Genomic DNA, 72,089 nt, shown 5'->3' on the forward strand with positions numbered 1-72,089 from the left:
AAAACCTAACCTAGCAACTCAAAACCTAACCTAGCAACTCAAAACCTAACCTAACAACTCAAAACCTAACCTAACAACTCAAAACCTAACCTAACAACTCAAAACCTAACCTAACAACTCAAAACTTAACCTAACAACTCAAAACCTAACCTAACTCCGAACCTTTACCTAACCATCCCATTAGTCAAGTGTGTAGGTATTCCGTAGAAAAATCTTAACAGCGTGATCTATTTTGAACGTCATGGTTAAGAAGCGCCATCTTCCGGATTTTTTATTTTCCGTCATAATAATTTTGTATATAAAGTTTTAGTTTTATATTCACGTGTTTTTTTTATATATATGTGTATTCATGTTGGTCTATATGTGTGCTTCAGCAACTTTTCTCTAAGTATTTCTCTCTAAGTTGCCGAAACACGTAGAGAGTTTTAACGATGTGCTCATTTAATTAGTATCCTCCTGTCCTGCAGCTGTAATGCCTACTCTAAAATGAAAATGTTCTGATTTAATATTAAATTAAGAATAGGGCAGATACATTGCACTTTTTATTGACTTCTTACTACTCAGGGTAGGTTCACTGGCTATATTAACAGGAATGAGAAAGTTAAGCGGTTGGGAATTTCCTCTTCGTAGTAGAGTCTGTGCGGAAAGAGAAGAGTCGTGGAATGTATGGGGCCCAATACATTCCACGACTCTTCTCTTTACGAACAGAGTTTATTGGTTAAACGTTTTACATATGAATGAATACTTACATAACAGATGGCCAATAACAGTTATCCATTGATTACATTTTACTTAAAATAACGTAAGTGGTATCTATAGGTATTGGTTAACATATTAATCATTTAAGAACTAAAAAAGACAGTGTGCTAGTCATACAAAATGCTCATCATTAATTTAATTATGAGGTTATGATAATATTCAGATATATAAATGTAAGTTTAGGTTCGTAAACGATTATCATGCAGTTGCATGTAATGTAGGTATATTTTGTGTTCATGAACTAACGTCATTAGTCTTTATACATACAGAATATTGTTCGTATTTCATTTTTATTTAAGTGCATATGCTTCAATAAATCTGCATTCAATTTGTTTATTTATAATTTTAGTTTATGACTTTTACTTTAAGGTTTAATTTGTTTTGTAAATATCTGCAGTACATTCAGTGTGTGTGTGTGTGTGTCCGATGGTCAGGGTAAACAGACTGGTGAATCATTTTAATTTTATTAATAAATTAGTATTTTTAGGGTTCCGTACCTCAAAAGGAAAAAACGGAACCCTTATAGGATCACTCGTGCGTCTGTCTGTCCGTCCGTCTGTCACAGCCTATTTGCTCCGAAACTACTGGACCAATTAAGTTGATATTTATAGTATAAAATAAGATAAGATAAGATAAGGGGGGTAAATAAGAAAATTAAAAAACAAAGTTTAGCAAACTATACCGTGTTATTCAAGAAAATAGACAAAAAATGACCATTCCCCCCCCCCTCTATCTCCGAAACTGCTGGGTCTAAAATTTTGAAAAAAATACACAAAATAGTACTTTACCGAAAGATGACAGGAAAACCTATTACAAATCTACAGTCAAGCGTGAGTCGGATTTAAGAACAAAAATGCGTTTAGGTAATTTTAGGGACACAGCAGCAATGGTTTAAGTTAAACGTGGTGTAGACAGCTATTGTGAAGGCCCTAGGCCGATATCTGCATAAGGCCGAAGGTCCGAAGCGTCCCGAAGAGGTGTGCCTTTAGGTTCAAGCGTCCGATTGAAGACAAAAAATGTCGACTAGGCTGTATCTGGCACACAGCCGCAATGGTACTTGTACCTACTAATGATTGATAAGGTACTTGTACTATAGTTACGTGTTCTAGCACTAATATCTGGGAGACCGAGCTTTGCTCGGAAAACATAAAAACTCAAAAATGCACGTTTTCCCACAGATAAGACCTAGATCGATTTTTCGCCCCCGAAAACTCCCATTATAGCAAATTTAATCGAAATCGTTAGAGCCGTTATAAATAAATATATAAAATAAATAAATAAATATTGGGGACATCTTACACAGATCGACCTAACCCCAAACTAAGCATAGCTTGTACTATGGGTACTAGGCGACGATATAAACATACTTATATAGATAAATACATACTTATATACATAGAAAACACACATGACTCAGGAACAAATATCTGTGTTCACAAATAAATGCCCTTACCGGGATTCGAACCCAGGACCATACACAGAATTGCTCGTTTAAAGGTACAAGATATATATTATGTCTTTTCGACCTTCGCTTTTAAAACACTTGCGGAAGTTGTGGGAAGCGCGAACCCGCTGGACGCTCCGAGCTTTCAGCTCTACGCGGAGCTCGGCCTTCACAGCCGTATTCGAACAATGAGATACGTCAAATACTAGATATTGAAACGATATGGATTGGAACGTCACTTTTGACACTTGTTTGACACTGACATATCCAATCCATATCGTTTCAATATCTAGTATTTAACGTATCTCATTGTTCGAATACGGCTGTAAGTCTTCGCATTTGGACACTTGTACTATTGTTTGGCATTTAATATTCCTATCCAAGCTACTTTGCTACTTTACATAGTTGCAGAGATGTAAGCCACCGCGCCATAACACTTCATGTTACATCTGGTTTTTGAACTGACCCATTCGGGTATTTCAAAGTTTCACGTACAAAAAAAATTGCTATAAATTGTGTGATGTACGGAACCCTTGAAACGCGAGTACGACTCGCACTTGACCAGTTTTTTTTTTAGTGTCTTGTGGATATCATTAATATATTTGTTCATAGAGCCGAAAAAGGGGTCCGCAGAATAGAATTCCAAGTTATATAAGCGAGGGATACGAGATAACACTGCATTAATTGTCACCATACTTCAAACATTTAGAAGAAATTTGGTATGAAGATATTTTGAGAAGGATATAAGACAGTTTTTATCATTCATCATCATCATCCCACGCAACCGAAATCGCAAGCTGAAGCTAGTTTCGTGAGTCGCCGCACGAGACATCTAGAATCGAGTAGCAGTACTGATAATTCCGCTACTCGATGCTAAATGTCGACAGTCGATTGGTACCAAAGCTGATGTATGGAGTGTAGGTACGCTGTTTTTTTATTTCACTATGATACAAACATACGGGTCAAGTGAGAATAAGGAACCTCCTTTTTTTTAAGGCGGTTAACAACCTTCATAAATTGTTAAGTATATTATGTTAAATACTCACAAAAAAATGTCATAATGTATTTGTTTTACTGATATTTTTATTAAAATACAGTTCTATTACGCGAACTTTCCCAATTTCATCGATAAGACTATGTTTAGTTCACAAGAAGCCTTCTAGATGGCGCTAGTAGTCCTCGATACCGATGTAAACATTAACAATATTTAACCTTTCCTGTAGCAACCTGTAGCTTTGAAATTCCGAAACCTAACAGTGTTTTGTGTAGCCTATAGATTTTATGAAAACGGAACGAACGTGTAAATCAAAATTAGTGAAACTTAGTCAACGTATTATAAATATATATATATATATATATATATATATATATATGTCGGACCCTGACACCAGAAAGACGTATTGCAGCGTTATAGTTCATTATTTTAGACGCCTGTATAAAATCCATTAGCAATGTTGAGCTACGTATTATTTGGTTGTAACAAAATAAATAAAGTTGTGTAGAGAGTAACTCCGTCTATTGGCGCATTGTTGAAATAAAGTTGCGTAGAGAGTAACGCCATCTATTGGCGTGTTGTTGAACTGAGATGACAGGTAGAAGGCTTTGGAACGTCGAGAGGTTTCTCTCGAGTGAGCGTAGGCACGAGTTGGCATTTTTGTCGGTATGTTGGTAGACTGGTCGAGCAGGTTTGCCAACTTTACTGAGGCGGGAGCGGAGAGGCTCCGCCGCTGGTAGTTCTTCTTGATCGGACCGCGCTGGAGATCGGACGTGCTCGTTAGCCGACCTCGTGCCTAACTCGCTACGTTCCTGAAGGCTTATACCTGAAGGATTATTCTGATAGCTTATAGAATCCCGCGTTCTTTAACCATTTAGTTTTATTTCAAGTGTTATTTTGATTTCTTATGTTTCATTAGAGGCTTACTTTTGTGAAATAAAGAAATGATGTGTTATGTGTTGTTTTAACTTGTTTTGAAAAGATTTGTCCTTCTGAGTTTGTTGCCGGTCCCATATAGGGCTGAATCTTCTCGGGTCAGATATGTGGGGTTGGGGCCGGCCTGGTTTGGCTTGAATAGGGATTTAAACGGTTTCTTTTTACTTTCATATCGCTCCCTTGAGTTAAAAATAGCAATTAGTTATTTTAAACATTTAGTACTGAAGTAGGCACTAGTATGGTTAACGAGTACTAATGTTTATTTCATGCACTGGTAGCAGTGGTGGCATGCTGGTTTGGCTGTGAAGTGGTGCATTGTCGTACTGCCCCCACGCGCCCACCGCCTTTGAGACCATCGATACTCGACATATATATATATATATATTATATATATATATATATATATCATCAATAACTAACTAGATGGCGCTAGTAGGCCCATCATTACTATTTTCTGAAACTACTAATTATACCCAAACCTATGGGTTTCTCAGAAATCTTGAGCGATACTCGCTTTCTAGAAGACTGTCAGAGTACTATCGATTGATTATAAAGCTTAATGAAGACTTTCAACGAAACTACCTATAGCTAACATGATTGGATTGATTGGTTTAGCCGTTTATAAGTTATCGTACAAAAATCTCTTCTTAGTAAAAATACGTACCTAATACAAAGCGTTGCAAAGGTACTACCTTTCGTTTATAAGATACTAATACTTAGATGATACCTTACCTTAGTAAGTATCAATAGTCCCCGTGGCGATCAGAAGAATATTATCAGCGCGTGATGTTACCGTGGAAGAGATTATCGCACGCGCTGATCTAGTTAAGATAATGTTTGTATAGTATTAACGTGTAGATTAAGGATATAGAATTACGATCACTCAACTGTATATAAGCACGTAGTTAATGTGGAATAAATTATGTAGTTGAAAGTTTACCCCTCCACTCCACTCCACGGTGAACGGTAGCTTTGCTCACCTAGCCGCATTCCTCTGAAGTCTCCTACCCGTTGAAGGCAGCCTATTGTCACAGAAGGGTAACTACGGACCTTACACTGAGCATGACATTAAGGGCACAACCAGTCATGTTCAAAATAACTTCAGTTGACCGGTTTAGAGTTGCAGGAGTCCATAGGCTACGGTGACTGCTAACTATCAGGCGGGCCGTATTCTCGTCTACCACGGACGTAGTATATTTATTAAAAAAAAACTTAGAAGAATTGTTATTTACTGATTTATTTTCCTTTTTATGGTTACTTACATGTATATGGAGTGCTAAGCATAAATATATTAAGAACGGATCACTCACGTATTTAATATGTTTGGTTATTAAAATATTAAATATGTGCCCATAAATATACATTATTTTAAATTTTAACTTAAAAACGAAGTAACGGGTCACAAAAAAATACTTATATTCCAAATTGCCTTAAGTTTCAGGGTCATACTGACGGACATGACGAAACTACGGTTTTAGCCATTTTGGCTACGGCACGCTATAAACGTTTGTTGCACGGTCCGTGAGAGTGCCTGGAGTCTTCCGCGCACATCTATAATGACAAGGCATCTATAAAGACATCTATAATGTCATCTATAATGACATCTGGCTATCAAAGCTGTTTATTAGGTAGTGTGAAGATCCAGGTGTCTCTTTAAGATTCCTTCATGCTTGCATCTGTATTCGCAATAACTACACTGGAAAGACTTTTCACCTGAGTGTATCATTTGATGTCGTCGAAGTTCTGCTTTACTATTGCACTTGTAGTCACAGTCACTACTCGTACAGTCAAAAGGCTTGTTTCCAGTGTGTGTTATCTCGTGAGCCCGTAAGTTTCCTCTATGACGGCTCCTGTAGTCACAGTACCGACACGTGGAAGGCATCTCGCCAGTGTGAATCATAAGGTGAGCCAATAAGTTTGCTTTCTTCTTGTACTTGTAACCACAGCTGTTACATTTGAAGGGGGTGTCACCTGTATGTATCCTCTCATGAGCCTGTAACGTTACTTTCCGATTGCACTTGTAATCACAGTAGTTCATTTATAATGTTTGTCACCTGTGTGTATCATCTCATGAGCTCGTAAGTTTCGTCTACGATTGCTCCTGTGGTCACAGTACCGACACTTGTGAGGCTTCTCGCCAGTGTGAACCATCATGTGAATCACTAAGGCTGATTTATGCCTACACTTGTACTCACAGTCGTTACACTTAAATGGCGCGTCACCAGTGTGCATCGTCTCGTGAGTTCGTAAGGTGTCTCTACGGCGGCTCCTGTAGTCACAGTACCGACACTGGTAAGGCTTCTCGCCAGTGTGAACCATGAGATGAGTCAATAAGGCTGATTTCCGCGTACACTTGTACTCACAGTCGTTACATTTAAATAGCGCGTCACCAGTGTGTATCATCTCATGTCTTTGTAAGGTTCCTCTTTGACGGCTCGTGTAGTCACAGTACCGACACTTGTAAGGCTTTTCACCAGTATGGATCATGAGGTGCCTCTGTAAATGAGATTTTGAAATGCTCCGATAATCGCAGGAGCTACATTTAAATGGTTTATTATCAGTGTGTGTCATCTCGTGAGTTCGTAAGTTTCGTCTATGTCGGCACCTGTAGTCGCAATACCTGCACTTGAACGGCCTTTCACCGTGAGTCATCAGATGTTCCCGTAACATTGCTCTCACAATGCACTTGTAGTCACAGTACTTACAGTTAAAAGGCTTTTCACCTGTGTGTGTCATCTCGTGTTTTCGTATGCTTCCTTTACTATTGAACTTGTGATGGCAGTACCTACATTGATAAGGTTTCTCACCACTCGACGGTCCTGACGACAAGTGAGTGCGTATGTGTTTCATCAAAACCGACTTGTTCCTGAACCGTTTGTCGCAATGGGGACATTGATAGATGGCGGTGGTGACATGGGGTGTGGGTGCGGGCTCGGTGGCGTGCAGCTTGTATGTGCGGCGCCCGATCCGGCAGGTGCGCCGCTCCGCGTCCACCAGCAGGCGCTCCAGCCTGACCGAGCACGAGCGGCGCCGACCCGACACCGACACCACCGCAGAGGAGACAAGAGCAGGTGCTGCAACATCACATAATACTTGATGCTTACATATGAACTTCTGGCATTTGGCATTCAATTACAAATTTAAATAGATAAAGTGATTAACAGAATTTAAATGTATTAAGTATTAATATCCAGAAAACGAAAACATTAAATCCATCTAAACATAAGAAGGGAAACCGTAAATCGCTTATAAATAAGAAATACGGTATAAATAAAATAAAATAAAATAGCCTTTATTACTGAAGTTTTAACATTAATACTTATCTACTTAAAATATACCTTATTTTTCAATATTATATATTACTATTTACTATTTTCTCAGTCCCATCGACAACTTCAGCTTGTCTTCCGACATAGGCCTCCTCCAAGTCCTTCCAGGTACCGCGGTCTCTTGCTTTCCTGGGCCAGTCCACTCCTCCTATCCTTTTAATGTCATCTGACCATCGAAGAGTAGGCCTTCCTCTTTTCCTTTTGTGCCCCCTTGGGTACCACTCGATAAGGTCTTTTGTCCACTTATCTAGCCCTTCTCTGATGATGTGGCCAGTCCACCGCCACTTCTGTTGCTTAACCTTTTTGACCACTCTCCCACACTTTGATCTGGCTCTAATTATGGACAATCTTACCCTATCCTTGAGCTTAATGTTTAGCACGCTTCTTTCCATGTTGTTTTGACATGTAGCAAGCCTCTTTTCTTGTTTCCCCGTAAGTGCCCAAGTTTGGCATCCATAGGTGAGTACAGGTACAATGCACATATTAAAAAACCGGGCAAGTGCGAGTCGGACTCGCGCACGAAGGGTTCCGTACCATTATGCTTTGAAGTTTTTTCGGAATCCAGCTTGCTCTCTTGGTTGGTTCTCATCTAAAACTTTTGTGACACGTCCTAAAATTAATTTCGAAAATACTTTATATATGTTACTCATCAAGCTTATGGGTCTGTAGTTATTTATGTCGCTTTTATCTCCCTTTTTAGGGTTCCGTACCCAAAGGGTAAAACGGGACCCTATTACTAAGACTTCGCTGTCCGTCCGTCCGTCCGTCCGTCCGTCCGTCCGTCCGTCCGTCCGTCCGTCCGTCCGTCCGTCCGTCCGTCCGTCTGTCACCAGGCTGTATCTCACGAACCGTGATAGCTAGACAGTTGAAATTTTCACAGATGATGTATTTCTGTTGCCGCTATAACAACAAATACTAAAAACAGAATAAAATAAAGATTTAAATGGGGCTCCCATACAACAAACGTGATTTTTGACCAAAGTTAAGCAACGTCGGGAGTGGTCAGTATTTGGATGGGTGACCGTTTTTTTTTTGCTTTTTTTTTGTTTTTTTTTTTTTTATATGGTACGGAACCCTTCGTGCGCGAGTCCGACTCGCACTTGCCCGATTTTTTTTTATGTAAGAGTGTGATTGTAGTTTTTGTCCATTGTGTTGGTATTTTTTCTTTCTTTAAAATTTCATTAAAAAGGTTAGTGAGAGGATCAATAATACTGTTAAGGACTGCCTTTAATAACTCATTAGTAATATTATCATCGCCAGGGGATTTATCGTTTTTAGGGTTCCGTACCTCAAAAGGAAAAAAACGGAACCCTTATAGGATCACTCGTGCGTCTGTCTGTCTGTCTGTCTGTCTGTCTGTCTGTCTGTCTGTCTGTCCGTCTGTCACAGCCGATTTTCTCCGGAACTACTGGACCAATCAAGTTGAAATTTGGTACACATATGTAAGTTTGTGACCCGAATACGGACATGTAACGTAAACAAATGAATTTTAAACATGGGGGCCACTTTTGGGGGGTAAATGAAAAAATGAAAAAAGAATTTTTTCGAACTATATCATGTTACATATCAAATGAAAGAGCTTATTGTAAGGATTTCAAATAATTTTTTTTTATAATTTTCGAATCAACAGTTTAGAAGTTATTCAAGAAAATAGGCAAAAAATGACCATTCCCCCCCCCTTATCTCCGAAACTACTGGGTCTAAAATTTTGAAAAAAATACATAAAATAGGTCTATACCTATAGATGACAGGAAAACCTATTAGAAATGTACAGTCAAGCGTGAGTCGGACTTAATTACAGTTTTTAATCCGACCCCTACGGATTTTTTAAAGAGATTTCACTCACGTTTCACATAAAAAATACATTGTTAACAGTGCCGGATTACTTAGAGTAGTAGTTTTCTTAGAGTAATTGGTGATAATTTTCTGATAAGATAATCATTTTAAATATTTAACGGTCTTACCTACTTACGAGTAATTGTAAGGTCAAATTAAAAATAATGTTTAAAAAAAATGTTAAATTGAGAGCTAGCTTAAAGTTTTTGTACTCGTCGACTTTAATGGTTGAATTAATAAAGACTTTGTAACCAATAAGCAAAACAAGCACGTGCTTACGGCACCACGTTCAGGAGGGGCACCAAAATGCCAGGTTGAAAAAGATGAACAAATTTTAAAATTAGGGACAGACACATCGTTTTTACCACACGATTTTTTTTAGCTGTCCAAAAGCTAATTTGCAAAAATAATGGCGCGTAATTCTTTGGGAAACAATCGGTAGCAGAAGAAGAGTCGTGATTAGATGCATAGATTCGATTTCAACCCACTCTTTTGCGGTTCGGCGTTAGGTCTTATGCGAGGCCTTCTGCCTTAATTACACTTGGGCGTGGATCCAAATCCAAGCTTTCCTCTTTCGCAGCTAGGCCTACTGCCTTTCTCACACTTCGCCAATTCAATTCCAAGCTCTGCTTTCTTGCATATTTTATGCATGAAAACAACCTCGAATATCGAAGCCTAAGAAATATCGAGCCCTATGCGAAGCTAGGCTGATAGAAAACTGTCCCATCCCTTCTCTGTATGAAATCCTGGATTCGCGCCTGGTTGGGACTAAAAGTAAAATTGCGTTTGTATATCGAAAAATTTTCGCGCTCGCTTCGCTCGCGTTTTTAATAACTTTATAAGGTATGATAAAGGTGACATACTGGTGGCGACTGCAGCAACATTACTCTGTTGCAACGTTACTGCTGCAGTACTGTCAACTTCCGTGATAAAATGATGTGACTGATTTCCATACTAAAAGTAAAAATTTACAACTGTCTATCATATTGCGTTTTTATATCGAAAAATTTCCGCGCTCGCTTCGCTCGCGTTTCTATTACTTTCTAACCTATGATAAAGGTGACATTCGGGTGGCGACTGCAACAGCATTAGGTACTCTGTTGCAACATTACTGCTGCGGCACTGTCAATTTTCGTGATAAAATGATGTGACTGATTTCCATTCTCAGCTGTAACGCAGCAATGAACTTCTCTCAATTTACCAAAAAATCAATGTAATCTTGATGACCCGAGGGAGAGGGGGCACCTAGAAATCCTTAGGGCATCAACATATCTTAATCCGGCACTGATTGTTAAAAATTGTGTAATATACGGAACCCTTGGAACGCGAGTCCGACTCGCACTTGGCCGGTTTTTTTGACTTAAAATAGCAAGCTCCACTTCTCTCTTTAAGAATTCAGGAATCTCATCGGTGTTACTCTGATAGTCCTTATCTATATTTTCATTTTCCTGACTTTCATCGTCGTTGTAGAGGTTTCTATAAAATTGCATTATATGTAGTCGTTTGGATGTCTGTTTTTTATTTTTGTCTTGAATGGAAGGGATCCATGATTTTTCTTCTTTAAGCTCTTTCATGGCTTTCTTTACTCCTCCTGTTTTTTCGATGCAATTTTGAATCCTATCTGTCCTTGTTTTATGTCTGTATTTTCTAATACTTTCATTTATTTGCTTACTGATAGATGTTATTTCTTTTCTGTTGTTTTTCTTGTCTATAAGCAGATGTTGCCTTTGAATTATGAGGTTCCTCGCTTCTGGTCCCATTCTGTCTCTTTTCTCAGATATGTTTTTGAACTGCTTATTTAAATCAATTAATTCTCTTTCTATGATATTATATTTTTCTTGCTTGTGAAAGTTTCTCCGATATATTTTTTTCTATCTCTTCTGGAATGTGATGTGGAATTACGGTCTTATTTATATTTATATGCTTTCTTGATTTTAGGGTATTTTTGGTAGTAATTCTTCCACGAATCAGTCGGTGATCTGAATTAAAATTCACATTGTTAAGTGGTTCCACGTCTAAAAATGCTTTTTTGTTATTAGTTAATATAAAATCTCTTTCATCTTTTAGTCCCAGCGGAGACAGCCATGTCCATTTTTTGCTAAATCTTTTTTTGAAAAATGTATTCATTATGTATAATCTGTTTTCCGTCGCAAACTCTATTAATCGGGTACCATTATCATTTCTTTTTCCTGTAGTGTATTTGCCAATGTTATTATAATTTGTCTCCTCTGATCCCAGTGTGCTGTTGAAATCTCCCATTAATATAATGTTTATGTGGGTATTTTCTATGGTGTTTCTTAATAATGTATAGAAGGAGTTTTTCTCTTCTTGGCTAGCTATGTCTGTGGGTGCATATGCTTGAATTATGGACCATTTGTTTCTAGATCCTGGTAAATTTATGTTTAAAACAGCAATTCTGTCTGAGATACCTGTAGATTGTTCAATTTCCTTGCATAGCTGCTTTTTTACTAAGAAACCAACTCCAAACAAGCCTTTTGTTTCACCTTTATAAAAGAGAATATATTCGCTACGGTCTAGAATTTCTTCGCCTAACCTTCTTACTTCGCTTAAGCCGATGATATGGCATTTTATTTTCTCCAAAGCATGTTCTAGTTGCAATAATGACTCTTCTGTTTTAAGTGTTCTGACGTTAAAAGTTGCAATGTAAATATTATCTTCTTTCTGTTTTTGATCATTTTCTGTTTGGGTTTCTCTATGTGACTTTGGAAAAAAATACGGTACTTATGAAAATAAATATTACCATTATGGATTCAACAGGTCTAAAAACTTAAGCATACAAATGAAGTGAGGAGTCTGGAAGTCCAGATGTACTTCCGTCCTAACCTTAACCTTTCTTTAACTATAGTAACAATAAAGCGTTCTAAGATAATTTAGATAATAAAACACATCTATTCAAATTCATGTGACGTGTATATTATGTATACAATGAATGACATTAACAGTTGTAAGGGGTCGTCACCATTCATTACATCAGACGTTTAGGGGGAGGGAGGGGGTCAAGAAAATGTGACATGTTGTGACAAGGGGGATGGGAGAGTGAAAAACTTTGTAACGTCACTTTAACTTATCAGAAACCGAAAATTTATCCCGCCAAGACGAGCAAAGCGAAGCGCAAGGGCACTACAACCTACCTTTTCTGGAAGCGATTCGTCGTTTTTTTGAACCCTCATAACTTGGGTTTGGATTATGCCAGATAAACAAAACTCTCGGGATATGATGTCAATAGTGGACTTATTAAACATACACATTTTCAATTGCATAGCTCTTATACTCTAGATTTTATTCATATCTAAAAAAACCCCGATTTCGTCACTGACACACTTACTCACTGATGATCATCATCACCCTTAGGGTATTTCCGGAAGTCCTAGGAAGCTGAAATTTGTTATGTAAGATAGTACTTATTAGTACACAAACAACAAAAATTCAAAAACTTGAAATTTTTAGCCCCTAAGGGGGTGAAAAGGGGGTTGGAATTTTGTATGGGGAATCAATAACCGCTGAAACGATTTAGTTGAAATTTGGTATGTAGATTGTTTTTGTTATGGGGAAGGATATACCACAGTGAGATGTGTACATGTTAAACAAAAATTAACCTACCTCTCACCACCAGGCCGACTGTGGGGAGGTGCGGGTGCTCCGGCCCCAGCACGAGCTCGTCCTTGACCTCATGCTCGTTGTACAGGCCGGCCAGCATGGCTGCCTCGCTCACTCCACACCCGTCTGTGTAGTCTTCACACTCCTCCTTCACACACTCCTCTTCATCCACGAATTCTGGTTCCTCCTTTACAATTACTAAAACAATGCATTTAAATTTATTAACAAGAGACTATATGATGCATGTTCCTCAGATTAATTTGGCAGGAACACCAAAAACTAATCATGTTATCTTAGCTAGTATGCAGAACGAATGAAATACATTAGTTTTTTATTATCATAATATTTGATTCTTTGGACAGTTATACTGACTACCTACGTTACCTACATAGCATCCGAAGTTTTCAAATAGTTCGGTATGCCATATACAAATTATATGGTGTACCAAACTATTTAAATACTTTAGATAATCGAAATTTTATATTAAAGGAAAAAATGGAAAATTTTACGCTTCCGGCAGAGGTAAATTTTTAGAATCTTCCCTTCAACATAAAATTTGGTATATCGCTCGCAGACGTATCTGCTTGCTTAAAGATTGGTTAACTTTGGATACTATCGACTAAATGATGCTGACTGGACAAGTTCGGTTTAAAATATGACTATAACAAGTGGCATAAGAGGTCATGGACTGCTTAACAAATATAATTATCTTTTATCCTTGTGAGACTCAAGGGCAATATTTGCACCTTCAGTTCCAAATTTAAACTTTCTTTTATTCCTGTAAGTTCAAAACTTGAATTGAATTTGTACTTGTGCATGGACAGAGAAGAGACAGCCTTTAATGTGGTGCTGGAACACAACAGAGTGGCTCCGTACACGGCTAAGATCTCAACATCAAGGATTATCTAAAGTAATCTAAACAGCCAATACAGCCGTGGATGATGTCAATATGGTAGGTACACATGTATATTTAATGTAATGTATTACATTGTATAGCATGGCGGAGCAAGTCTCGTAAAATGCGTTTATCTCTATGACTAAACGGTAATGATGAGATAAATATAAGTGACGTTAGTGTTCATGTTCACTCACCGCGACTACCGCGACCAGCATCCCTCGCGGGCTCCTGCTTCACGCGCGCCGCGCAGCCGTCCGGGATCCCCTCCATCTCGCACAACGCCCGTCCAAATATTAAGTATACCAAATTATCGATTCTTGCGACATTAACAGCGATTAATAAAATAATGAATGACTATATACGCCAAACGAACGACAATGTCGCTGCATGGTCGGTGCCGTCGTCGCCGTCAAAGAGTGTAATAATATTGGTCTGGTCGCCGTCGATCACGTCGTCGAAGATGGTTTTGACCCATGTTTGGCAATGGATTGACATTGACGTTTGTCTTAGTGTGACCCGTTCAAAATTACAAAAGCTACTAATTAATCGTAGAATGCGAATCTTATGGCCGTAACACACTATCGCACCGCACCAAGGTCATTGTACGACGCACCGATAAGTAAGAGCGAGGAAGAGATATCGCTTTCTCGCTCTTACTTATGGGTGCGTCGCACAATGACCTTCGTGCGGTGCGATAGTCTGTTACCACTTTTAAAGCCATTACAGACGGGCGTACTAGACTAGGGTTACCAGATGACAGGAATTTTTCTGACATGTCAGGAATTTTAGCCTTTTGTCAGGAATGGGGACGGAACACGAAAATGTCAGATTTTTTTTGAATTGATAGACTTTTTTATAAAGTACCTTTTTATTTACTTAAATTAATCCAAAAACAGTGTAAAAAAAAATATAAATGAGATCCACTCAACTTATCAATAACTTCGTAATTATTCGTCTCATAGGTGATCAGGCTAATTGCATCATAAAAACTTATCTGCTTAGCTTTGTCATCTTTAACACGACTTTCTAAACCTTACAATTTCAACCTTCTATCTTCGCCAATTTTTTTCATTAAACCACTCCTTTAGATTGTAATAACTTCATTTTCTAAACTCTAAGGCTCAATACTAACGAGCGCTTTTACAACGCGCGTTAAAAAAGCGTTTGAATCTGTCCGCACTTTAAATTCGATTTAACGACCAAGGCTTAAAGTCGAAAATCCAACAACGCTTGATAAAAAGCGCCACCGCCGTCGTGTGAATAAATACACACGTATCCATTTGTGTCATTCAAACGCTTTTTTAACGCGCGTTGTAAAAGCGCCCGTGGGAATGGGGGCTTATTGAAATTTATTTTCATTGTTTTATATTCTAATTGAAATTTGCTTTACAAAATGTTACCTACGAACATTTAATTTTTCCATATCCTATAGTAAAATTATCTCAAGTTGTATTTCATAGACATATTTAATCTCTTTTTTGATTCATAGACATATCATATTATTTAACCCCTTTTTTTTAAACTTTATTTCATAAGTATATCTATTCCACGTTTTATTTTTCTATATCTATCACTTATTTCGTTCCTCGTTATTTGTTTACTATGCATCAAGTCCGTGTTAACAAAGTCAAATCTGGTAAAATCATTTTTCTTACTATATTATAATACATTGGTTTAAAACCCTACATGTATTTTTCTTAACACTTGACATATATCAATATATTTACCTTATCATAAAACATGATTGAATCAAATAAACATAATGAAATAAATGTATTGTACTTCGCCTAAGAATCTATTAAGAAAAAAATTAAAAGGTTTTAATATTTAAATTTTTAAACTTACTGAATCCTCATCTAAGAATTTAATTTAAGTATATGATTTTTTTTAAATACATTTTATTACCCTTAGTTATTTGCATTAAAAAAAAGTATCCTAAAAATACTACTTATTATGACAATTAAGTTAAGCACCCACATGTACGCTCTAAAAAACTAATTAAAATCTCAACACAATTACGGAGTGTACCTTAATACAAATCCCAACAAAAACATAAATGTGAAATGAGAGCCAAGTTCAATATTAAGAATATGTGTCGTTGTTGACACGCTGACAAAAGAATTGAGATCTATATGGGTGCCAAGTTCTGTGTTGTGTAGAAAATCCTGAAATTATAAAGGATTTGACTTGGCTAGTTTTTACCAACAAACCAAATTTTAGAAAAGTAGCCTATACGTAAAAACTAGCCAAGACTACTCCTTTATAATTTTAGGATTTTCTACACAACACAGAACTTGGCACCCATATAGATCTCAATTCTTTTGTCAGCGAGTCAACAACGACACATATTCTTAATATTGAACTTGGCTCTCATTTCACATTTATGTTTTTGTTGGGATATCATTACTTTTTGTACAGAAATTACTATAGTAGGTATTCATCATAAAAGCAGTTTGCCTAAGCTGAAAAGGAGACCCTAGCTAACGCGCGGTCAATTGTTAAAAAGTTTCAGTTTTCAGATTTTTTTCTTTTTTATACGCCTAATAGTCTAGCTTCATGCCAAATATCAAGTTTCTAAGTGATCTAGAAGTGGGTTAGGTTTTTGGTTTATAAGTATTACCTAATTATTTTTTTTACATGTAAATATCAATAATTTCCAGTTTTCAGATTTTTCCCTCTATATAAACCTAATAGTCTACCTTGATGCCAAATATCAAGTTTCTAAGTCATCTAGAAGTGGGTTAGGTTTTTGGTCTATAAGTATTAATTATGTTTTTTCCATCGAATTATCAATAATTTCCAGTTTTCAGATTTTTTCCTATATATACACCTAATAGTCTACTTTGATGCCAAATATCAAGTTTCTAAGTGATCTTGAAGAGGGGTTAGGTTTTTGGTCTATAAGTATTAATTTTTTTTTCCATCGAATAATCAATAATTTCCAGTTTTCAGATTTTTCCCTCTATATACACCTAATAGTCTACCTTGATGCCAAATATCAAGTTTCTAAGTTATCTAGAAGTGGGTTAGGTTTTTGGTCTATAAGTATTAATTCTTTTTTTTTCATGGAAATATCAATAATTTCCATTTTTCAGATTTTTCCCTCTATATACACCTAATAGTCTACCTTGATGCCAAATATCAAGTTTCTAAGTGATCTAGAAGTGGGTTAGATTTTTGGTCTATAAGTATTAATTATTATTTTTTCCATCTAAATCTCAGTAATTTCCAGTTTTCAGATTTTTCCCTCTATATACACCCAATAGTCTACCTTGATGCCAAATATCAAGTTTCTAAGTCATCTAGAAGTGGGTTAGGTTTTTGGTCTATAAGTATTAATTCTTTTTTTTCCATCGAAATATCAATAATTTCCATTTTTCAGATTTTTCCCTCTATATACACCTAATAGTCTACCTTGATGCCAAATATCCAGTTTCTAAGTGATCTAGAAGTGGGTTAGATTTTTGGTCTATAAGTATTAATTATTATTTTTTCCATCTAATTCTCAATAATTTCCAGTTTTCGGATTTTTCCCTCTATAAACACCTAATAGTCTATCTTGATGCCAAATATCAAGTTTCGAAGTCATCTAGAAGTGGGTTAGGTTTTTGGTCTAAAACTATTAATTATTTTTTTCCCTCGAAATATCAATAATTTCCAGTTTTCAGATTTTTTCCTCTATATACACCCAATAGTCTACCTTGGTGCCAAATATCAAGTTTCTAAGTGATCTAGAAGTGGGTTAGGTTAAGTATTAATTATTTTTTTTCCATCGAAATATCAATAATTTCCACTTTTCAGATTTTTCCCTCTACATAAACCTAATAGTCTACCTTGATGCCAAATTTCAAGTTTCTAGGTCATCTGGAAGTGGGTTAGGTTTATGATCTATATGTCAGTCAGTCACAAAAATGCCGGTTTTAAACGTTAATTTATCAGTAACTGTTTGAGCTACGTTTATGAAATTTTGTATTTTGGACAAGCTAAGGGGCTTGAATACATGTGCCAAATTTCATTAGTGTAGGTTAAGTAGGTTTCAAGTTGTGAAGGGGTCAAAAGTAGCTCGAAATGGTTCGTGTAATATTACACACGGTTGCTGCGTCGCCAGTTCCTTTTTCTTTGAACTTGGCTGGACACGCTACCGCGTGTCTAGATAATAAATGTCCATTTCTTATTGTTCATTTGGGTCCACTTAGAGTCATCCATCGGCACCCGACAGCTTTCGTTGCTGGCTAGCAACGACCGCCATCACATACAGTTTTGGTTCGCAGTTGACACTTAATTTCACCTTCACGATGATAGCTGACAGATTTTCACAAGCATAGTTTTATTTACTTTATATTGACAAGCCGGCGCTGGTAGGTATATCACTTGCCTTCTTGTCCACATACATAAGTCTTATTTTATTTCACATACCTAATATATTTTAGAGAGAAAAAACATGTTTTTCACTAGAGTCCACTTTCCACACATTAAGGTTTAATACTTTTAGTTTATTTAAATTATTATTTATTTTGCACTTTCAAAGTTTTTGCTTTTAGATATTTTCATTTTTTACTGTTTTGTTTTCCTTGCGAATGTCCACATAAATATATTAAGAGTTTCAAATTAGTTTCTTGATATTTTCACTTTCAAAACTTTGAATTTGAAGCGCGCCTCGCCAGTGCAGCACCACCTATACTGCACCGGCAGGCACCATGTGACGTCAGAGACTTAACGATCCTGGCAGGGTCGCCATGTAAGGATGGGACCCAGGACAGTAGTAAAACAGTGCCGAGTAAATACTGTAATGTATTGATTAAAACCTAGAATATATATAAACTTGGGAATTTAGGTCACACGTGTTTAGGTGGGGAGGTTTACACGTGGAAGGTATCCAGTTCAGGTGTCCAGTAGCGTGACCTAAATACCATTCCTTATATAGAGGAGAGTCATCTTACATGACTCTCCGTATATGGACTACATTCCTAACCTAATATGGAGGAGAGTCATATAACATGCCTCTCCTTATATGTACTTACTACAATAATAGATTATGTTACTTATACCTACATTCCACATAATACAAAGATGTTTTAGAAATCGAAAACATATCTAATATTCGCATTTGCAAAGATAACAATATAATAATGTGAGGGAATATGAGAGGGCAGCTGGAGAAATAGGGAAATCACGGAGCACAGGCACAATGTTATTTATTCGCATACAATGAATGAATGATTGACAGCAATAACAGAAAGATATATTTGAATTGATGTCTTTCGAGGATTGATACTTCTTTCGGCGGCGAGAGTCCCGTGGCCAGTACTCACACTCCTCTTCACGGCACTGTCGTAGCTGTTAGTGGAGCCCCAGGCTGATCCTCAGTTTCATCAGCCTTGGGCCAGGCAAAGCCTTAGTGAGATGGTCTGCTTCCATATCCTCGGTTTGCAGATACTTCACCTCTATTGCTCCTTCTTGGATGCAGTCCCTGATGAAGTGCATCTTCAAATCAATGTGCTTCGACTTTGAAGTTACCATTGAATTTTGGCTTAGCTTTAGGGCAGCTTGATTGTCATTTAGGATGACTATGCGCTCGTAGTTAGCCCCTAGGTCCTTGTAAAGGTTCTTCAAGTGGATGGCTTCCTTCGCGGCTTCAGTCAATGCAATGTACTCGCTCTCTGCTGTTGACAAGGCAATGCTCTTTTGTTTCTTCGACATCCAGCTTACGCATGTACCAGCATACTTGTAACAGTAGCCTGAAAACGACTTTTGGTCGAGCTTACATGAGCCCCAGTCTGCGTCGGCGATTCTATGCAAATCGTTGTCGGTTTTCTTAAATGTCAGGCCCACACTCTTTGTTTCTTTTAAATAACGAAGTACTCTTTTAGCGCATTTAAAATGCTCTTCGTTATAGCAATCATTAAATTGTGATAAGTAGCTTATGGCGAACATAATATCGGGTCGTGTCGCCACTGCTATGTACATGAGTGTACCTATCAGGTTTTTGTAAAGGAGCTGCAGATGCTGAGTCTCCTCCATTTCGCTTTTTTCTAATTTAACCGGGCTCCAATGGCGTGGATACTGGTTTACAGTCTTAATTTCTATAATCTTAAATTCTAAATTTCTTAAGCGTGTCTTCAATAAACTTTTCTTGGTTTATTTTTATTTCGTTCTTTTTATATGACACGTCTATGCCGATAAGCCTCTTCGGTCTTTCCAAATCTTTCATATCGAATTTGGAGTTAAGTAGATTTTTGACTTCATTAAGTATCTTTGGACTTGAGTAGACAATTAGTAGATCGTCGACATAAATGACTATTATGACTTTGGCTCCTCTTTTCTCTAGTACGTATACACATGGGTCAGCCTCTGATGCTTTAAATCCCATGTCTTTTAATTCTGTGTCGAGCTTCTTGTACCACTGCCTCCCTGCCTGCTTGAGTCCATAAAGTGCTTTAATAATGCAGCATACTTTCTCTTTTGGAGTATTCTTTATGTCTATCAGCATGTCCTTCGTCTTATTGAAGATAGTTAAATCATCTTTTGTACTTTCTTCAACCATAATTTCTGTCAGATAATCTTCTAGGTAGTCTGGGTATTTCATAACGATTTGTTCTTCCAGTTCTCCATTTAGGTACGCCGTTGTTACGTCCATCTGGTTCAACTGTAACCCTTCTTCCATAGCGATGCTAATGACAGATCTGATCGAACTTAATTTTGCAACGGGAGCGTATGTTTCGTTGTAGTCGATACCTGGTCGTTGTGTGAAGCCCCGTGCAACAAGTCTTGCTTTTCTAGTAACGCTGTCATCGGGTCCAATTTTATTTCTAAGTACCATTTTGTAATCAACAACTTTCATACCTTTGGTTTTCTTTCCGATCTTCCAAGTCCCGTTTTTGACATGTGCTCGAATTTCAGCTTTTATTGCATCATGCCAGTATTGGTCATTTTCATTTTCGTCAAAAAGGTTGCTTATCTCCGTGAGCATGTGACATTCTTCTCTGTCACCTAGTATGAAGTCCTTCCACCATGAAGGTTGGTGCCTTTCTCTTTGGGGCCTCCCATTCTCAGGTATTTGCCTCTCGTTCTCAGGTATCTGCCTTTCGTTTTCGGGTATCTCAGCAACCTCTGGAGCGTCATCGAAGTTATCTGCTTCTTCTGGCTCGTCTTCTTGAATGGAATCTGTTGCATTGTGCCTGTTTTCTTGAGCGGATATCACTGGAATTTTGAGGGGGTCTTCATGCCTGTGCTCCGTGATTTCTACCTCTATTTGTCGTCTGTCATGACTATTTGGATGTTTATTTCTGTCCCGTTGTCAGATTGCAGGTGTCGAATCTTCTTGTTATGGAGCGTCTCAACTTCATTTTTGTAAGTTTGGAAACATTTGAATACGTCGCTTTTCTTCTTGATGAATATACGTAGCAGTAGCGGGTAAAATCATCAATGAATGTGACGTAATATGTTGAGCCTGTCAGTGACTCACATTCGAAGGGTCCACAAACGTCGCTGTGTATGATTTCTAGCGGTTGCGTCGTCTAGAGATCATCATGTCTTGTGAAAGGTAATCTTGACATCTTGCCTTTGATGCAGGTCTCGCAGGTGTCTAATTTTTCTTTACGTAGGTTCAATCCGTACATAAGGTTATCTGCGGCCATCTTGTTAAGGTCCTTTTCATTTATGTGGCCAAGTTTTAAATGCCATGATGTCACAATGCCTTTTGGGTGTGTAGTTTGCAGTTGCTTCTTTCATGAATTTTAGGTAGTACAGTTCATCTCTTCTCTGAGCTGTCAGTAATATTTTGCCATTCATCCGTGTGATAAGAGCTTTGTTTTTGTCAAAAATTACCTTAAATCCTTTGTCGGTAATCTTTCCAACGGACATTAGGTTTACTGATACGTCAGGAACGAATAAGGTGTCATCTATGTTGTAACCATCACCCTTTTCTGTCTTGACTGTTACTCTTCCTTTTCCTTCAATGTTACTTGTGCATTTCTTTGACGCTAACTTGAGCGTGCCGTTTTCTGAAGTTATGTTGAAGAATTTAGATTTGTCGCCGCAAATGTGGGAAGAACAGCCGCTATCTAAACACCAAATGTCTTCTCTGGCGCTTGAATTTACGGTACTCAGACAGACGTTGAAGTTGCTAGTCTGTTTACTGTTCGTTTTCTCATTTGAAGTCTTCTTCTTGTTCCAACATGCCTCAGTAGTGTGACCTTTCTTTTTGCAGCTCTTGCAGTACGGTTTCGTGTTCTTTTTCTTGAAATGGTACGCTTCGGAGCTCTCTGGTTGTTCACTAGCACTCCTGGCCTGATATTCTTCAAGAATTTTTACCTTCAGGTCGTCAGGATCGGGCAGGGCGTCTCTTGATTCAATTGCGATGCGAAAGTAGAAACATATGAAAATATGTTGTTGGCAAACTGTAGAGTAACATTGTGCTTAGCAATTCCGACGGTATTTTTATGTCCATGTCGGCTAGCTTGTCTTTGATGTCCATGAAATTATTTAAGTGATCACGGATATCTTCTTCTGTGGTCATCCGTTTTAGAACTAATTGTTTTAGCAAGGTTGCTTTCCTCGCAGGGCCGGTGCTTTGATAAATCGCTTTTAATTTGTCCCATACGGCTTTTGATGACGTGCAGGTCTTCACTTGTTTTAGTTCGGAAGGTGACAGCAAAAGAAAAATTTCAGCCCTTGCCTTCAAATCTTCCTTGGTGAATGTTGACTTCGTCGTCTCATCCGCTTCTGGTAACAATACTTTCTCGCCACTGACGATGTCCCAATAATCGTTTTTTATCAGGAGGGCTTGCGCTTGTAAGCACCATGTGTCATAATTTGACTTGTTCAATGTTTCAATATTTCTATAACTTGTCGATGCCATCTCGATTATTTCCAGGCGCGGCGTTTCAGGAACCACGCTCTGCTACCATTTGTGAGGGAATATGAGAGGGCAGCTGGAGAAATAGGGAAATCACGGAGCACAGGCACAATGTTATTTATTCGCATACAATGAATGAATGATTGACAGCAATAACAGAAAGATATATTTGAATTGATGTCATTCGAGGATTGATACTTCTTTCGGCGGCGAGAGTCCCGTGGCCAGTACTCACAAATAAGAAGTATCCTCTGCCTATGTGATTAAAAATAATGTACTAACTCACCAAAATAATGCACTTTAGGGCCGCTAGGATCGCTAACGGCTAGAACCCCCCCTCCCCCCGTCATCGTCAAAAATATGAATGTCAGGAATAATATTCATCATAATCATCAATTTGTCAGGAAATTATAAATTTGTGTAGTTTTATGATATCCAGCAGCGCCATCTACAGTGTTGATTTAAATATGGAACTGTGGTGTTCCAAATATGTTTTTATATGAATTGCTGTCATGTCGTTCTGTCACCTATGATCTTTCTGTCACACAATAAATAGTCTTCGGTTAACATGAACGTATTTTATTAATTATAGGTTATGGGCGATTTAAAGTGATAAATACGGGGGGTTAGTCAAGTATTAGATTGCCAGTTTATAGTGTATCGTGTGTGATATATTGTGAGTGCGATCTGTGACAGAAATCCGAAGATGTCGTCACCAAACTATGTGACGAATGTGCCCAAGTTACGTGGCCGAGAGAACTATTGTGAATGGGTTTTCGCTGCAGAGAATTTTCTTATCCTAGAGGGCACGCAGAAGTTTATTACGCGTAAGCCAGAAGCTACGGGTACAGAAGTTGCAGATGACGAAAAAGCCCGTGCAAAATTGATTTTGACAATCGACCCTTCCTTGTATGTCCATGTAAAAGGCATCAAAACTACGTTTGAATTATGGACTAAACTCAAAAGCTTATTTGATGACTCTGGTTTCGCCAGAAAAATTACGTTGTTGCGAAATTTAATTTCCATAAGACTCGAAAATTCAACTTCGATGACAGAATACGTAACGAAAATGGTTGAAAATGGTCAAAAATTAAGTGGTACGGGTTTTGCCATTAGTGATGAATGGATCGGCTCGCTATTATTAGCAGGTTTGCCTGAGAAATATTCCCCAATGATCATGGCAATAGAGCATTCCGGCATTTCTATCACGACAGATGCCATCAAAACAAAACTTTTAGACATGGAAGAGAAAAATTCAAATTTGACAAGGAATGGTAACGAGACTGAGAGTGCGTTCGCGAGTACGTCAAGTTACCAACATAACAAGAAGAATAAAACAAAGATTGTCTGTGGTAAACAGGATGGCGGCGAAATGTCAAAAGTCAGAACTGTCAATGTGAAATGCTTTCGATGCAAGGTCCCGGGGCATTATCGAAATCAGTGCCCAAATATCGAAAAAAATTGTACACGTAAACAGTCGAATGCATTCAGTGCTGTGTTTTTAAGTGCCGACTTTAAGAAAAATGATTACTACATTGATAGCGGCGCTAGTACCCATTTTACGGCAAATGAAGGTTGGGTTATGAATGCATCGTACGAGCCGGCTACTCGCGAGATAGTTGCAGCAAATAAGGCATGTATGCCAGTGTTGTGCTCCGGAAACGTACAGATTACGACTGTGACTCCCGACAGTGAGTTCGACATAACTGTTGAAGATGTTTTATGTGTACCGAGTTTAACTACGAACCTGTTATCTGTAAGCCAACTGATAAAGAAAGGTAATAAAGTAGACTTCACTAAGAAAGGTTGTAAGATTTACAACAGAAGTGGACAGCTTGTTGCTACGGCTACTTTGACAAACGGCGTTTACAAATTGAATATGCCAGAAAATACGACCAACGTTGCTATGGCAGTGTCTGCCGAGACTTGGCATCGTCGTCTCGCCCATGTTAAGAGCTCATACATGACGAAAATGAAGGATGCAGTGGAAGGTTTCAGTATTAGCGACAAGATTGACATCAGTAAATGCAAGGTATGTTGTGAAGGCAAACAATGCAGACTGCCATTTCCTAATAATTGCAATAGAAGTGACAATTTACTGAATGTTATCCACATGGATATAGCTGGTCCAATGGAAGTGACATCTCTTGGAGGATCACGATATTATTTGCTATTTGTGGATGACTATAGTCGTATGGCATTTATATATTTTTTGAAAGAGAAAAGTCAAGCTCTGGATTGTTTCAAAGAATTTAAAGCTAACGTTGAGAATGAACTTGACAAAAAGATCAAGATTATAAGGAGTGATAATGGTCTTGAATTTTGCAGCAAGAAGTTCAGCGAGTTCCTGAAGGTAAATGGGATACTGCATCAACGGACAAACCCTTATACGCCTGAACAAAATGGGTTGTGCGAGCGCCAGAATCGTGTGGTGTGTGAGAAGGCTAGATGCCTGTTATTTGACTCCGAGCTACCCACAGAATTCTGGGCAGAAGCGTGTAGTTGTGCAGTTTATCTACGGAACAGGACAATAGCTTCAGGATTGAACAACAAAACACCTTTTGAAATGTGGACAGGGACAAAGCCAGACCTAAGTCACCTAAGAATCTTCGGCAGTACTGTCATGGTCCACATCCCCAAAGAGAAAAGGTTGAAGTGGCAGAAAAAGTCTAAGGAAGCTATCCTAATGGGTTACCCAGAAGGGGTCAAAGGATATAGACTTTTCGATCCTGAAAAGAGAACATTTTTCACAGCGAGGGACGTAAAGGTTTTTGAAAAACAAGAGTATTGCCAAATTGAAGTTCAACAACAAACAATACAAAAAGCTGAAGTAGGGTGTCAAAGTTCAGTGGGGGATGAGAGTCCAGATATTTCTAGAACTTTGACTGATTTATCTTTTGAGTCAATGAACCCTAGTGAGTATGAGGATCCAGATACCACAACTGAGAGTGTTTCAGTTCCTGAAAATGTTCCTGCTCCTGAGAGGATCGGTCCAGTCCTGAGAACAGCAGAACAAAGAAAAGCGCCTGAAAGGTATGGCATTTCAAATTTATGTTCAGATGCTAGCAGGATGGATGATGCCAGTGGTCTTTCACTATCAGAGGCTTTGCGCGGACCAGAGAAAGAGCAATGGAGACAAGCTATGGCAGAAGAGTTGAAAAGTTTCGAAGACAACCAGGCCTGGGAGCTTGTCAGCGTTCCAAAAGACTCTAGTGTCGTAAAGTGCAAGTGGGTACTTATGAAGAAGTACGATAGTGAGGGCAATGTGCGGTTCCGAGCCAGGTTAGTAGCCAAGGGCTATACTCAGAAGTACGGAGTGGACTATGACGAAACCTTCGCGCCAGTGGTAAGGCATACAACTCTCAGACTTTTATTTGCTTTGTCAGTTCAATTAAATTTAAATATTTCTCATTTAAAAACAAATGAAGAAAAAGCCAAGTACATAACAAACTTAAAAGATAAATTGCAAAAGGAAATGATACAAGATTGTTATGACATACAGAGTTACTACGACAAGTTGGAAAATGTTATAACAAATAGTCTAAAAACCAACAACAGTGCGAGAAATGAACATCAAATACTAAAGAAATCAACAATTAACCTTATAAACAGCCGCACACAACTAATTCGAACTCCAAACAAAACAAAAGAAATGAAAAAAGAACTAAAAGCACTATTCAAACTATGTAACAAAGCTATAAAGAGAGACTACAACGAGCATAGGAAAAAAATTATTGAAAATAACCTAATAAAATATAGAAGCAGCAAAAGGGCTCAAAAAGAACTAACTACAAATAAAGAATGGGAGACAGATGGCGCTGCTCGCCCTGTAAACATCGGATCCGTATATATTTATTCGCAATAATAGTAAACAAGAAGTTTTTAAGTTAATAGTGTTTTAAATAGTTATATCAGTGACGTATGTGTGTGTGACAATGTTTTCGAAACCGAAAGGACGGTATAAAACATTAAAAACTTAAGAGAAAAAGCCCTGCATTAAACAGAGCGCTTTTACGTTCATAAACGATCTATTAAAACAAAAAAAATACATTACTGTGCTGGTGTTCCGTGACTCTCATAGTAAAAACACTAAATAAGACTATACGGTGCTATCTCATTAATAATTAATCTGTAATTAGCTTGTTAAATTCAAATTCTGCCGTTAGATTGCATTTTATAAACAACGACACCGAGTGACAAGTGCGACAGATATACAACGAGTTACGAGGCACCGCACAAACGCTAATGAGTGAGCGAGACAATTATACTTCGCTGTGTCTACACTTCAATTACGGATAAGCGTACTTAGCCTTATCTGCGCGCCCGGCGATTAAACTTGCCGTAGAAATAGGCCTACTTTTGCGCATTTTCTATCCTTAAAAATATTCACACCAAATCAAACGAAAATGAACTGCCTCGCATGTAACCGTCCTGCTGCTAACCATCTAGAACTATTGACCTGTGTCTCTTGCAAAAATATTTATCACTATGAATGCTATAACATGTCAGATACATACTTTAACGAAAATAAACATCAACTAGAACGCGGCTGGCGTTGTCAATCATGCACGAATATCACAACAAGGCGTACCAGAAACGATAATACCCCGGGCAGAAAGCAATACGATATAACATCATTAGATGATACTAACATGTCAGTCGACGCACTCCTCGATCTCGAGTTCCAGCAAAACAAACATACTGAATCCCCACATTGTTCACAGCAGAACCAATCAATTACTATCGACCAAATAGGGGCGCTGTTCGACTCTAAACTTGCTAATTTTAACATTACTATTACAAATAACATCCATCGTCTAATAAAATCAGAAATATATACAGCAGTGGAGCAGCTAAAAAACGAATTTTTACAAAAAAATAACATACTAATATTGGATCAGCAGATGTTAAAACAGAAACTTGAATCGACAAACGCCCTAATTGAAGACTTACAGCGCGAAAACGAGTCTATTAAAATAGAATTAAACAACATAAAGTGTCAGTACAGTAAAATACAAGAATTAAATACCGTACCCTCTCAGAAACAGTTTGTTTTATACGGTCTTGCTGAACACTACGGCGAAAAGGAAACTGACCTATATCATCGCATTGATAATATGTTCAAGGACATATTAAACATAAACATCAATGGGTACATAGAATCTGCTCGGCGTATAGGAAGAAAAGGGAACCGGCGCCCTATTATCTTGGAGCTAATCAGTCTACGGATGAAGAAGTACGTACTACAAAATGCCTATTGTTTTAATAACACTGGATATGCCGTCTCCGAAGTACTTGACCAGTCAGCATTAAAAAATAGAAAACACTTAAGAGAATGTTTAGTGTCTGCACGCAAAGAAGGAAAACACGCAATCATACGCCTTAACAAACTGTTCATAAATGGCAAAGAATATAAACCAACTGAACTAGCACAGCACAGTCAGCAAACCTGCGACAACAGCATCGGCTCGGGCTCGGAACCAACAGCGTCAACACAAGAGACTAAAACAGACAATAGTAATCCACGGACTTTTTTTCGCTCATAAAGCCCCCAAAGCCCCCAAATCCTGTAAAATAGATCTATTTTACCAGAATGTACGCGGACTAAAAGGAAAAGTATCAACTATTAAAAACATACTGACTACTTTCGTAAATAATATAATAGCCTTAACCGAGACGCGCCTTGATGACACAGTCTACGACTCGGAATTATTCCCAAGCGAGTACAGTGTACTACGATGCGACCGCGCAGGCCGCGGCGGAGGCGGAGTGCTGCTCGCCGCGCGTGCGCCCTACACCCTGCGCCGATTGGACTGCGGCGCTCGACCCGAGGACGAGATCATCTGCGCGCTCGTCACTAAGGGACACTGCCGATTTATACTATGCGTGTTGTACTTAGCGCCGCGCATACACGAAACTAATTACCTTTCAGCATTTCAATGTTTGGAAAAAAATTTAACTGAATTTTCCTACCCAACCGTTATAGTTGGTGATTTTAATTTGTATTCCGCCTCAGTCAGCATAAGAAATGCATTTGAAAGTTTTATTTGTCACTGTAACTTAGTACAATATAACAGCATTTTTAATAGTCATAACCGGTTATTGGACCTAGTGCTAGCAAATAAAACCACTCAAGTGACGGTTACTGAGGCTGTCGCGGGTTTGGTCTCGACCGAGCAGCACCATAATCCTCTTAATATCGAAATGTCAGTTTCTACCCTATTTAGTAAACGTGTTACCGATAGCGTCATAGACGATACCCGAGCCCAAGAGAGAAACTACCGGAAAGCAAATTATCCTCTTCTGTATGAAAATATTGCTAACTCGGATTGGACTATAATGCGGGATATGTTCGATGTAAATGATTGCACTCAATGTTTCTATAGTATTCTGGACAAGTATTTTAATGAATGCATACCCCTTAAGGCGATATGATTCGACTCATCAACGAATCTGAGGGGGTGAGGTGCGCGGCAAACCGTGAAGCCCCGCCCGCGCGTCCCGCGACCCGCTCGCCGAGATCGTGAGCGCGCGCCGCGCACGGTAAACATAGCAGACGGGTCACAGTATAATGATCTTATGATGGCAGTATTTTGACTAGACCGGGAAATGGTCACGTTTTAGAGTTTTTATTGTATATGTACGTATGTATTTCTTGCATTACGTATTTCTGATCATTTCATGTAGAATTATTATTTTTATATAGACATGTGTACTTATTATTGATCAGTAAAGAACGTTTTAATTTCATGGCAGCGTGTTCGAGTTAAAGTACCTAAAGGAAAGTAACAATTTTAAAGGAGACGGTCAATTAAGGGTTCTATTTATAAAGGTTATTAACCTTAATCAATAATTTTACTTTACATATTCCTTTAACTCAATAACGCTGCCGTGAAATTAAAACGTTGTTACTGATCAGTAGTACTTATTTATAAGCTCTAAAAACAAAAAAAAAACAGTTTCAAAGTAAATTTCTGATAACTTTTTGTCATTGCAAGCGTTATGGTTTCTTCTTGGCAACATTTTACATGAATATGTTTTTGGTGGGTCTCATTATCACAATTTCCAATACTTTTGTTGCCTAACTTAATAAATTATTGTTTACAATACCTATCGACTTTATACCTACTTTAATGATCACACAATTTTAACGAAACAATGTTATCAAGAAAATAATTCAATTAAGTGCGAGTCAAACTCGCGCACCGATGGTACCTACATTTTATTAAGTACATTATATATATATTTTTTAATTAAGTTGTAACTGACTCATCATCATCATCTCAGCCATAAGACGTCCACTGCTGAACATAGGCCTTCCCCTTGGACCTCCATTCCGGTCGGAAGCGACCCGCATCCAGCTTCTTCCGACGGCCTTAACAAGGTCGTCTGTCCATCTTGTGGGTGGACGTCCTACGCTGCGCTTGCTAGTCCGTGGTCTCCACTCGAGCACTTTTCGACACCATCGGCCATCTTCTCTGCGCGCAATGTGGCCTGCCCATATATATATATATGTATATATATATAACATTTTCAAGAAGTCTGGTCGCTTGTGGTGAAAAAAAAAATGTATGGAGAACAGAGTGGCCAACTTTCTTAAAAATAGTTTATCTAATACTGATTCTAAAATGGTATTTACACATGCTATTTACATTTCTACAAATAAAGATATGGCCTAGATGGTGTTTAAAGTGAAGTATGGTGCTAACTAGTAAAAAAGACAAAAGTGCGATTATCTCGAAAACCACGAAACTTTTACTAGACCTATAAGTGCATTTTCTGGACCAGCCTAAGCTGCCCTGTCGATGGTTAGAAGGTTGGCCATTAATTACTGGACATCCTGTATAGAGATGTAACTAACCCAAATCGATAGTCACAGCAAGCGATTAAGATTGGATGGCACGTAGACTGAGGTATCGAATTGTGACGTATAATGAATTTTTATTTGCGATTTAAATAAAGCTAGAATTATATGGTTTTCGCGCAAGGCATTTAATACACCGACCGAGTAGGTCGCACCCATCATCAAAATCTAAACTAACTGGGGATCTATTTTAAAGTTGATTTATGTTATTTCTGTGTCAAATTTGTTGTCTGTTAGGTGACGATAAATATATCCATATTTACAGTTGATTATCCACCTTTTCCTTATTTTTATTATAAGAAAAATTAAAAATTCATATCGATTTACTTAGACGACTACCGATTCATAAAGGTGGTGTCCGGCTAGCCCTAAAATTAAAAAAAAGACGTAGAACGTAAACGTTCGTAGTGCAATTGTTTTCCTTTGTGATTTCGATGTGCGAGACATTTTACGTTGTATTGCTGTTGTGAATGACAGATGTCAAATAACGCAAATAAATATGCACACAGTATATGTCGGTGACTTTAGTTCGTCTACGGATCTCCTCATTTCTGATTTGATCACGCAGAGAAACTCCGAGCATAGCCCTCTCCATAGCTCGTTGAGCGACTTTGAATTCTCAGATGAGGCCGATAGTGAAAGACCACGTAACTGACTGAATAACACAAAATATTAAAAAAAAATTGTCTTATACCCGCCTTATTTTGAACTCCCTGTAATCACACCCCGTATTCCGCACCCTTCACAAATAATCTGATTTAGTAAAGTTTACTAAATGTTTTTTTTTATGATCTTGATCGCGTAATAATGTGTAAAACCCAAAATAGCGTCTTAAAACGTATTAAATTTTTTATAATGTGATCTTATTAAGCATTTATATGAGAAGAGCGACAAAATTTTACGCTAGTTATTTATAAATTTTTTTTCGTTTTCAATAAAGAAGGAAGTTTGAGAAAATTTTGTTAATTAACAATTGCCTAAATAACTTTAAGATAAATTTCTACAAGTAGTACATTTGTTGACATGTTTTAAATACACCATAATTTTTTTTTTAATTTTTAATGAATATTTAATACCTTTAAAATTATATTGAATGTTACGTAATCGCTTTTTCACGCCGAAAATGAGGCGTGGAGGACTGTGTTCAGCGTTGAATAAAAAGTATAAATAATGGAGATACAGTCCTGCAAGTATATAATGTTGTATTGGAAATATCCTCCTCTTTAATAATATTAACTAGATTTTGCCCTATGCGCGGGGCCCGAGGGCCCCGCGGTACGCGTGTTGTTTGCTGTTAGTGCTGTTGTTGACGTGTTGTTGTTGCTGTTGTTTGTGCTGTTGTAACTATTAACCTAACCCACTTTTCTGGTAGCAGTCCGTTTCTGTAGGGTTCGCAGTTCTAACCTAACCTAACCCACTTTTCTGGTAGCAGTCCGTTCCTGTGAGGGTCGCAGTTCTAACCTAACCTAACCCACTTTTCTGGTAGCAGTCCGTTTCTGTGAGGGTCGCATTTCTAACCTAACCTAACCCACTTTTCTGGTAGCAGTCTGTTCCTGTGAGGGTCGCAGTTCTAACCTAACCTAACCCACATTGTTGGTAGCAGTCCATTCCTGCTGTTGTTATTGTTGTGTAGTAGTTTGTTTTCCAAAGGGAGAAATAAATAAAGTTGTACTTTTGATAGAAAGAAAAGATCTGCATGCGAGAACTTCATTCCCGCAGCTCGGCCTTCGGCCTCGCGTGCTTGGGAAATCGTAACTTTTCCTATTGGGTCGTGTTTCAGCTCCAACTTCCTCCTCACGTGTGACGCTTCGGGCCTTCGGCCCAACGCGGAGCTCGGCCTTCGGCCTTCGCGAGCCTTGACGCTTCGCCGTCGGGCCTTCGGGCCTTAAATTTTGTTTTTCATAGGAATCTAGAGGCCTATATCTTTCGCCATGCCAAATCTCAGCGCGCTCGGACCAACTTGAAAAAAATAAAAAATAAAGTCGGCCATTTTGAAAAAATTTAAATGCAGTTTGTTTTGTCTTGGGGCCCTCTATGACATTTGGTCGAGCACCTCCCACCCATCTCGCACCGTAATATGAATACTTTTTGAGATATTGGGGAAATTAAAGATCTCTACTTTTTCCCCCTTTTTTTGCTTATAACTTTTGATATTTTGTGTGTGCTACTACACGCTTCGAATGCATTTTTCTAGGCATTATGACGAATCTAATGAGGACACGTATTTTTAGGAGTATTATCTCTATTTTTCACCGTGTTCAGTTTCTCGAACAAGACTAATACAACCAAGCGCAAGATGAACTGCCTGTAGGCACCTTGAACTCTCAATTATATTTAATTCATGTCGACCGTGGTCAAATATTAAAATTAGTGATATGTATTTAGTTCTTAAATAATTGTATTGCGATATGCCTATTAGGGTAATTTTTTCAATTATTTCAGTTTTACATTTTATATTTATTTAAATTTATGATTATGATGATGAATTTGCACGCTTGACGGGCGTGGCGCGTTGCATGCGATCCAAAGCCGGGCGCCTTCGGCACCCTCATACTAAAAGCGTAACACTATAAATATATTGTAACATCCCCATACTGTATCAATCCAAATAAATAATTTCTGATTTTCAAAGGACTCAAAGAGCACGAAGGAATATAATCATTTTGCAGATCGGACGTAGGTATATCAGTAAAGGTGAAATACTGTAAATACTGTACTTACATACTCACAATTATATTATCTAGGAATATAATATTATTTACCTACATTGAAATTGGTTGCTGACCTAGTGAAAATACTGAAATATTTTAACTGTTGATGTAGGAAATCTAGGCGCTTTCAAGCACCTCGTAAAGTATTAGATGCTTCTGTTATCAGAAAGTGTGTTTTTATAGCACTTAGTGACTTTTTCTTACGTTTCATATGCTTTGTTTCCCATTGTTTGTAAATGGTAAAATCACGTGACCGCGCGGAACATACTGACGCAGGTCCGTCCTCTACAAGCGCTGCCGCGCGACTGAAGAGGGCGTAAGTGCGTTCGCGAGTGATGGCGGTTGCGGATTTAGTAGGTATTGAAACATAGAAATTATTTTAATGATGTTACCGAGACAAAGAGATCCAAATCATCTAGATTATCTTATTACCTATACATTTATGTAAAAATCAAGTCAAAAAAGTTTGTATTGTAAAGTCTATTTCAATAGAACTTGCTAACTATGTAAACAAACAACTTAACTTTGTTGTATCACTGTTTCTCTTTGAATTTTCACACCACCTCATCAAATACCATTGAAACCATACACATATACACTATTGAAACGGTCCGTTCCGTAAATACACAAATATATAACTGTATCTTGGATATTTCATTAAAAGTTTAAAATGGGTTCATAAGTTAGGTTATTAGGACCTGTTGGAATGACGGTTTTGTTTCTTTTAAATTCTACAATTGTCTATGATGGGTAGTGTTGTAACTAAAGTTTGTGATATAAACCCGCTACACACTACCCAACCCACGCTCTGTACCTACCGCCGCGGTTATAAAATACATCAATACATCATTCTTAAGTACTAATTAGTCTTCTGGTCGTGATTAAACAAATTAAAAATAAGTAACTACTTGTTTTTTACTTTTGGTATTTTATTATTCGATATGGTTTGACATTAGTAAAGTAGTAAGTAGGAGTCTTGCCCATCACTAGTAAATTCATCATTCAGAGACAATTTCAATATGGCGGTTTGTTTACATAGTTAGCAAGTTCTATTGAAATAGACTTTAGCTCTGAGATTGATTTATTGTTAAAAAAAGGCGTAACTTTGGATTTTTTTTCTATCGAGCAAAGTTTATCTAATCATGTTTTTGAGATCCAAAACATATCTGCCAGATCCTTAAGTATAAGATATATTTTTTTCACAATTTTAAAACATTGTTTCTTATATTTCCGATGGATTCAAAAAACTGGTTCGCTTAGCTCGTACGGGAAAAGCACGCCTTAAGCGGCCCATAAAAAATAAGCCCAACCAGCAGTACCCCGAGTGGTTTTCTCGCGACCTTATTCATTTAAATAAATTAAAAAACGAGTACCATAAGTTATATAAGCAAACTGGGAACCAATTGTATTATGCTTTTTTCACTTATTACCGTAAATTAGTACATACTAAAACCGAAACTGATAAGCGTTCATACATTAACAACTTACAAGTAAATATCGTGAGGGATCCTTCATCGTTTTGGTCATACATAAAGCGACAGCGTAAATGTAACCTTCCAGCAACATTCAGCAACATGTTAGCACAAGAGGTCGCAGACTCCTTTGCCGACTTCTTCAAAAGCGTATTCTTACAGAATGTCCCCAAACTCGATGCGTTTGCGGCCTCAGAGGCTGCCACAGCCGAATCACCAATGTCCAGCACCCGACACGTCACAATTGATGACATTAGTGACGTGGATATCCGAACGGCCATAAACCGCTTGCGACCCAAGCATACTCAAGGTCCAGATGGAATACCACAATTCATTATTAAGGACTGTCGTGAAGCACTTATCCAACCACTGAAATATATATTTAACCTAGCATTGAAAAATAGAACATACCCCACGGTTTGGAAAACAACTAAAGTTCTTCCAATACATAAATCAGGATCCAAATCCGATGTCCGCAACTATAGGCCGATTGCCGTGCTATCGGTCTTCGGGAAAGTATTCGAAGCCATAATCTACGCCAAAGTGTATAAGCAGCTGAATGGGTGGTTCTGTGACGAGCAGCATGGATTTCTACCGAAGCGCTCAACTACATCAAATCTTCTTAATATCGTTTCCATCATATCGAATAACCTTGACCAACGGAGGCAAGTAGACACAGCTTACTTTGACTTCCAGAAAGCTTTTGATAAAGTTGATAACGATCTGTTGCTAAAAAAGCTATCTGCTGCAGGTTTTGGTACTTGTCTACTTGAGTTCGTAGCTAGTTACCTCTCGAAACGACAGCAATATGTTCAGTATGAAGGCGCGCGATCTACTCCGTTTTTGGTAACATCGGGGATCGGGCAGGGAAGTAGTCTCGGGCCCCTTCTGTTTTTAATTCTCCTGAACGACCTACCGACAGCACTAAGTCATTCATCGTGCCTCTTATTCGCGGATGACCTAAAATTGGCTATGCCAATTAACAGCAATCGAGACTTTTCCCTACTGCAACTTGACATAGACAAAGTTTGTACCTGGGCGCGTGACAATGGCTTATTTCTTAACAATGACAAATGCTCGGTTATCACATACACGCGAGCTCGACTCCCTATAACCCATCCTTACGTCATAGAGGGCAAGCCTTTGAAACGCGTCAATGAAATTAAAGACTTAGGAACGTGGTTTGATACTCAGCTCACATTTAATAACCACATTACAATAACCTGTAACGAAGCCCGCAGCAGATGCCTGGGATTCGTCATGCGTCAAGCGAAGCTATTTAATAATAAGCATGCTATGACTGTACTCTATAACGCCTTCGTTCGAAGTAAACTCGAAACAAACGCAGTTATTTGGAGTCCCCATGAAAAACAGTACACGGTTCTAATAGAGAAAGTCCAAAAATCATTCATAAGGTTCCTCTATAAGAAGTTATATGGCTTTTATCCCCTTCTTTATCCCACCCTATTCGTTTTAGGTATGGTAGATTATATATCCTTAGAGTCACGTAGAAATATGTACTTAATAAAATATTTTTTTCAATTAATTCGGGGACAAGTAACAAACCCACCATTATTACTACAAATAAGCCTGCGGGTTCCCCGTCTCTCCGCGAAACAGCTACGGCCCCGTAGCCGTGGTCTCTTTGCTGTACCTCCAGGTCGGACGCGCCTGCTTGCTACGTCCCCTCTTCACCAGGCTTTAACGTTGCTTAACAACATCTTGGACAGCGATAATGACCTGGATATTTTTTTCACGACGGAGTCTAAATTTCTAGGCGCATCAAATCGGTACATCGAATCAATCGTTACCACTAGCTCCATTACCTAATATGCTATAATAAGTATTCGCTGGAAATATTTGACATTGCTTATGTACGACTGACTTAATTTTAATTTTAATAAATTGCCCATATAGTGCTGCTTGACTTTACCCGAATTTGTATTTTTATGACTTTGTACTATAATTGTAATTCCTCGATTTATTTATATCCATGACATTTAATTAATTATTGCAATTCCTTGATTTATTTATATACATGACATTTAATTAATTATTGCAATCCCACGGTTTAATTATCCTTCAATGACATTTAATCAATTATTTTACTCCCTTGATCTCTTTTATGTAATAACGTCATACTCCTAATGTAATGTCAGTAATGTGTTATAGATTTAAATCGAATGTAGTTACTTATAATATATTCACTCACTTATTTATTCGAATAATGCATGTTGCTAGCTATTAAGTAATGTAATTCCAATTAGCACGTAAGGTTGAACTGTAAGTGTTAATTGTATGCAACAAATAAACAAATAAACAAACAAAGAATTATGAGAAATAGGGTGGCCAAAAGTATAACACCAGAAATTCAGTCACTTGGTTTTTATTATGTTAAAATAATTCACTACAAAATTATATTAATTATTATTTTAATAAGTTGCTGTTTACACTAGAACACTTATTTTAAATACTTAGATAGGTGTGAACGGTTTCACAGCTCAACCGAAAAAGACCCCGATCATCAGTTGGTCAGGTATTTTATACCTGGCGAAATGGCGCCACCTCGATCGGACGTGACGTCACAATCAGCCGACTTTAACCTGGCGAAAATGGCGCCACCTCGTTCGGACGTGACGTCACGATCAGGCGTTTTAATAAACCACGTGATCACGTATTTTGTTCGTCAATACACTTACTATTTACGAGACCAAGTGTTTTATATTTGAAATTAACAATTAATAAAAAAATTCTTACATTCGGCCTTTCCTGACATCAAGTTTGTCCCAAACTTAGGTACTTAAAGATTAACATGGTCATCAATACATATCCTATTTAAGATTACAAACTGGACTACATAATATTTGAAATGATATCGTACACAGGTTTTTTTTTTTTTTACATAACTGACTCAATCATGACTACATATTATCGGTATCATCACACATCAACCATATTATTAATTCCGTCGTTCCACTCTTGCTATACTGCCATACTAACCATACTACCATACTAACCATACTAGCCATACTAACCATACTAGCCATACTAACCATACTAGCCATACTAACCATACTACCCTTACTATCCTTGCTAACCATACTACCAATACTAATCATCAAAACATTTTAAAATCAGTTTAGCATTACTATATTTACTATGAATAATTACTGACAAAGAACATAAATAACTCTAATAATCCAATCATCATTAAATGCTGTCATATAGCTAATGAATTATGAGTTTGAGATGACTTCGATAGTTAACTACCAATTCAAATCAATTCAATCTCACTCACGAATGATTATCTCTTCTCACTTAGCCACTGCTAACTACTCGGATCAACAACTTCGTATATACAATATCTTTGATACAATTACTATTTCCAGCTCTTATCCATTTCACACATACATATAAAACGATATACTTAATCATAACTCTACACACACGAATAAGTTTTATATTCAAATCACTATGAAATCTTTTTCGATCGTGCACCAAGAACTCATTAATGGTCGTTACTTTCGGATTCAGAGCTACTTGTAAAGTCATCACCATTATCATCAGTGTGCGTATTTATCCAGGGTTTAATACGATCAGCTGCCCATACATTACAATAGTTTCTCTGTGTAATGTTAGACCCTATAATACTAGCTATTTCATACCTATCATTTTCGAGAACTTTTGTAATCCTAAATGGTCCTGTAAATTTGGGCAATAATTTCTTGCTTTGACCTTCATTACTTGGGGTGTGTTTCAGTATCTTTACGAGATCTCCTACTTTATAAGTTCTGGCCTTTATCTTATGACTGTCATACCGTATCTTTTGGGATGCTTGATCTTTCCCAATGTGTGAACTTATTTCTGCCCTAATATCCTCTATAGTACCGACTTGTCGTGTCTCGTGCAAAATTTTTGAAAAAGCATTATCGCCTTTACTGACCATTCTAACTCCGAACATTGCTTCTGAAGGCGTTTTGCCTATCCCCTTATTCATGGTATTATTTAACCCCCACTGTACCTTCCCTAAAATAGTATCCCAATAGCGTTCACCTAACTTATTTGCGTACGCAGTCAGTGAATCAAGTATCGTCCGATTATATCGTTCTACTTGTCCATTAGCTCGAGGTGTACATACCGCATTAAGGATGTGTTTAATTTTTGATCGTTCACAGTAATTCTTAAATTCTTTTGAAGTAAAAGAAGTTCCTCGATCAGAAATTAATCTATTGGGATAGCCAAATGTCGTGAAAATATCTTCTAAAGCTCGAATCGTTAAGTTAGATTTAAGATTTCGAAGTGGTTTCAGCAAGCAGAATTTGGTAAACGCGTCCACACATACCAGGAGATACGACTGACTCTTTGCACTTTTTACAAAAGGCCCTAAATGATCAATATGTATAGTGTCAAAGGGTCTGTCAACCTTATGGATCGAATGCAAAAAACCCTCTTTAGGTCCCGTCGGCTCTTTACTATATGCGCATTCAATACACGCACGGACATACTTGGTTATAAAGCGTCTCATCTTAGGGAACCAAAAATCTTGCTTTATTTTCTCCAAAGTTTTCTCAACGCTAAAATGACCAATGTCGTCATGATTAAACTTACACAATTGAAACCTTGCACTTTTAGGAACAACCCATTTTAACTCACTACCTACTTTTCTAAATAGTCTATTATCTTTAACCAAATAATTATCTTTTATTTCGGAATATTCTTTATCTTCTAAAATTTTACGTATCCGCTGGATTTCGCCGTCATTTAACTGTAGACTAAGTAGCCAATCTTCCTGTGTGATTCTTAATATTGAAGGTATAGGGTCTTGAATTGGTTCCGGTCCACAAGGCTGAGGGTTCCTACTGAGTGCATCGACATGAGACATAGTATGACCTGGTTTGTATTGAATCTCGAAATCGAACTCCTGCATTGCAATCCACCACCGTGCTACGCGAGGAACGAGATCTCTCTTAGCAAAAGTTGCTCGTAACGCGCTACAATCAGTAACAAGAGTGAACTTTAAGCCTACCAAATACACTCTGAATCTTTGTAATGAACAGATAGCAGCCAAGGTTTCAAGTTCATACGCATGGTAATTTTGTTCTTCTAAGCTAGTTTTGCGACTGAAATAAGCTATCGGACGGAAACTGCCTGTCGTATAGTCTCTTTGCATTAAAATTCCTCCTAAGCCGTATTTGCTAGCGTCAGTATGTACCTGCGTTTCGCTTTGTGGATTATAAATTCCTAACAAGGGTCGTTGTGTAAGTGACTCTTTCAGTTGGTGAAATGCTTGTTCTTGTTCTGGTGTCCAGCACCAAGAACAGTCCTTTCTAGTCAAATCAGTAAGTGGTCTAGCTATGAGCGCAAACCCCTGAATAAACTTCCGAAAATAACTTGCTAGGCCAATGAACTGTCTCACTTCATGTACGTTTCGTGGTGTTGGAAAACTTGCAACGGCAGCAATCTTATCTTTTCCCGGTTTAATTCCTTTCGCACTTATTTCATAACCTAAATATTCTAGTTCTTCTTGAAGAAAATTGCATTTTTGTAAATTTAGAGTTAGTCCCGCGTCTAGTAACAGTTTAAATGTATTTTCTAATCTTACTATTTGTTCAGCAAAATCTTTTCCAGGTATAAGTATGTCATCCATATAAGCGAGTGTGGAATTAAATCGGGAATTGCCTAATATTTTATTAATGGTTCGCTGAAATACAGCCGGTGAATTTGCAAGACCAAAAGGCATTTTCTTGAATTGGTATAACCCATCAGGAGTGATAAAAGAGGTATATGGTCTACAGTCTTCACGTATAGGTATCTGGTAATAACCACTAGCAAGATCTAAGCTTGAATAATATTTATTCCCATTTAACATGTCTAACTGGTCCTCGATCCTAGGCATTGGGTAATGATCCTTGACAGTTTTTTGGTTTAGTGCCCTAAAATCTACACAAAGTCTTCGCCCACCGTTTTTTTTTTGAAACTAATAAAATAGGACTCGCGTATGGAGAGTTAGATTCTTCGGCTATATCATTCTCAATAAGTTCTGTCACCATATCCCTAACTATCTGCCGCTCTGTATAACTCAATCTATATGGTCGGTAGACAACTGGTGTTTGGTCTTTAAGCTCAATAACCATTTCTGACGCATCTGTACACCCTAATTCTGATAAATTTTGTGCAAAACATGGCCTGTACTTATTGATTAAATCAATTACAATCTTTGATTGGTCATCAGATAAATTTGGATTCATTTTAATATCATCTTTAGTGAATGGTGTAAGAGTAGTCTGATCAGTTATTCTATTGCAAGAGACTTTTGATTCGTCTAAAGATTCAACAACAGAGACTTCATCCGCGCGTACAAACAAGGATCCAGCCTTCAATGTTATTGGTTTCGTGGATTGATTACATACCGCAATTTTACAGTCTCCGTTATGTAAACTATAGACTCCTCCTACAACACTATAATCCATGTTTTTCTGAGACCGTAAGCTATCGTTAATCAAGATGTCGCAATTCCTTTGTTCACTACTTTTACAGTCCACAAATTCAAACGCGCCTACCTTAGTGTCCGTTACGATTCTAAGAACTACCTTTTCACTAGTAGATTCAACATTATTTGCCAGGGTAGCCCAATCTATGTTCGTATTGTTTGTATCACATTTTAGTATGTCTAGTCGCTCATGTGTTTTTACTGCTAAAACTTTGGGTCTTTCTGTAAAGTCCTGCCCTACTAAAATTTCGTCAGTTAATACAGTAGAGTCTACTATGTAAGCGTCTACATCGGCTGTGACTTCCCCTAATGTCAAACTGAACTTTACACGTCCTAATGGTGTATATGCAGTGGGCCCAAATCTAATGTTAGATATGTCACTCTCTGATTTTGGTAATGAGTGTTTATCAACAACATCTTGTCTGATCAAAGTACAATCGCTTCCAAAGTCAACAAAACTTTGCAACTCAATATTTTTGTTTATAAACACAGGCTTATAATATTTTGAATCAGGTTTTCGGCTTTGCGCAAACATTGTTTTCTTATCAGTATTTTTAGTATTCAATTTGTTCCGAAAACAATCATTAGACTTATGGCCCATCAAGTTACAATTATCACACTTAGCAATTGGTTTAGGACATTTAGTTGATATGTGTCCTTTTTCTTTGCAGTTATAGCACGTAACCTCTGTTTTGTTAGAATTCCGGCAATTAATCGCGCGATGACCTGATTTGTTGCATTTAAAACAGATAACATCATTGGAAGCGCTTGCATTTGGTCGCTTAGACGTTCTCAGGCTAGTTTCTTTACAAAAATCCTTTAAAAATTTTAACAAATCTTCTGGGTCCGTTAAGCGGGCTGCCATAGCACTCGAACGCATGATTTTATCGTCTATTGCATAAACTAAACAATCGACAGCTTGTTTACCTTTAATGCCGCATGCATTAAGCAAAATCATTTTGTCATAATAGTATTCGTCAACTGATTCTCCGTGTTTTAACGACCGTTAGATAGGTCGTTAAAACACTCTCCATTAATAAAGCAGCGTAATTTGTTTCTGAAGGAAACGCTCTAGTCAATCGTTCCTGCCATTCTGACCACGTCATAAGAATAGACTGCAACCCCTCGTACCACTTCTTAGCATAACCGGCTAACTTAGGTAAGGCGAAATGAGAAGTTTGTTCATCCGTCCAACTATAAATTTTAGCACACTCATTTACTTTGGCTATCCAATTTTCTATCTTTTGGTTCTTTTGTGCAGGATCGAAATTTGGAATGATGTTTTTATCATATGACATTTTATGTGTATTAGACTTTAACAATTTTTGAAAAAACATTGCAACATCAGTCAAACTAGAAGTTAACATCGGTACCTCGACATTATCTCGCGAAGCTGCTGAGGTCGTCTCCTGTCCCTCGCCTGGCTCCAACACCGGCTGGTCCGCCACTCTCTCGTCTCGTTGTCGCTGTGCAGGCACCGCATCCGTTTCATCTGCCAGCTCAGCACCTCTTAACCTTTTCATTGGTTCTGTGATAGACTCTTGCTGGAATTCAGAGATTAAGGTCTTACTATTTTGTAGTCATAAACATAATACTACTCAAATATGTTTGCAATTCTTCAGTTTTCCTAATATACTGTGAATGTTAAATCGTCTAAAAGAAACTCACAAAACACACAAAACAAGAAACTAGAAGTCTATACTTATGATAAAAAAAAACTATTAACCAACTGCTGTATCAACTAATTATTATAAAACCTACACATTCTATTTATTTCATGCTTTTCTTACTGATAAAAAATAATTAAAAAAAAGAACCTTAGATTTATTTGTGAATGTATAATTATCTAACACTATTATTATTAACCAATAATCGTGTTATCAATCACCACGAATTAAAATTTCTACATATTTTATCCCTTGAGGAAAAAAAAATATAGTCATTTGCTCAGGAAAAAAAAAATCAAAACATGTTACTCGCCTGTTGTATTTCTCGTGCCGGTGTGTAACTCTGTCGCTTAGAATTCAAAGCACGTGGAGACCGTTCTCGTACCAAGCTCTCATGATGACGTTCTACCCGCCATCGTTTCGATGGCGACCTGCGCTGCGTTGATCTCGACTTCCGCTTCCCACCATGGTGGCTCGCCGTGGACTCCGTGGATCGCTCTCTGCTACTCGTACTACGGTCTCGCCGACTCGTTCTTCGTCTGGATGTACCATGCACTGCATCCTTATAGCGTGAACGTCGGTCCCTTGAACGAGACGTTCGACTTGGCTTGTTTCTTTTGCTCCGTCCCGTCATGCTTCATGTATGTATGTACTTCATGTATGCCCACTTCTGATATGAGAAATAGGGTGGCCAAAAGTATAACACCAGAAATTCAGTCACTTGGTTTTTATTATGTTAAAATAATTCACTACAAAATTATATTAATTATTATTTTAATAAGTTGCTGTTTACACTAGAACACTTATTTTAAATACTTAGATAGGTGTGAACGGTTTCACAGCTCAACCGAAAAAGACCCCGATCATCAGTTGGTCAGGTATTTTATACCTGGCGAAATGGCGCCACCTCGATCGGACGTGACGTCACAATCAGCCGACTTTAACCTGGCGAAAATGGCGCCACCTCGTTCGGACGTGACGTCACGATCAGGCGTTTTAATAAACCACGTGATCACGTATTTTGTTCGTCAATACACTTACTATTTACGAGACCAAGTGTTTTATATTTGAAATTAACAATTAATAAAAATATTTCTTACAGAATGGATACAGAAACTCAAAAAAGGACAGACCGAAACCAAGACAAGAGATGACATCATAAATGTAGCTACGAAATTTTACAAGGAACTTTATAGTGACTATCCGGATATTAGACACAACGAAGAAGATGATTCCTGGGAAAATATACAAAGCAGTGACTTACAATCAATAAGTGAACAAGAAATAAGTGCACATATTAAAAAACTAAAAATGGAAAAAAGTCCTGGGCCCGATAACATCAGTAACGAAGTGTTAAAAATAGGTGCACCTCTATTGCTTCCTTACCTGACACAAATGTTCAATGCGATATTTAGAGCAGAACAAGTTCCCAAACAATGGTGTATATCAGATATAGTTCTTCTCTATAAGAAAGGAGACCCACTAGACATTGGCAATTATAGGCCAATCAGCTTACTGTCTAGCATATACAAACTCTTCACATCAATACTGCTAAATCGCATAACACAGCAAATAGACAAAAATCAACCAGTTGAACAAGCCGGCTTCCGCAGTAGTTACTCCACTATAGACCATATACATACGCTACAACAAATTTTTGAAAAATACAGTGAGTTCAACCTTCCTCTGTATGTAGCCTTTGTTGACTATAAAAAGGCTTTTGATAGCATAACGCACAAGTCAATCTAGAAAGCACTTACATCCTGCGGAGTACACAAAACCTACATAAACATAATCAGAAACATCTACAATCAAAGCGTCAGCAGAGTAAGATTGGAAAAAACTGGAGAGGAAATACCAATAAGAAAGGGAGTAAGACAAGGAGACCCCTTATCACCCAAACTTTTCATAGCAGTACTGGAAGAAGTCTTCAAAAAAATCAACTGGAGTAACCAAGGACTGTGGATACGGGGCAAATATCTCAGTCATCTCAGATTTGCAGACGACATTGTCATCTTTGCCGAGTCATCAAAGAAACTAGAAGAAATGATGCAATCTCTGGCAAATGAGAGCATGCGCGTCGGACTGTACATGAACATAGAAAAGACTAAAGTAATGACCAACTCTAAAACTCGGATAATAAAAGTGAATGGAAGCGAAGTGGAGTACGTAAATGACTATATTTATCTAGGCAAACAAGTGTCCTTCAATAAAAAACAAAATGAAGAAGAAGTCGACAGAAGAATAAACAACACATGGAGAAAATACTGGTCACAAAAAGAAGTACTTAAAGGCGACTACCATCCAAAGTTAAAAAAGATAATAATGGACACTTGCATACTACCTTGTCTGACATATGGTTGTCAAACATGGACATACACAAATACAATAAAAAATAAAATTTCCACATGTCAACATGCCATGGAAAGGAGTATGTTGAAGTTAAGACGAATACATAAAGTCAGAAATGAAGAGATCAGGAAAAGAACTAAACTTGTGGATGCCCTAAAACAAACACTGCGTCTAAAATGGCAATGGGCTGGTCATGTGTCAAGATATACAGACAAAAGATGGACTAAGACTGTGACTGAATGGACAGGACCACCTGGAAAAAGACATCAAGGAAGGCCACAGAAGCGCTGGTCAGACGACATAGTTCAAATAGTTGGAAAAACAGGAATAAATTGGATGAAATTAGCTACAGATAGAGAACAATGGAAGGGACTCGAGGAGGCTTTTACCCAATAGGGATCAGTGAAAAGAATTAACAAATAATACAACAACATATAAACAAACATTATATTCGCTGAAATAAATAAAGCTGTAATAATAATAATAAAAAAAAAATCTCATTTAGACGTGACTACTGCTTTCCTGAACGGCTATCTTGAGGAGGATATTTATATGGAGAAGCCAGAAGGCTTTCCTTCATCTGAAGGTAAAGGACAGGTGCTTAAGTTGAAGCGAGCCATATATGGTCTCAAACAATCCTCAAGGGCGTGGTACAGGAGGGTAGATGATTGCTTAACTGAGTATGGTTATACTAGGTCTAAACTTGAACCTTGCTTATATGTGAAAAATGACAATGGTTTGACTGTAGTAGCTCTATATGTCGATGATTTCTTTGTGTTTTCTAATAATGAAAAGGAAACCAAAAGTTTGAAACAGGTACTGTCTTCACATTTTAAATTAAAAGATCTTGGTCAGGTCAAACAGTGCTTAGGTATGAATGTGTGTGTTGATAAAGAACATAATGTAATAACTTTAGATCAGGAGGATTATGTTAACAAGTTGTTGCATAAGTTCAATATGACAGACTGTAACACTGCTCAAACTCCTATGGAGGAAAGATTGAACTTAGATAAAGGTGAGAGCTGTGATACTGAATTACCTTATCAACAACTCATTGGTAGTCTCATGTACCTAGCGGTTTTGACACGGCCTGACATTGCTTTTAGTGTAGGGTATCTGAGCCAGTTTAATAACTGTCATGGTAGAGAACACTGGGCTCATGCCAAACGTGTTTTGCGTTATCTCAAGAAAACAAAACACTATTGCCTCAGGTATAGTAGCGAGTCTGATTCAAAGCTTACCGGGTTTGTTGACGCTGACTGGGGCAGTAATGTTCTTGATAGGAGGTCCTATTCAGGATTTTGTTTCACTTTGTCTGGCAGTGTAGTTTCATGGTGCAGTAAGAAGCAGAATAGCGTGTCCTTGAGCAGTTGTGAATCAGAATATATTAGTATTTCTGAGTGTATTAAAGAAGCTATGTACTTAAGGTCATTGTACCATGAAATTACAAATAAGATGTCATTAATTACAATTTATAATGACAACCAAAGTGCTCTGAAGTTATTGGCCAACCCTGTGTTTCATAATAGGTCGAAGCATGTTGACATACGTTACCACTTTAGTAGGGATATAATAGCTAAAGGTGTGGTAGAAGCAAAATACTTAGCGACAGCTGAGATGCCAGCTGACTTATTAACTAAGAGTCTAGGGTTTGTCAAGCACTTTAGATTTGTTGAGAAGTTAGGACTTGTGCCTAAGTAGTAGGTATGTGTAGTTCTTTTTAAAGCTGTTTTTTTAATGCTGATGATGCTGATGGCTATGCTTAGATATAGTGGGGGTGTAGTTTTATGATATCCAGCAGCGCCATCTACAGTGTTGATTTAAATATGGAACTGTGGTGTTCCAAATATGTTTTTATATGAATTGCTGTCATGTCGTTCTGTCACACAATAAATAGTCTTCGGTTAACATGAACGTATTTTATTAATTATAATTTGTATCTGGTAACCCTATACTAGACTCAACTTTGGTCCGGTCAGCAAATCTCTGAAGGGTGGTAATGTCTGGCTAGCCAAAAATTGTTGACAGATATTTCGTTGTTGTATCACCAATTAATTGTCTATGATTTAAAAAAGCTAAAAGTCAGATGTCAATTTATGTCATTCATTCAAATTGTTTGCGGTTTATAAGTGGTTTATTTAAATAATATTAATAATGTATGTACTGAGTGAGGTTCGAAAACTATTATTTAAGCTCGTAAATAATTACGACAATATGCGAAGTCGACGTGTAGCGTCGTATAACGAAAAACTGCAATGTTTACAACTCCTAAACAAATGTAAACAAATTAGGAGGTTGGTGCTCTATAAATATTTTGATACTTAGCATTTAGCTTATTTGTGTCGCTTAACTTCGAACTCGGGTAAATCCATTCGACCCTCTCAGCAAATATCTACCCTATTACCTTTTCTTAATACCAAAATCGCATAATCTGACAGATGGATTTACCTGAGTTTGAAGTTAAGCGACTCATTTGGCATAGTACTTATGTATTTTTTTGGTGATGGATTAATATTACGGTATTATCGAGCTAGGTCTTATTTACACTACATTAAATTTTTCGCCTTGTTACAATGGTATATGGTGAGAAAGTGTTAACATATGTGTTTATCGTTGACTGTACTTTACATAGTGGTAGAAATAATGTGAGCTGACTTGGAGTGCACGTCAACGTACATTTAACTTATATCCTTAGGTACCTTACGTGTGCACAGAAAATCAAAAATATTTTCTAGTATCAAAACTATAATTCCTACTACACAAAGTGCGACCAGCCCGAGATTTTTAGAATTTCCCGCTAAAAATTTGTGTAAAATTTCAGTAGCCAGACTCTAATAAATTTTATTCTCTCTGCAAACGGACTGAACTCAATGCAATGTCCTTACTATCTACCTATTATTTGTCTAATTACGTGTTTTTACCCTTTTCATTGTTAAGATAAAGAATCCTAAAAGCACCGTAATTGGTTATCTCTACGGGAGGCGGAGTTTAGCTCGCTCGAAGCTCGTAAGGATCGAGGTAAAATAAGAATTTAACGTTTATTTGTATAACACAGGTGATCCTATTGGCGTAAAAAAATAATATTGCCTTAACTAACTTAACACTATATATTTTTATAATTAAGTTTGTAATCAGATTACAGTTTTCTTCTTTGTTGTTTGTTAGACAGGGTACAGGTTAGTGAATGGTACATTTGCTATAAAAACTGTAGAAACTATAGTACATGTGCAGTAGAGTTTGGTTTGAGTGGAGTTAGTGTCGCTCGAGTAACTCGGAGACGTGGTCGGCAACAGCGCGCGCCGCGCTGCCGGTGACGATGGTGCGGTGCGTGGCGGGCAGCCGGCGCGTGCGGAGCTCGCCCGCGCACACCGCTTCTAGCCCGTACTCGTGGTCGCTCTCCTGCGCTCTGAACAACGTTACGGGCCCCCGCAGACGCGCGGCCGGCCGGTAGTCGTGGGCGATGATGACTCTACGTAACATCGCTTGCACGGCGTCGCGCAACTCTTCCATTTCCACGCGCACGCCGACCGCAGCGGCCATCTCGCGCAGACGGCTCAGGCGCGCCGTCGCACTTGAGAGTGTCTCCAGCTCGCTCGCTACCTGCCCACGATATTACCAAATAAATGACAATGATTATGGGCTAAAATTTGAAAATTCAATAAACATAAAACATAACACACATGACAGACTACTGTCTGCCTCGAACTGACACATCCACATCCACCCATTTTGGGATACCCTCCTACAATTGAGGGGGGAATTACCTAAATCTTCTCGAGGCAGAGGTGTAGGGTTGGAGCCGGTGTAGCTTTATTCGACGTTCATAAGCGCATTGCAATATGCCTACTTGAATAAATTATTTTTTATCTATTATCTTTATCACCTTTGTCAAAACGCCAACGCCGACTGTACAACAGCGACGATTATGAACAATATTAATGAATGGCTCAACAGATAGGCCGCACCTTGGACACCAGTGTACAGCGGACAGACTGATTGAAACACGTACACTAGTACTTACAGCACGTGGCGTCGCGTGAACTAATCTAGCCCGAGGGCAAAGTCACATCCGCGCTGCCCATTTCTGTCAATGTGTAGGTATTCCCAAGATAAAAGGGTTGGCTTCCGCGAGGCTCTAGCTACGCCACTGGACCTCCTACTGTCCAATACTAACCTTTGTCAGATCCAGACCAAAAAGGATTCTTCCCGAATGGGCGAGTAAGTGGACGTCGTCGAGTTGCACCGTGTGCAAGCGTTTATCAGCAGCACTAGCGATGGTCTCGGCGACGTAGGCGGGCGAGCCGTCGACGAGCACGAGCCGCGCCGCGCAGCCGCCGCGCTCCAGCTGCAGCGCCATCTCGAAGGCTACGCTGGCTCCGAAGGAGTAGCCTAGGAGCGTGTACGGCGGCTCCGGCTGCGCAGAGCGCACTTGTTCCACGTAGAAGCTCGCGAGGGCCGACATGTCTGCCAGCGGCGCCGCCCTGGTGCACTGCAGGGCGAACACCGCGCCGCGCACGTGGGCCGCCACGCCGCGCAGCTGCTCCGCTACGCCCTCGATCGGGTGTACCTGCCCACAATGTCACATCACACTTCATGACTTCACAATCACAATAAATATCGACAATGTAATGTGGGACCACGATTGTATAATTAGGGAATAGGTACTTCCGTTATCTATTAACTTGTTATATGTAACTATACTTTGAGTGGTATTAACTTGTTTTTGAAGACTCCTATTCGTTTTAAAATATCTATCTAACGTCACCCCACACGATAGGGTTTAAGCGTAAAAAAATAAAAATTACGTGTAGGAAAGAGGTAAGTACCCTGATTTTTTTTCTTTTTAAGATTTTATTTTACCACATTGTCGGCTTAATTGAGTTATATATCCATACCATATTGCAGCTTTCTAGCACTAACGATCACGGAGTAAAGCCCGGACAGACAGACAGACAGACAGACATGGCGAACCTATAAAGGTTCCTAGTTGACTACGGCACCCTAAATTTTGTTATGTTTAAAATCCCTAAACCTGTGCTCTTGTCTTTATATTTATAATTTATACACAAACTTAACAATACATAATCGCAGGCAGAGTCTAGTCGTAGTTTACCATGAATATCAGCTTATGATCAGAATTCGCTGGTGGTAGCGATGGCAGTTTGACCAGCACGTGTCGGGGTACGATCTCGGCGTCGGCGGTCGGCGCGGCGGTGGCGGCGGCGGCGGAGGGGCCGCCCGCGCCGGTCAGGCCGCGCAGCCCGTCGACCGTGAGCGCGCGGACCGCCTGCACGTCGAGCACGGTGCCGTAACTGCGCTCCAACAACTGCTTGACTTCAGCGACCATCAGCGAGTCCAGACCTAACTCCAACAAGGTCGCAGTCGAGGACACTTTGTTTAAGTCCTTAATGCCTGCAAAAACAATGAAGATCCGACTGCTGTTTTCGTATTTTATATGGGAAATAGGTCTAACGAAACTCGGAACGTGCGAGCGGCTCAAACTCTGCCATTAATTAACAAAGGTCGCGAGTATTTGCTTAAAAATGTGCGATAGTGAATAGAATCAGGCGTTACTTTGCGGAAATCCATACTAATTAAAACCAAAATATTACTTTGCTAATCCGCGAAAAGATAACGTGCTAGTCAATCAGTGCTAACCCGTTATACTTACTTGCGTATTTTTACATGCAATTAATATTCCCACCCTCCCACCGCAAAAATAAATACGCAAATAAATATAACAAACCACCACCAAAAGAATAAACCTAGTAAGCATCCAAAAGAACAAACTAGTAAGCATCCAAAAATTAAGTTTAAGGCGACGGTAGCGGTGGGTAAAATATCAGATTCTGTCAATTTACCCCATTTCACACACAAGCGCACTTCACGCACACTACCTCACTTTACTGGGACAGGTCAGTGACCCATCACGTTTTTTTAAGATTGGACTTTTAGTTTAGTATTGACCACTAGCCTCCTTTTAGGGTAAAAGCATTCCATTTAAAGATGAAAGAGAAACAATGCATTTAATCTTGCTTTCCTTGTCTGTTCATGTCACACGTGACGTACCTATTTAATTCATTTGATTGTTGACTGTTTTACTACCTACTATTGCTTTGTCGAGATACGCGTTTTGTACAATTAAAGCGAATAAAACAAGATGTCATTAAGTCAGATGTAAAATGTTATTTACTACTCTATACGGTTTTTCATAAGGTGCAAAATCCATTCAATAGGAATTTAAATAAATAAAGTTTCAGCAGGGTGGCAATTCCATTTTGGCGGATAAAGCGAAACAGAATAGTTCTATCGAACCTGCTTACAAATTTTCAGGAGAATCAGTTGAGAAATGTGATCTGCAAAGGAGAACATACAAAAGCATTTTTGACAAGCTGAAACGGAGACCTTTGCTAACGCTCGGCCAATGATGGTTTAGGTACACCTATAAAAAATGATTGTCCCTGCTGTAATTTTAATATCTTTATATTTCAACCGGTATAGTTTTATCTTCAAAAATAATCGGTATCGCTAAACAATAGCGGTACCTTACTACTTATACGTTCACGAAATCGGTATCTGCATAACTTGATTGTTAGTAAACTAACCTGGAAAATAATCTCAAAATCACCGAAACATTTATGTACAGTCACCTGCAATAATATGTTACGTCATTAGCGCCAACTTTGCCTCCAGGGAAACTTTGCCCAAAACGACAATTTTAAACAAATTCGTTAATGTAGAAAAATTGATAATAGTTATGGCCACCCTGCTGTTTTTAGTAGAAAATTGGTTATATTTCTGACAAAGTATATGCCAAACTTGTGCATAACTTGACTTGGGAATTTTGAGTTTGAGCGAGTTGTCTAATATAGGGTATATTTCGGCGGGCAAAAAATTGATAAATAATGAATGCAAGTAGAAAAAATTGAGAACCCTTTGACAAATATTTCCGGGTTTCAGTTATAACACATGAAGCATAGATTATGTCTATTGAGATTTAAACTAATAAGGCCTAAATACACAAAAGTTTTAGCGGTGGGCAAACTAATCCGGTAATTTGGCATCCATACCAACATTGCCCACCACCAAAAACGGATTAGGGTTGTCACTTTCATCTAATTTACCCAACTTCGCAAGTAAAAGAAGGTTATGTTTGTACACTAAAATAAGTTTATAAATATATACTGTATTTAATTTGTCTTATTATCCTTTATTTAGATGTTTTATCCCGTTAACGAATGAAAACACAACAAAAATCATATTTTTGGTCATTAAACTATTGTAACAGATTTTCTCAAAAGTGACAACCCTAGCCTTTGTAAAATGCTTAGGCGAGCCTTATTTGGAAATGGGCAAAAACGGGTAGGCAACATTGCCCAGCAAATTTATTTAAAAGTTTTTACACTTATCGCTAAGTTATTAACAGGGAATGGTAGGATTGCCCAAAACCTTTAAGTGATCCTTAGACATCATCATCATATATACGAGCTGTATTTGAATACCAAATTGACTTGGGCAATGTTGGCGAAAACCCCGGATATTTTTTTATTTGCCCGCCCTCTAAAACGCAAAAAATGGGTAAAAACACGATAAAAAAATGTTTTCTTCACATAAACTGATGCGTTTGATCACAATGGACGTGCTGAGCAAAAAAAAGTCATATGATGTGATTTTTTTTGAGAAATTCGTATTTAAAAAAAAAGCGGGCAAAGTTGATGATAATGAGTAATGACGGTACCTACTCTTCGAAGGTCGCAAAAATATGTGACATGCTCTTATGGTTCTACAAATAAGATCGTGTCAGATATTTTTGCGGCCTTCGTTGTGTAACATAAATTGCAGGTGACTGTACATTTGGAATAATTATTTTATTTAGTTTCAACGGAAGTTTCAAGTTTAGTACGAAAATACTTCAGATATGCAATATGCACAAAATGTAGACCTAATCGAAATAAAACATTGCTTTTTGTAGTAAATTTATAAAACATTCGATACATAGGTATACATAACAATAACCAGGCCACAACGCTATTGGCCTGTAAGCTTCATCTCGGTCTCCAAAGCCGCAAAAACTTGCTAGTACTTAGTGCTGGTCTAGCCTTTATTTTTTCTTGAAGATTTTCAGAGAACAGCACGTACACGCATTATACATATAGACAGAACGAACGGCATAATCATAATAATTTATTCGTCGCAATCCATGGTATTACAGATCTAGTTACAAGACTTTCAGGTATTACTTATACGAATTACATAACTCTTCCTGTTAATAGGCAATATTTTAATATAAAAGTTCTATAATATAATACAAGATTACAGTTGTCATCAAAATTCATTGACATACAGAAGTCAAATACGTTTTTAAAATGACGCAAAATGATACCAGCATAATAAAAATTGATCCCAATCAGTAAAGATGAGTCTTTAAACTTTTTTCATTTTAAGCGAGTTTTGAAGGAAGATAATACTTAAATTCGACTGTAATCGTATTATTTTAAGATAGTTTACTGCGGTTTTCAACAATAATGACCCGTAAATAACAGCAAATGAAATTTAAATGAGACGCGAGCTGATATTTATGTACCCTATTTTTTGAAATACATTTTATCTACTGGTATGCTTTCTCGTGTGCGTATATGATTTAATGTCAATATAATTGTCAAAAGCAAGAAAATCAAGCTGTCATTTTCATTTGAAGAAGTACACGTGTGCTCCGGTGTAGCCCCAACGGGCATCTGACTTGAAGAAGAATTTTGAGTGATGTCGTCAATGTATGGAAATTGTTCGAAAGTTTACATTTGAGATTGAATTTCTGTGTTGTCTTTGTGAGTAAAAATATAAATCGATAATAAATTGGTAGCTGAATTATCTAGCTTCCAAAATCATACAATAATTCAATTACTGTCAAAGACAAAATTGTTTTGCTTCTGTCTCAAACGGAACTCCATATTTTGATTTTTTGATACTTTTAGTGTCGATTTGTAGAGAATAACAGCAAATTAAAAATATAATGGCATAAAGAGTCGGTACACGGTTTCTTCGTGAATAAATTTACGTGTAATTTAATGCAATTATCAAACATTTATTGAACAAATTATGGTTACAAAGTGAGGTCTAAATCGAAAACGTCATATACCGGCCCCTTAAAAAGGAACTAGAGCAAGACAACTCATTGAATTTTCTAGATTTAACAATCACTAAAGTAAACAACAGGCATCAGTTCAAAATTTACCGTAAGCCTACACATACCGATACAGTTATCCCGGCTTCTTCCACGCATCCGTGGCAGCATAAGTTGGCTGCTTTTCATTGTTATGTGCATAGAATGTTGACTGTGCCTCTTTCTGATGAACACTATCAGATTGAATTAAATAATATTTATCACTTAGCAGTTTCAAATGGTTACGATAAGTCTGTTGTGGATGGTATCATCAGGAAAAAGCGGAATAGTATGGTCAACACTATGTTGTATGCGGCGCGATCCTCTGAACCGATTAAGAAATATAAAGCGAGCGTAACTTATGTTGGCAAGTTGTCTGATGCAATTTACAAAATTTTGAAGTCTAACGACATTCCTGTGGCCTTTAAGACAAATAACACTTTGCACTCAAAGCTTTGCAATGGCAAAGATAAGATCGAGAATGGGAAAAAGTCTGGAGTTTATAAGCTTACCTGTGACGATTGCAATAAAGTGTATGTGGGGCAAACGGGCCGTAGTTTCACTACTAGGTATAAAGAGCATGTTGCGTCATATAGACATAACCATCCAGAGAAGTCCAATTTTGCAAAGCACTTATTAGATACAGGTCACACTTTATCTGAGAATCATTCTTTTGATATTTTACATGTTTGCGAAAAGGGATTGCGTTTGGGTGTTCTGGAACAACTGGAAATAATTAGGTACAACAATAGGGGCATGATTCTTAACGAACAATTGAATGTTGCGTCATCGCCGTTATTACGAATTTTTCCATCTCACTCACACTTGCACGGTAGGGGGAGTGGTCAAGGTATAAATATGGCCGACCATTCTAGACAGGTCATTCCGTTGCCGGGCGTCAGACCGTCAACAACTCCTGAGGATGCCTCGTAGAGAGGCGAAACACGTGTCGAGCGGTTAGCACTGATTGACTAGCACGTTATCTTTTCGCGGATTAGCAAAGTAATATTTTGGTTTTAAAAATGTGGGCTTGGTCGGCCGCAGCGCCGGCCTGGTGCGGGTGGCCCCAATGTGGGACTATGCTAAGGTGTCGACGCACGTCGCGTGTAATTATTTACGAGTATGATTATTTGTAACATCATTAATTACCAAGGATATTGGCTACGGCGTGAACGAGGTCCTGTGTGGGCTTGTCCCGGGCGCCGCCGCCGGCCGGGGCGAGCACCATCGAGCCCAGCACGGCAGCGGCGCGCGGCGCGAGCAGCAGCGTCTCCAGCGTCGCCAGGCATGAAGCGATGCGCTGCGGCGCGGTGCCGCCCACCTATACTTGCCAAACGTAACTGTTCAATTTCCATCCAAGCACACCCTAAACAATTTCAAGGGAGTCTTTTTTACAGCCATTTTTGCAACAGGAAAGCCAAATACTATTACCTACTCGAGTTCTTATTTCGAATCCCGAACGAAACTTTTGACCATAGTAAGAGATTTAAGGGATTAAAGGGCTTATGAAGTATAAGATCACGGGCTCACGCCTCACACTTACTAAAATATGACGACTAAAAATTATGAAACAAAACATGATAGGTATATTTTCCTGTGGTCAAATTTTTTTTAAATTAAAATTCCAACTTATTCGAAATTCAGGAAGCCAATTGTGTGGAACAAATTTATTTGCTATGCCATTTGCGTAGAGTTTTGCGCGTTCAATAGTATTCCTGACAAATGACACTTGTTTCTTGGCACATTAGGAAGGTTCCTAGCTACCTCGGCGTCTTCTCCAAACGCGTCGGCGGCGAGCCCCACGTCGCCGACGGCGCCCCACTGCACCGCCAGCGCCGGCAGCCCGGCCGCGCGCCGCCGCTCCACCAGCCGCTCCATGCTGCTGTTGGCGAGCCCGTAGTTGCTCTGGCCCACGTTGCCACGACCGCAAGCAACCGAAGAGAACACCACAAAGTACTTCAGCTCGGGCGCCAGCTCGTGCGAAGCTGCGTCCAGCTCGCGTGTCACTGGACAGAGAAAGATAGGTACTGCAGTCAATGGTCCATCCAGACTCTCGTGCGTAAGTTGCATGTGACTCAGGAAGTCTAAATATCACATAAATTGCTGTAACTGCGAGAGTTCAGTTCTGGCGCTTAAGTGAGCGGTGCGGATAAGAGAAAAACACATATCGTCACAATCGTCCGATCTGAAGCGCCTAAATAAGATATTTATACATAAATGTCTATAAAGATACTCTCATAATATACGAATGAAAATTTCTGTTTGTATCGACAAGTAAATGATCGACGACCACAGTTGACGGACTGAACTATGAGACTTCCCGTACTATAAAATTTGCGTAGGTACTTTTTAACGGTGGTGACAGACGGATTGGTGCAACCGACCCTTATTGTATGCATAAATCATGTACATCTTGATCTACCGTTAATTTTGGGTTCTGCAACGGCACGAAACGTGTCCGGCGTCTGGTTCTCGAGGAGGGCGTCGCGCAGCACGGCGGCGAGGTTGAAGATGCCGCCGACCGGCGCCGCCGCCGCCGCCTCGCGCAGCAGCGCGCGCGCGCCCGCCGCCGTCGCCGCGTCCGCCTGCGACACCAGCACTACCACGCCCGCCGAGCGCCATCTACGAGCGAACACGGTTATTACCAACAGGAAAAATATCTAAGTCTAGTTTAAAACGGGAGTCTGAGTTTTGAATCACCTGCGGATGCACCAGGATTGGTAGCCAGTACGCACGCCACTGCGCGAAGAGAGCACGACGGTGCGCGCGCCTCGGCTCACCAGCCAATCGCACAGCTCCAGACCGAAGCCGCCCAGCCCGCCTGCGACCGGCGACAGAAAGGGAGAATATAAGTCGGCCAAAATTAGTGGTATCGGAACAAATATACCTGGCTTAGGTAGGTGCACATATCACTTTGGGATTAATACTGACCGACGAACACATAGCTCCTCCCGGGATGCATGTACACGCGGGGCACGGCCGGCAGCAGCAGCCTCGCCCTCTCGTTCGCCGACTGTTCGTCGCGCACGCGAATAACGACCTTGCCGATGTGCTTGCCCGTCGACATGTAGCTGCAAGACAAGTCACGAGTGCGTGAGGAGGCCGATGTGCGGTATTACAAGCAAGTGAGTGACTTATTCTGTCCTGGGACCGACCTAGCCAAGATAAGACAATAGATGCTACGAAAAAAAACACTTGACTATTTCGATTCCATACATTATTTAAGTTTCGATTGGCGTTTTCTATCAATGATTGTCATCTTGGCTGGCCCTGCTAGCGGACAGCGGTATCTCAAACAAAAATTGAATGCAAACTTAAACCTTAATTTTTTTATGCGAATATAAAAAAGAAACATGTTTTTTGAGATACCGCTTAGGGCTTAGTTTCTCTTTATTTAAAACAGACCGGAAGGCTTCCTCAAGCTGGTTATAGGCGAAAATGGTGACTGGCAGCGGGCGCACGACTCCGGCGGCGATACCTTCGGCCATGCACTTGCCGAGCTCCGCCTTCTCGGCGCGGTCGCCGCGCGGGCCCTGCAGCGCGTCCAGCAGGATGCCGTGCACCGTCGTGTTCCTCAGCAGCACGGCCATGCCGAGCGCCGTGTCGGCGCTCAGGTCCACTTTACCGATCTCTAGAAAGCGGCCGCCTTCGGCGAGGCACCGGATGGAGGCTTGCAGCTTATCGCCCGCGAGCGAGTTGAGCACGAGGTCGACGCCGCGGCCCCGGGTGCTGCGCAGCACGAGCTGCTCGAACGAGCAGTCGCGCGAGTTGCCGATACTGGCGTCCAGTAGTTGCGGGAAGCGCTCGCGGAGGAAGGTGCGCTTGGCGGTGGAGCCCACGGTGGTGTAGACGGTGCAGCCGGCGTGCAGCGCCACGGCGATGGCGGCCTGGCCCACGCCGCCCGCGCCCGCGTGCACCAGTACGGACTCGCCGCGCTGCATGCGGCCACGCACCACCAGCGCGTAGTATGCCGTCGCGTACGCTACGGGTACTGTAGCCGCTTCCTCGAGCGACCACTGCGCTGGCACCTCCCAAGTAAAGCTTTCATCGGTTAGCACCGTGGTCGCCAGACCCTTGGCTGGCACCATGCCCATCACGCGGTTACCAGTTGACGAGAGCCCGCTGAACTCTAAACCGAGGATACATTCCTACGAAACAACAAAACAATTTTAAACCTACACTCGTATTTTAATGCCTCTAATGAATTCCATTATGTAGCAGTCGCCACTAGTATTACTGCAATTGAGTGTACTTAAATCGGGAAGTACCTGGTCGGCGAGGTGCCCTGGCAGCGCGTCGGGCGGCAGCTTGCCGGTGGCCAGCATGACGTCGCGGAAGTTGAGCGGCGCGCAGTGGACGCGGCAGAGACTGGCGCCGGGGCGAGCCTGCAGCGCGTGGTGCATGTCGCTCTCGATCCACCGCAGCGACGACAGGTCGCCTCGAGTCAGAGCGTTCACGTACGCGTGCTCCACCTAGGTACACCAATAGTTAATCTCAGACGCAGAATATCAATAATTGTCTACTAAGGTTTTAATAAATGGGCCACTGAGGGAGGCTTCCCGCGCTGTTGCGCCAATTTTTATTAAAATTTTGGAAAAATTTACAGTCACGACAAAATCGTCAATTTTGACAAATATTTTTTCGGTATGTATCTAGGAGACGTTATGGGCGTTTGGAATAGCAACGTCGTCGATCAGGTAAACAGTTTTTGCAGTTTTGTCAGGATGAGTAATATCAGGGCTATTGTAGTGAGTAATTATTAGTTCTGTCTATTATTATGTGGGGTTGCTACGCTACTTCCTCAACAGCTCGCCACAAGCTGCCCTGTTGACTGATTGTACTGATAAAACCGGCGGGCTATGGGGTGATTACATCCCTACGTCATGTTTATATTATTATACCGTGTTGCATCTTTTGACACACTCACCGCTCAGCTACGGTCGTAGCGCTACGTCGTAGCCGATAACATGCATACAAAAAAAGTTTTACAGTTCAGTCGTTTTAAGAGTGTTCAGAATTTCAAATAAGGAGTATAAAAACTCTAACTTGACTAAGGTAAACGTACTAGTGCTCGACATGCGGATGCCCAATAGATGACACTAATAGTTTCAAGATGACATGTACTGGGACCGCGTCGAGCACCAGTACGTTTACCTTACTAGTTACCTACGGATTGCATGCAATTTTGCACTTTTGCAAATAGGTATTTCCAGCCGTTATTAGTAGCTGTACAAATTGGTAATTATGTAGTTAAAATAGTAACAGAACAGATAATAGCAGCACGTTAGGTATGTATTATTAGTTTTTTTTTATATATCGTCGAAGGTGAAGACGCACCGGCTGTTGTGTCTCGATGTGTTCGAGCGGCAGGTGACGGTAGGTGCCCCAGACGCCGGAGCGCAGCACGTTGAAGGCCAGGTCCCGCCGCACCTGCGCGTCGTACGCCGGCGCGTCGGCGGTGAACGCGTGCGGCGCGCCGGGCACGTGGTACACGCGCAGGCGCGCGCCGCCGGGCTCGCGGCGCAAGCACGTGCCCAGCCCCAGCACGCCGGAGTCGGGCGCGCGCGACCACACGACCACGCGCAAGTCCTCGCTCTCGGCGCGCTTCATGGCGACCTTCAAATTTTCTACCCAGGTGAAGTCGTCATCGTGCACTTCTATGAGGATTTTCGTCGCCGGGACATTCGGAACGCGCCGCAGCACCACGTACTCACGCGACGCGGCGTGCACTCGCGATACCTTCGTGCACATCATAAAAAAAATGCATCAACTTCAACTAAAGTTAATAATTACAACGGAATTTTTACCATGTAGGTAAGTAAATAAACTATGTCTCTGACTATGGGGTTTTAAATTCAGGACTCGATTTTACTCGCTAAACTGAGCTACTTTTATTATGGGACCAACCCCAAAATCGCGAACAAAATTTGGCTTTTCCGTAGAATTGCCAAAATGTATTCATTTTAATAACAAAACTTCCGTGAGACACAGACATATTAAATATATTAAAAACGGGTCACTCACGTATTTTAAGTCGAAAAACGCTCGACATGTTTCACTCCGTACCGAGGAGTGTCATCAGGAGCTTGCCTTTACGGTGACGGACCGGCGCAGACTGCGGGCCGCAGCTCTCCGCGCCCGATGACTCGGCGCAGGCGCCGGTGGCGGCAAGGGGGCGAGAAACCACCCTCATTTATGGCATTATTGTCAAATGATGGGTTGCACACAACACTCACTACACATACCTCATTCGCTAATGGTTCGTCCACACTGTCCACATGTCGAGCGTTTTTCGACTTAAAATACGTGAGTGACCCGTTTTTAATATATTTAATATAAAATGTATTCATGGTATAAATGATAAACAAAGTAGTGTAGAAAAATAAGTCAATACTAGTGTGAGTCCGCATGCGTTGAGTTGCGCATGCGCGCCGTCGGCGTCGAGCGCGCCCGCCGCCTCGTGCAGCAGCACGAAGTCGGCGCGGCCGCACAAGGCGCTCAGTTCGTCCGGCGCGCCGCGTGCCAGCACGTCGGTGCCCAAAGCCACATGCCAGTTGTTCCCAGCACCACCGTCTGGCGTGTCCCTGTTCGACACCTATAAAAAATTTAAATTTGAAAAAAGTTTCTTAAATCTACTTATAGTCTTGCCTATACGTGAGTTCGAGTAATACTTAGGTACTTTTTAAGAGTGGGAGATATATACCACAGACTTTTGTTTGTTTAAAAAAATCAGTTTTTAAACTGTAAGTTTTTAACCTTATTTAAACTTTTCCTGGCTTGCGTTGCTTACCTTGATTCCGAGGGGAGTCACGGCGTCGGCGTAGATCGGTGCGTCGACGCCGGCCAAAAGCACTGCGTCTGCGCGAACCCCCGGCTCCGCCGCTAGTACTGCATATAAGTCCAATATATATAAACGGTCATACATTGGTATCGTTCAAGAACAAAAAATTAACAACCTTTTATGAAAAAAGTTATTTTTTTTTGTTTATAAGTATTTTCGCGCTCTAACATGACTCGCCCGAGACAGTGAGTTATTCTACATACGTTTCCTTTATTTCTTAGCATGGAAGTCAAACATGCGTTTATAAATAGTCGGAAATGACGTTTACTATGGCATATATACCTTATGTAATAAGGTAACTAATGTAGTTAGGTATGCGAGTGTACATAATTGCGAAAGCGAGTTTCATAAAAGAATTACACTCGTGTGTTAATAAGACATCCAATCAATTGCATAAACTACTTAATATAAATTACTAAAGGACATAAACAGGAATATAAAACTAAAACTACAATTAAAATAACTAAAACTAAAAATTTATTATTAACTACTTTAATTATTTATTAATCAAAAGTTAAAAATTACCTAGGATGGCGTGTGGCAACAGTAGTTCTGCCGCGGGCCGTCGCAGCGCGCGCTCGAAGAGCTTCAGCGTTGTCAACCTGGAGTTCTCCACCACCAGCTGCAGCGCGACGGTGAGCGCTTGCCGCGCTTCCAACTCCACGCATGCTCCGACCAATGGGATAAACACGTATTCCTCCAACTTGGGCGAAGCGGTGTCGATGCGGCGCATCGCCAGTGACCACTTCACTCCTCGGAGTTCAATCCCGCCGGCTACCATGACACCAACACTACGGCTCGAACTGATCGGCACGGCATCGGCACCACCAGACGCCGCCGTCACCGCCGCTCGGTGCGCCGCCGGGTCGATGACCGCACGCTGCAGACGTGTCGGCAAGTACATCCCACTTCTATCTTCGCTCAAGTAATAAAACTGCATCATCGTGTCCATAAAAGCGATCCAGTTGTCAGACCATTCGAGCAGACCGCGAGTGAAGCGCGCGTCTGCAAACTTGATTCCACGAAACACATCCTTGTAGTTGGATCCTTGGAGGCGGAACACTTTGTAAATATCTCCAGATTCGAGAGGCAGCAGTTGTTCCATCTTATAATCGGGCTCGTCGAGTGCAGTAGAAGGCAGGCGCTCGGCGGCGGGGTCGCTGGTGAGCCGCACCGTGCCCGTCACCACCACTTCACCGCCTTCGTTAATCTCAAAACTTCCTGAGTCTGGCAACGTGACGAAAAACCGCGACGGCGCGTTGGGCTCCATGATGGTAGCGCGACGGAATTGTACGTTCTCCAGCACCACTGAGGTCTTCTCCAGCTCTAAATTGTTCAGCTTTGCTACCGCTCGCCACACTATTTCCTGTAGACACACAGAATAGTTATTTATTGAAGAGGGCAAAGGTGTTTGTTTACCACGAGTGCAGTGCTATATGGAAAGTAAAACATTCCAATGGTTCGAGACGGTCAACCAAAATGGCGTCATTAAGCAGTGAAACACAAAGGTTTGAACCTCATTAGCGCGATGATTGGATTCCTATTAAACTTTTTGACGGCCACAGGGGTCATAGCAATAAATATAATGACAACTTGAGACAGATAATTGACATTTGGGTAATCTTATTTAAACTGGCAAAGCATTCCACACAATCGAACAGTCCGGAAGGTAAGGCGCGAACGGACGACTTTTATGCCATATATTGGCAAAAAAGAGGGTCCTCTTTGCTACGACGTGTGCGCGGCAGCACTACCAGCTAACTGCTAAGAGCGTTAGACGAACTCCTCGACTACCCGCTCATTAGATACTGGACAGAAGTAGTCATTGATAGGTCTAAGTTATATAAAAGTTTTGAACAGTTAAGGGGAAGGCAAAATAACACGGTTAACAAAGGAATGACTTACTAGGTATCCAGTGGCAGGGAAAAGGACTCTGCCGTTGATGCAGTGCCCGGCGATGAACGCGTTCTCGGACTTGCCGAGGTCGTACTGAAAGACTGTCCCGGCGCCGGCGCTGCGGTCGGAGCTGAAGTCGGCCACGCGCCACTCGGCGGAGTGGTCCCAGCGCACGCGTGGCGCCAGCGCTGGCGTGCCGCGCGACACCGGCCACGAAACCGCCGGATACAGGCGCGACACCTTAAAAAAATAGAAGAAGAAACCATTTATCTCCACAGATAAATAAGGGGGACTACCGGCATATAAAATTAGATCGTCTTAGGGCAAGAACTCTCGTATTTGTATACGTACTTTGCTTAAAACTAGTCAGATAGGAAGAGCTTCGCACCCTCTCTGCTCTATCGACTTTCTGCAAGTGGAGTATATGTACAAACGCAAGAGTTAGTAAGGGTCGAAAGAGCTGTTTAAATGCAATTTATTTTGCTTTATTTCCAAATCGACCTTTAGTTTGTATGTATAACCGTTATGGCTCCTCTACACGAATAGCCAACGCCGACCAATCCAAGGGACGCAGCCATGCGGTAGACTGAGATAGCAATATCACTTGCTCCCTCTACCTAATGCATAAATGCGTCCCTTGGATTGCCCGGCGTTGGCCATTCGTGTAGAGGAGCCATTATAGAGATTCAAAACATAATTTATGCTGTTTGATAGGGTACATACGAATGGAACGATCAATAATATGATTTTGTCAGTCGTTTTAAGGAAGGCAGAAAATCGTGCAGGGAGAGGCAGAAAAAAATGGAGAAAATGGGCTGTGACAGACGGACAGACAGACAGACAGACAGACGCACGAGTGATTCTATAAGGGTACCGTTTTTTCCTTTTGAGGTACGGAACCCTAAAAAGAGAAATACCTACTTAAATTACAAGTAATGTTACGTGGCCTGCATCATTTAACCTTTAATATTATTACCTACTAGAAAGCATCCTGCAAACTAAGCGTGAAGGGATGTACCTGTGGTTGCGCGCCGAAAGCGTAGAGTTTGCCGACGGCGGCGAGCAGGTGCAGGAGGGGGTCGGGCGCGCCGCGCCGCAGCAGCGGCACGTGCGCGGCTGCCGGCAGCGCGCGCCGCAGCGGCGCCTGCAGCACCGCGTGCGGCGCCAGCTCCACCACCAGCGCTCGCGCCGGCACCCGCGCAAGCGCGTCGGCCAGCCGCACCGGCGACACCAAGTTATTCACTTGGTATGCCGCGTCGCTCAACCGATCTAAAACACCGAACACCATATCGCACACAGGTAATACGAGCCCCGATGCAAATTATTTCGTCTAGTTCCACGCAACAATTTTGTTTATTTTAATAATTTTTATACATGAACATAAAATGACACAGTAATGGGAACCATAATAGCAATGTTTAATGTAGTTTATTTTGATCGTATAATAACATTGCATGAGACTTTTATTGCTGGAAAAAAAAGGACTTTTCAAAAACGTTGTCCAAATCATATTGTCCTCTCCTACAGTACTGCTGCATGCATGGGCTCGAAACAAAATTGTCAGTACATTGGCAGAGTCCTATTGCTTTCCCTAGTAATAGCCCTTTTCACATATGTTGTAATCCTACCCTTCCTTCTTCCTTCTTCCTCGCGTTATCCCGGCATTTTTGCCACGGCTCATGGGAGCCTGGGGTCCGCTTGACAACTAATCCCATGATTTGACGTAGGCACTAGTTTTTACGAAAGCGACTGCTATCTGACCTTCCAACCCAGAGGGTAAACTAGGCCTTATTTGGGATTAGTCCGGTTTCCTCACGATGTTTTCCTTCACCGAAAAGCGACTGGTAAATATCAAATGATATTTCGTACATAAGTTCCGAAAAACTCATTGGTACGAGCCGGGGTTTGAACCCGCAACCTCCAGATTGCAAGTCGCACGCTCTTACCGCTAGGCCACCCTACCCGTCAATAAAAAAATAAAAAAAAACATTATTTTTTTATTAAGTAATTTTTAAACAAAAACATTATTTTTGAACAAACGCGAGAACCTCAAGAAATGGTCTCACTAGACGAAAACATGTGCATCGGGGCTCGTAGATTTTTTGTCAGATATAGACGGCAAAGTCGACTTTACCGGTTCAAAAATAGGTCATGAAGTGCGAAATAGTTTATGATCAGTTAAAAATAACTAACATTGCAGTCTCGATTTTGCGACAGCAATGTTGCATACACATTCCATTATTTATCGAGTTTCAATTTAAATAATTCAAACTTCACTCTCGTAAAAACTGATTGCCAAAGACAATTGCGCGGTTTACTAAGATGGAGAGAATGAGAGCTAGAGTCACTCACCCAGATCTGAACCCCACTGATGGTGCGGTACTGAGGTCGACAGCCAGCGGGCGCTGCGCGGCTTCGGGTCGGGGATGACCTGCAGCAGGTGGTCGAGCAGCAGCGGAGCGGCGGCCGCGCAGTACGAGCTGTGGAACGCCACGCGAGGGGACAACTCGCGCGCGAACACGCCCGCTGCTGACAGGCTCGCTACGGCCTTCTCTATCGATGCACATGGGCCTGATATCTGTAAAACGATCCCAGTTCAAGATTGTTATTTAATTTTGAGTCCGTGATGAATCGAAATCATTTTATAGTCATGTAACTATATTGTTGATTGATGATTTATCGTTGACCAAAATTGCCGAAACTTTTCGAGGCCACTTTTAAGAATGTCTTAATATTTATGAAATCTACAAATTTTGTCGAAGTAAAATAGATAAACATTTCATTCATTCGATTTAGTAATTCGGTGTAAATGCAGGTAGTATACAAATTTACGGTCTTAGCCAGCTAATACCGCTATGCGCCTATTGAACTCTCAACGCCCAATATAGCCGACGATAGCAGTTGGAGAAGGTAACTGGTCTACTGGCGCCTCGCTCGAAACCGCAGTCGCCCCAGCCTACTAGATGCCCATGTGCGAAGCCCTCGACGAATATCTTCAACCGCCTCGCGATAAAGAATAAACTACACGATTTAAAAAACTGACTTTTATTACGCGGTACAAATATAAAAATACTCCTACAACGATTAGGCGGTACAGCTTCGGATCCCTCAGGTCTTCCTTGGTTTTCTTCCTTTGGTTTTCTTCCTTTTGGTTTTTCCTTTTCGGCTGCTCCTGGTGTACTGTACGATCCGAAGCGGTTCCGTCTTACTTTTATACGAAAAATCAAGAAAGAGAGTCACCTACGATAGGGAGATAAAATCATGTCTTAATTCGCGGAATTAATCGGCCTGTGATTGGTCGCTTACGTCATACGGTCATTTTCGGGTGAATTTTCATTATCCCGCTATCGTTCTGCGACTCATATTACATACATCCGATTAATTACTGACTTAAAACTATTACAAATAGTTAACTACGTTCATTAGTTATAAAAACAAACGATAACAAGTTCACTAGTCCTTACGACTTGGCTTACAATAGATAGGAAAGCGGCCGAAATGAATACAATGGATGGTTTATGGTCCTTTTGCCGACTCGCAGGCCTTTGTCTACCTGTGACTGCCTTATGATTCTTATCTAACTAGGTGACTAGGCTAACGACCTATAATATCTACAAATATTGTTATGATGTAACTTTAACAGGTTACGAATTAATTAATGAAACGTGTATGTTTCTAAGTGAATTACGCTGTATCGGAGCGCTGAGCTCGAATTTGGCCGACCAATGAGAAGCGGTCATTCTGTCCCTTTCATATTGAGACTTCCTTGTCTTGATCCGCCTTTCTTTGGTTAACCAATGACAGAGCCTACATTATTTTACTAAGTTTATAGTGATTACTTGGGAATTGGGAAATAGGTTTAACCATGTTTTTTCCTAACTTACTGGGTGACCTAAAACTTATTACGAACCTACGAGTTAAATAACGGATATTTTGAATACTTATGACTACTGACAATCTAATCGCGGTTTTCCCTACCTATCAAATAAATCTTTATTGAGAATACAGTCTTAATCGAATTTGATCTTAATCTAACTTATAATTATCCGCGTCTTGTCGTAGCGTCGCTAACATTTTGTCCCCGCAGTCGAAGACTCCTGGTGCATGGGTTGCGACGCGATGACCGCCAGCTTGCAGCTCGGCCTGCGTAGCGTCCCGTGCCTCGTTCTGACGTCTGCGGAGCGAACCCTCCCGTCGGGTCCATGATAGACGGTCTCGACGACTCCTTTAGGCCACACGCTGCGTGGTCCGTTGGGTTCAGAAATGATGACAACATCTCCCGGCTGGATCTGTCGCCCTCCGTCGTCGGATGATTTGCGTGGTGCCAGCAGTGGAAAGTACTCCTTGGTCCAGCGCCGCCAGAAGTGGTCTGCTAGCGCCTGGGCAGCCCTCCATTGTCGCTTGTCGTTTTCCTCGTAAGCGCCAATCATAGGTAAGTTAGCGTTATGAAGTAGAAGAAAGTGCGCAGGTGTGAGACTTTCTTCGCTCTCTGGGTCGACGTTCACGTGTGTTAACGGCCTTCTGTTAACGATATTCTCGATCTCTGCCAGTAGAGTCTCGAACACTTCGGTTTTCGGTGCTCTAGTGTTGAAGGTATAGAGCATCGCTGTCTTCACGGTGCGTACCATTCGCTCCCAAGCTCCGCCTGCAGATGGGTTGCCGGGGGGAATGAATTTCCAATCCATTCGTCGCTGCACGCCGTAGTGTTGCAATTGCGGAAGCCATTGCCTGTAGGCCTCGCGCAGCTCGTTCGATGCCGCCTTGAAGCAGGTTGCGTTATCGCTATACATAACGCTCGGCCATCCTCTTCGTGCGGCGAAGCGCCTTAGCGCCAGTAGAGCGCTATCCGTAGACAGGCTATGTACAGTTTCGAGGTGAATAGCCCGAGTTACTAGGCATGTGTACAGACACACCCAGCGTTTCTCTCGTCGTCGTCCTATGGTCACGTACATAGGCCCGAGGTAGTCTTGCGCGGTGTAGGTGAATGGTCTCTGGTAAGCCTGTAGCCGCTCGGGTGGTAGATCGCCAAGGGGCTGCGCTCGCGGTGAAGCTCGACGTAGCTTACACAGCGCGCAGTCTCGCGCTACAGCTTTCACAGTAGGTCGCAGTTGTAATATCCAGTAATGTTGTCGTAGCTGATTTACCACTGCCTCGTTATGAATGTGCGCCATTCGCCTGTGTGCGCGTTGGACCATTAGTCTGGTAAATGAGTCCTTGCCGTCCAATATTACGGGTCGTACCGATGTGTACAACACTGGAGCGTTTCCTAACCTCGTCTTCATTCGCAGCACGCCGTCGTCGCACAGCTCGGGTGCTAGATTGTATATTCGCGATTTCTTGTTCAAATCGCGTCCTGCGCTTAGAGTGCGCAGCTCGTCCGGGAAACTTCTTCGTTGGCTATTCTGTAGCCACATATGCTCGGCTCGCTTTATGTGGTTCACTTGCAGCTGCAGCGTCTTGTTCTTATTTTTCATCTTATCTATGAAAAGTAGAACGTAGGCCGTCGAATTCATTAGCCTATCGTAATTACTGAAGCGTCGTATGTCAGGTAGCACGCTCGACGGATCTGACTTTGACGTAGTAGTAGATAACGTAGTCTCTACTGTGACTCCGCTTTTCCTTTCAGGAAGGTCTTCAGTCGGTCTGCCTATTTCTTGACTCGGCCACTCCACTTCTGGTCGGTGAAGAAATGACGGTCCTTTGTACCATTCGTCGTGAGCGGTGATTTTCCTCGCCGGCTTCCCTCTCGTAGCGTGGTCTGCGGGGTTCACGTCGGTTGGCACGTACATCCACGCCCGCCGGTCCGATTTTTCAGCTATTTCAGCCAAACGGTGTGACACGAACGGCTTGTAGTTTCTTGCGTCGTCTTTGATCCATCCTAGCAATACTCGAGAGTCCGTCCAGTAGATAATTTTCTTGACGTTGTATCGTTGCTCCTTTTTAATCGTCTCGGCCAGTCGAACTCCGATTACTGCGGCTGTAAGCTCTAGTCGTGGTACTGACAATACTTTCAGGGGGCAAACTCTGCTTTTGCCCGCTGCTAGGCTGACTCGTACATCTTCTTTGTTCTCGATACGCCAATACGCCACGGCGCAATAGGCTTCAGTTGACGCGTCGGTAAAAACGTGTAACGTGTATCTCGTAGCTCCGCCCGGTGACTCATACCTTCTAGGTATGCGTAGCGCCGCTACGTGTTTCAGTGCGTTCTGCCACTGAAAAAAGTCTTCAGCTTCTTTATCTGGTAGCGGTGCGTCCCACGTAGTGCCTTTTGTCCAAACTCGCTGAAATATCATTTTAGCGCTGATGACGTAGTGAGCGATAAGTCCCATGGGGTCGTATATGGACATTATCGCGCTGAGAAGTTCCCTTTTTGTCGGCGGCCGTTCTTGCGTCTTCACAGCCTCGGGAACTCGCAGCATTTTCGTGTTGTAGCCCAGAGTGTCCGTCCTAGGGTCCCACGTCATGCCTAGAACTGTAGGTTGACCTTCGCCCAGATGCGTCGGTCCTTGCGCTGCGTGTAGTTCGTGCTCGACGCTTGCCAGCATTCGCGTACTGTTGCTCGCGTAGCCTCGTAGATGAAAACTGCCCTCCGCGTGCGAGTCTCGCACTTGTTGTGATACTCGTAGCAGCTCATCCTCGGTCTCGTACGATGCCACGTAATCGTCCATATAATGATTATTGTGGATGTCGTAGACCGCGTCCGGATATTTGTCCTGGTTGTCGAGCGCGTTCCTATTACGCACCGAATGTGCGAGGAAAGGCGATGACACGTTGCCAAAACAAACTCTGTTTAGTTTGTACACCTGGGGCTCCATATCTCTTCTAGTGCCGCGCCACAGGAAGAGTTGGCTCTGTTGATCTTCTTCTCGCATTTGAATTTGCAGGAACATTTCTTGTATGTCCGCGACCACCGCGAAATTCCATTCGCGGAATCGTAGCAAAATTCCTAATAGGCTTCGTAGTAGGTCTGGCCCCGATAAAATATAGTCATTCAGACTATTTCCTTGACTTTTTGCCGCGCAGTCAAAAACGGCTCTTCCTTTGCCTTTATTTAAATTAAATACATTAAAGTGCGGCAAAAACCAGGTTCGGTCGGTCTGCGGCGGCTCCATGATACGTTCCGCGTATCCTTTCTGTAGTAACTTCTGAATTTGGGCTTCGTAGTCTTCAGCGAAGTCCTTGTTGCGCCGCATTTTCATCTCCAAGTTGCGTAGCCTCGACCGCGCCATTACGTAACTCGGTGGTAGCTTCACGTTGTCCGACGCCCACAGTTGACCGACCTCGTACCGGCCCCCTGCAGTCTTGCGTACCGTAGCGTTGAAAATGTCGATGGCTCGCTGATCGCTCGGACTGACGTTTTCTTTATTCGTTACTCCTAACGCTTCGATCGACCAATGCTTCTTAACTTGATCGATTAATTCGTCGTCCTCTGTGCGGCAATGAAGTACGGTTTGCTCGATCGTGCGAATGATGTGCGGCATTCGCCCAAAAAATACCCAACCCAAGGGTGTCTTCATTGCGCAAGGCTCGTCCTCTCCGCCCTGCCTGATCTCGATGGGAGTCTTCAGGTGGCAGAAATCGCCTCCAATCAGCATCTGCGGTACTCCTGTACCCACGTAGCATTCGTCGCCCAAATCTTCTAAGTGTTTGTGCTTCATCAATTCGGCCTTGTTGAGTGATTGCGATCGTATGCCAAGTCCTTCTACGGTCTTCATGACGATCTCGTGCACGGTGCCTCCTCGCAGCGGTCCCACTTGCGCCTTTACAGTTTGCGTGATAGATGTGTGCTTCAGGTTTCTTATCCCACGTAGACAGAGAGGTTCGTCTTCGCCTACTGCTCCGATTTCATCTGCGACGTCTTGATCTATCATGGAAAGCGTTGACCCGTCGTCGAGGAAAGCGAATATTTGAGCCGTACCCTTCGGCCCCGTGACTGTTACAGGCAGCACCTTCAGTAGCACGTTGAAGTTTGGGGTTGACGACACGTAGACGCGCGGATCGTTGTCCTCTCGTTCTGTAGGCCGCGACTCCGTTTCGGCCGCTGCCGCAAACGATGACGTCACTCTCGGTGAGGCGACCGCTCGATGCGTCGACTGAGCTACCGCTATTGTAGCCCCACTGCTGTTGTTCGCCTGTGTAGGCTCGGTGTGCAGCAAACGGTGATGCGTGTGCGGGCAGCCTGTCACGCCGCACCCTTTCGCGTTGCATTGCGACTTCAAATGTTTCGCGTCCATACATCTGAAGCATATACGATTGAGTCTTGCCCATTCCCATCTAGCGCCTATACTCTGTGCGGCCAGCTTGCGACAATCTGTAGTAATGTGATTGCCACCGCAGTACAAACACGTGCTCTTCGCTGTGATTTGTCGAGCCGCATACGTCGCCTTCTGCCCTCCGCTGCATCGATTTGCGGCCGGAGCTGGAGTGGGGATGGGATAGCGCGGCGCGGGCGCGTTCAGTCTAGCGCCAGGCGCGCGCGCGTACGGTGCTGTCATCGGTCCCTGCGCGCGCTTCGCTGGTGCGCGCGCGTGACAGAATGACATCTCTAGCTCGCTCTCTTCCATCAGAAAATCAGCCAACTGCAGGATCTCGGGGTCGTCAGTATCGCGATGTCTGTTGGCGTAGTCGCACCATCTGCTTCGTAGATGAGGCGATAATCGATCGGTTACTTCCCGTATCAGCATCGGGTTGTCGGCGTAGTGTCTTCTATCTATGTCCATGATAGTAGATACGACGTTCATAATCTTGATCGCAAACGTATTGAGGTCGTTCGCGCTCGGCCCCAACGGTGGCAGTCTTCGTAGGTCCTCGATTGCTTTATCCAAAAGCACCTCGCTTCGGCCAAACTGCTTCTTCAAAATACGTATAACCATGTCTGGACGAGTAGCTGTAGACAGGACATGTGACACGCACATCTTAGCGTCCCCGCGTAACGCCATACGCAGTCTTGCAACGTTCTCGTAGT

General features: G+C 40.7%; 3 protein-coding genes across 3 annotated transcripts in view; all 3 read right to left on the reverse strand.

Annotated features, from left to right (window-relative positions):
• Positions 1-5,959: 5,959 nt before the first annotated feature.
• On the reverse strand, positions 5,960-14,258 carry LOC134803515 (zinc finger protein OZF-like). The gene is made up of 3 exons (XM_063776314.1): positions 14,009-14,258; positions 12,920-13,114; positions 5,960-7,207 (listed from the first exon to the last, which is right to left on the reverse strand). The coding sequence occupies exons 1-3, from the start codon at positions 14,082-14,084 to the stop codon at positions 6,168-6,170; spliced, it is 1,311 nt and encodes a 436-aa protein (XP_063632384.1). The 5' UTR covers positions 14,085-14,258; the 3' UTR covers positions 5,960-6,167.
• A 4,896-nt stretch (positions 14,259-19,154) lies between these two features.
• LOC134803599 (uncharacterized) lies at positions 19,155-19,835 on the reverse strand. The gene has a single exon (XM_063776400.1). It carries the CDS (start codon positions 19,833-19,835, stop codon positions 19,155-19,157), a length of 681 nt encoding a protein of 226 aa, XP_063632470.1.
• A 28,640-nt stretch (positions 19,836-48,475) lies between these two features.
• LOC134803600 (fatty acid synthase-like) overlaps positions 48,476-72,089 on the reverse strand; it is a 33,443-nt gene continuing 9,829 nt past the window's right edge. Inside the window, exons 6-22 of the mRNA XM_063776401.1 lie at positions 65,477-65,702; positions 64,143-64,393; positions 63,134-63,364; positions 61,754-62,594; positions 61,155-61,275; positions 60,782-60,971; positions 59,725-60,126; positions 58,656-58,859; positions 57,793-58,535; positions 57,319-57,458; positions 57,088-57,208; positions 56,810-57,009; positions 56,152-56,393; positions 55,537-55,708; positions 50,341-50,639; positions 49,402-49,794; positions 48,476-48,827 (exon numbers count right to left, since the gene is read on the reverse strand). Of these exons, the coding sequence (XP_063632471.1) occupies positions 48,480-48,827; positions 49,402-49,794; positions 50,341-50,639; positions 55,537-55,708; positions 56,152-56,393; positions 56,810-57,009; positions 57,088-57,208; positions 57,319-57,458; positions 57,793-58,535; positions 58,656-58,859; positions 59,725-60,126; positions 60,782-60,971; positions 61,155-61,275; positions 61,754-62,594; positions 63,134-63,364; positions 64,143-64,393; positions 65,477-65,702 (5,124 nt within the window). The 3' untranslated portion in view covers positions 48,476-48,479. The remainder of the gene's footprint in view (positions 48,828-49,401; positions 49,795-50,340; positions 50,640-55,536; positions 55,709-56,151; positions 56,394-56,809; positions 57,010-57,087; positions 57,209-57,318; positions 57,459-57,792; positions 58,536-58,655; positions 58,860-59,724; positions 60,127-60,781; positions 60,972-61,154; positions 61,276-61,753; positions 62,595-63,133; positions 63,365-64,142; positions 64,394-65,476; positions 65,703-72,089) is intronic.

This window comes from Cydia splendana, chromosome 26 (assembly GCF_910591565.1).
Source record: "Cydia splendana chromosome 26, ilCydSple1.2, whole genome shotgun sequence".
NCBI lineage: Eukaryota > Metazoa > Arthropoda > Insecta > Lepidoptera > Tortricidae > Cydia > Cydia splendana.

Bases quoted from the DNA above. Each gene is read 5' to 3' on its own strand.
- LOC134803515 (XM_063776314.1), bottom strand. From the start codon at position 14,084: ATGGAGGGGATCCCGGACGGCTGCGCGGCGCGCGTGAAGCAGGAGCCC. The intron at 13,115-14,008 runs GTGAGTGAACAT...GCATTGTTTTAG, and splicing joins TGCTGGTCGCGGTAGTCGCG to TAATTGTAAAGGAGGAACCA. The intron at 7,208-12,919 runs GTAGGTTAATTT...GTGATGTTGCAG, and splicing joins AGTCGGCCTGGTGGTGAGAG to CACCTGCTCTTGTCTCCTCT.
- LOC134803599 (XM_063776400.1), bottom strand. From the start codon at position 19,835: ATGGAGGAGACTCAGCATCTGCAGCTCCTTTACAAAAACCTGATAGGT.